The sequence below is a fragment of the Ovis canadensis genome, chromosome 1 (assembly GCF_042477335.2).
Source record: "Ovis canadensis isolate MfBH-ARS-UI-01 breed Bighorn chromosome 1, ARS-UI_OviCan_v2, whole genome shotgun sequence".
In the NCBI taxonomy this organism is placed as follows: Eukaryota; Metazoa; Chordata; class Mammalia; order Artiodactyla; family Bovidae; genus Ovis; species Ovis canadensis.
The window spans coordinates 218,069,151-218,141,239 of NC_091245.1; the positions used below are offsets into that span (position 1 = coordinate 218,069,151).

General features: G+C 41.1%; 2 protein-coding genes across 22 annotated transcripts in view; both read left to right on the forward strand.

Moving 5' to 3' along the window:
- Positions 1 to 28,056: 28,056 nt before the first annotated feature.
- TNFSF10 (TNF superfamily member 10) lies at positions 28,057 to 59,994 on the forward strand. 18 transcript variants are annotated; one of them, XM_069559923.1, is made up of 11 exons: positions 28,090 to 28,485; positions 36,726 to 36,863; positions 39,995 to 40,037; positions 43,830 to 43,931; positions 45,861 to 46,702; positions 49,909 to 49,965; positions 50,555 to 50,738; positions 51,131 to 51,349; positions 51,616 to 51,683; positions 55,246 to 55,339; positions 58,323 to 59,994. In XM_069559923.1, exons 1-5 carry the CDS (start codon positions 28,357 to 28,359, stop codon positions 46,310 to 46,312), a joined length of 864 nt encoding a protein of 287 aa, XP_069416024.1. In that variant the 5' UTR covers positions 28,090 to 28,356; the 3' UTR covers positions 46,313 to 46,702; positions 49,909 to 49,965; positions 50,555 to 50,738; positions 51,131 to 51,349; positions 51,616 to 51,683; positions 55,246 to 55,339; positions 58,323 to 59,994. The 18 variants fall into 18 exon arrangements, with proteins under 18 accessions (XP_069416119.1, XP_069416024.1, XP_069416069.1 ...); XM_069559968.1 differs by lacking the exon at positions 51,616 to 51,683 and having other exon boundaries at positions 51,131 to 51,381; XM_069559939.1 differs by lacking the exon at positions 51,616 to 51,683.
- Positions 59,995 to 66,496: 6,502 nt separating this feature from the next.
- The window catches only part of GHSR (growth hormone secretagogue receptor), a 13,124-nt gene continuing 7,531 nt past the window's right edge, over positions 66,497 to 72,089 (forward strand). The window contains exon 1 of one of the 4 annotated variants that reach the window (XM_069559886.1): positions 66,497 to 67,080. The gene's annotated coding sequence lies outside the window, so the exon portion shown is untranslated. Of the gene's footprint in view, positions 67,081 to 70,694 lie in introns of those variants that run through there. The other 3 variants (XR_011250402.1, XM_069559878.1, XR_011250401.1) reach the window with 3 other exon arrangements.

The window sequence follows — 72,089 nt, forward strand, 5'->3', positions numbered from 1 at the left end:
TTGGGGTATGCATGTCTCTTTCAATACCTGTTTCCTCGGTGTATATGCCTAGCAGTGGGACTGCTGGGTCATAAGGCAGTTCTATTTCCAGTTTTTTAAGGAATCTTCACACTGTTCTCCATAGTGGCTGTATTAGTTTGCATTCCCACTAACAATGTAAGAGGGTTCCCTTTTCTCCACACCCTCTCTAGCATTTATTGCTTATAGACTTCTGGATAGCAGCCATTCTGACTGGTGAAATGGTACCTCATTGTGGTCTTGATTTGCTTTTCTCTGATAATGAGTGATGCTGAGCATCTTTTCATGTGTTTGTTAGCCATCTGTATGTCTTCTTTGGAGAAATGTCTGTTTAGTTCTTTGGCCCATTTTTTTATTGGGTCATTTATTTTTCTGGAATTGAGCTGCAGGAGTTGCTTGTATATTTTTGAGATTGTTTGTCAGTTGCTTCATTTGCTATTATTTTCTCCCATTCTGAAGCCTGTCTTTTCACCTTGCTTATAGTTTCCTTTGTTGTGCAGAAACTTTTAATTTTAATTAGGTCCCATTTGTTTATTTTTGCTTTTATTTCCAATATTCTGGGAGGTAGGTCATAGAGGATCCTGCTGTGATTTACATCAGAGAGTGTTTTGCCTATGTTCTCCTCTAGGAGTTTTATAGTTTCTGGTCTTACATTTAGGTCTTTAATCCATTTTGAGTTTATTTTTGTGTATGGTGTTAGAAAGTGTTCTAATTTCATTCTTTTACAAGTGGTTGACCAGTTTTCTCTGCACACTTGTTAAAGAAATTATCTTTTCTCCATTGTATATTCTTGCCTCCTTTGTCAAAGATAGGGTGTCCATAGGTGCGTGGATTTATCTCTGGGCTTTCTATTTTGTTCCATTGATCTATATTTCTGCCTTTGGGCCAGTACCATACTGTCTTGGTGACTGTGGCTTTGTAGTAGAGCCTGAAGTCAGGCAGGTTGATTCCTCCAGTTCCATTCTTCTTTCTCAAGATTGCTTTGGCTATTCAAGGTTTTTTTGTATTTCCGTACAAATTGTGAAATTATTTGTTCTAGCTCTGTGAAAAATACCATTGGTAGCTTGATAGGGATTGCATTGAATCTGTAGATTGCTTTGGGTAGTATACTCATTTTCACTATATTGACTCTTCCAATCCATGAAAATGGTATATTTCTTCATCTATTAGTATCCTGTTTGATTTCTTTCACCAGTGTTTTATAGTTTTCTATATACAGGTCTTTAGTTTCTTTAGGTAGATATATTCCTAAGTATTTTATTCTTTTTGTTGCAGTGGTGAATGGAATTGTTTCCTTAATTTCTCTTTCTGTTTTCTCATTTTTAGTGTATAGGAATGCTAGGGATTTCTGTGTGTTGATTTTATATCCTGCAACTTTACTATATTCATTGATTATCTCTAGTAATTTTCTGGTGGAGTCTTTAGGGTTTTCTAGGTAGAGGATCATGTCATCTGCAAACAGTGAGAGTTTTACTTCTTTTCCAATTTGGATTCCTTTTATTTCTTTTTCTGCTCTGATTGCTGTGGCCAAAACTTCCAGAACTATGTTGAATAGTAGTGGTAAAAGTGAGCACCCTTGTCTTGTTCCTGACTTTAGGGGAAATGCTTTCAGGAATAATTATTCTTAATATTAACTTTATTCTAAGAGCTGGCAGATCAAGAAGGCATCTTCCCTGGGTCTTGATGCTAGGTAATTTTATGGATCAGAGAAAGGGGAGGTGAGGAAAGAAAGTAGAAAGGCCATTTAATCTTGCAATATCTCTTAGAATGGCAAGCCTCAGGCAGGGGAATGTGTTAGTCTCTTCTTTCTTACAGTCATTCACAGCAAGCAGGGTCAGATTATCTCCCTGTGAGCTAAACCAAGGCACTTTTAGTTTAAAGGTCAGGCAGGGGGGCAGAATTCTCTGAGGCGGGCCATTGTGTATGATTATAATAACAAAAATGGCAAAAAAACAAGGGTCAAAGTCAAAGAAACAGAACCAGCATGGAGTCAAAATTGACTCTTGCTTGTTACACAAGTCTGTGGCTCTTCTGCTCTGAAACGGGCAAAGAAGACAGCTGTAGCCTGAGCAGTAGGGGCATGGCAGGGTTCAACTTCTGGCAGGAGTGGGGTCTAGGCTGGGGTCTGTACCTTGTATGGGTGGGGAAGGTGAGACATAGAACCACTTCCTCAGGTCCTGATAGTTTCACTTTCACATTGTTTCTGCTTTTATCCTGTAGGAGGTATTCCCTGGTAGCTCACTTGGTAAAGAATCTGCCTGCAGATCGAACCTGGGTTCAATCCCTGGGTCAGGAAGATCCCCTGGAGAAGGAAATGGCAACCCACTCCAGTATACTTCCCTGGAAAATCCCATGGACAGAGGAACCTGGCAGAACAGTCTGTGGGGTTGCAAGAGTCAAACATGACTTAGCAACTAAACCACCTACCAAACCACTGCTTTTATCTCTTTAAACATATATTACTATTTAACAAGAACCATGTTTCTTTAAAATTAGTGTGAAGGGCTACTGTACATAAAATAGAAAACCAACTAGGTCCCTACTGTATAGCAGAGGAAAAGAATCTTAAAATATATATATGTAAATATATATACTTACATATATATGTAAGTAAAGTAAAGTCGCTCAGTCGTGTCCGACTCTTTGTGACCCCATGGACTGTAGCCTACCAGTCTCCTCCCTCCGTGGGATTCTCCAGGCAAGAGTACTGGAGTGGGTTGCCATTTAATAAATGTAAATACTAACATATATATAAATACATATACTATATATTTATACCTATATATATACTAACATAAATATATATACTAACATAAATATATATAGCCATTGTTGTTGTTTAGTTGCTCAGTCATGACTGACTGTTTGTGACCCCATGGACTGCAGTATGCCAGGCTTCCCTGTCTTGTCATCATCTCCCAGAGCTTGCTCAAACTCGTGTCTGTTGAGTCAGTGATGCCATCCAACCATCTCATCCTCTGTTGTCCCCTTCTCCTTCTGCCTCAATCTTTCTCAGGGTCTTTTCCAATGAGTTGGCTCTTTGCATCAGGTGGCCAAAGTATTGGAGCTTCAGCTTCAGCATCAGTCCTTTCAATGAATAATGAATATTCAGAATTACTTTCCTTTAGGATTGACCGGTTTGATCTCCTTTTCTTCCAAGGGACTCTCAAGAGTCTTCTCCAACACCACAGTTCAAAAGCATAAATTTTTTGCTGCTCAGCCTTCTTTATGGTCCAACTCTCACATCCATACATGGCTACTGACTAGCTTTGACTATATGGTCCTTTGTTGGCAAAGTGATGTCTCTGCTTTTTAATATGCTATCTAGGTTGGTCATAGCTTTTCTTTTAAGGAGCAAACATCAGTTATACATACAAGTATGAATAATTGAATCATTTTGTTGTACACCTGAAACTAACAACATTGTAAATCAATTGTTTAGTAAAAAGAAAATAAATATATTAAAAAATTAGTATGCAGAACCCACTCACCTTTCCAGAGACCCTTATGGATACATATTACCTTTTAGTGCCTCATGGGGACATTCCCGTGTGGTCCTTCCATGTCCTACATAGTCTGCTTACCCATTATCCACATGGATGTTCTCTGTGTTCTACTAATGTCTGCTGTGAACAATTCCATGTGCCTCTTCAGTGTCCAGTTGGACTGGTGTTTTCCTTTTGTCTCATCCAATTTTTGTAGCCATCCATTATCCCATGTGGATGTTCCCATGATCCTTCTAGTGTTGCATGTGGACGTATGAATACTCCTTCAGTAATGCAGAGTGCACTAGTGGACCCCAACATGAAAGCTGCAGGTCCTGGAGGGTTACAGAGTAGCAAGGGGTCCCTGGGTGCATATATGTACAGGGGAAAATTTGTGAATGGTTAAAAGTGGCTCCTCTCTTTTAAAAAACGTTTTATTTTGTTTTGGGTTATGACCAATTATCAATGTTGTGATAGTTGCCGGTGAACAGTGAAAGGACTCAGTCATATGTATACATGTATCCATTCTCCCTCAGACTCCCCTCACGCCCATGCTGCTCCATAAGTTTGAGCAAAGTGTCATGTGCCATACAGTAGGACTTTGTTGGTTATCCATTTTAAATAAAGCAGTGTGTACATTTTGATCCCCAATTCCCTAACTATCCCTTGCCCACATACTTCTCTCAGCAACCATAACTTCATTCTTTAAGTTTGTGACTCTGTTTCTGTTTTATAAGTAAGTTTATGTGTATCATTTCTTTTTAGATTCTACCTATAAGGGATGTCATATGATATTTGTCCTTCTCTGTCTTACTTCACTCAGTATGCCAATCTCTAGGTCTTTCCATGTTGCTGCAAATAGTATTATTTCATTCTTTTTAACGGTTGAATAATAGTTCATTATATATGTACCACATCTTTATCCATTCCTCTGTCAATGGACATTTAGGTGGCTTCCATGTGTTGACTATTGTAAACAGTGCTGGGATGAATATTGGGGTGCATCAGATCATCTTTTTCTCCAGATATATGCCCAGGAGTGGGATTACAGGGTCATATTATAGCTCTACTTTTAGTTTTTTAAGGAACCTCCATACTGTTCTCCTGGTGACTGTACCAATTTACATTCACTAATGTACATTCACTAATTTATATTCACTACACATGCACCAAAAATGTAGGAGGGTTCCCTTCTCTCCGCACCCTCTCTAGCATTTACTGTTTGTGGATTTTGTTGATGATAGCCATTAAAAATAACTCATCTTATTTAAAAAGCTTCTACCTCAGAGCTACCTAGTAAATCTGTGTTTTTTGTTTTTTGTTTTTACGTGGATTCCTAGAATTCTTTCTAAACCTACAGAATCTGAATTACTAGAAATGAACCCAGGAATTTTCAGTTTAAACATGTTCTCTGGTGCTATGGTCGGCATGTTTGTATGCCTCCCAAGTTCATATGTTGAAGTTTAGTACCTAATGCATTGGTACTAGCAGGTGGGCCTATGGGAGGCTATTAGGCAGAGTCCTCATGAATAAAATTAGCATTTTTATAAAAGAGGCTCAGATGAACTCTTTCCCAAAGAGGGGGCCACTTAGAGAGCCTCGTGTTAGGGCAATACTCAGCAATCATGGAGCTGGGGTCAGCCCTATGGCCCCAAACAGGCTGAGCCACCAGGTCTGCAACAGGAGCTTCAGGCACAGCCCCAGGCACAGAGCCCATGGGGCAGGACCACCCACAGCCACGAGGTCCAGGCCACCCAGAGCCGTGGCAGTCTAAGCTCTGCCCTGGTGGAGCCAGAGAGTACTGGATTTTAATTGGTGTCTTAAAAAGGATGCTTTTGATGTAGAGTTTGAGTTGAGAACCACCAGTTGGCCCTACTGTCTTCTACTATCTCTCTTCACTATGAAATATCTTCTTTTCCTTCCTCACAAAATTCTGATCTTGTTCGTTTATCTATCCTTATTCTGCATGCTCCATGCAGTTCCTTTCCTCAGAGGAAGCTAATCCCACTCTTGACTGCAGGAGTTATTTCTTATTGTTAATTAATGTTTATTGTTATAAGAACAATTTCAGACTCTTCCCTAACTGAAGAATTTCAGTTCATCCCTAAGAAGAACATGTGGCCAAAATAATGAACAACGCACACACACAAAGGTCAACATAAAAAGATGTTAAACATCATTAGTCATTAGGGAAGTGCAAAAGAAAACCATAATGGGACCTACTTCACATCCACTTGAGCAGCTAGAATTGTAAAAATTGTTGATATCAAATGTAGGTGAGGATATGAAGTGACTAAAACTCATACATTGCTTCTTAGAGTGAGAAATGCCTCAGCTAACTTGGAAAGCTGCTGGCTGTTTCTTAAAAACTTAAATACATATGCTGTGATTAAAAATTATATTCTTAAGAACTTATCCGAGGAAAAGCTCTTGTGCAAAAAGGCTTATCTGAAAACATGCAAGGAAATCAGTCCTGGGTGTTCATTGGAAGGACTGATGTTGAAGCTGAAACTCCAATACTTTGGCCACCTGATGTGAAGAGCTGACTCATTTGAAAAGACCCTGATGTTGGGAAAGATTGAAGGCAGGAGGAGAAGGAGATGACAGAGGATGAGATGGTTAGATGGTATCACTGACTCGATGGACATGAGTTTGGGTAAACTCTGGGAGTTGGTGATGGACAGGGAGGCCTGGCATGCTGCAATTCATGGGGTCACAGAGTTTAGGCACAACTGAGCAACTGAACTGAATGAAAACATGAAAAGCACCTTTGTTCATAATTACACAAAACTGAAAACAATCCTAATGACCAACAACAAGAGAAAGGATAAGCAAATTATGGAAGACTACTCATCAACAAATGGGAACTACTAATATAGAAAAAACAGGATAAATCTTAAAAACTTTATATTAAGCAAAAAAAAAAAAAAAACAAGCAAGAAAGAAATTTGCTTGGGTGAATGGGTGGAATTTAACTGGAAAGCTGTATAAAGGCACTTTCTGGAGCAATGAAAATATTCCATTGTTTTCAGTAGAGTTTATACAGATGTATGCAAATCTTTCAAAACTTACCTAACTGAACATCTGGATCTGTGCATTTAATGCTAATTATACCGTACACACAAATACACACACACATAACACCTTCTGTTCCTTTTGCTGTCTCAAACAAGCCAGACAAAACGCATACTGTATGATTCAATTTATATTAAATACTAAGCTGAATATTAATGTGTGGTGATAGAATTCAGAAATATCTGCTATGGAGGTGGGGTAAAGAGTGACTGGAAAAGCATACAGAATCATTTTCTGGTCATGCTGATTGGAGTGATGGTTACAGTTTTATATGTCCAACTCATTGTCCTTTTTGTGTCAACCTGGCTGGGCTATAGTGCCCAGATATTTGGTCAAGCATTATTTTAGATGTTTCTGTCAAGGTGTTTGGGGGATTAAATTAACATTTAAATTGATGGATTTTGAGTAAAGCAGATGCCATCCATAATGTAGGTGGGCCTCATCCAATCAGTTGAAATAACTAATAGGGCAAAGACTGACCTCCCTAAGCAAGAAGGAGTTCTGCCAATTAATGGCCTTCAAATTCAAACCGCAACAACAGCTCTTTCCTGGGTCTCCAGCCTCCCAGCCTACCCTGCAGACTTTGGACTTCCAGATTCCCTCCATAATCACATGACCCAATTCCTTAAAAGAAATCTCTCAAAATGCACATTCTATTGGTTCTGTTTCTCGAGAGAATCCTGACTAAGAAAACTCTTATACTAAAAATCTGTACATTTTATTATATGTTAAATTTATTGTAATTGAAAAAAGATCAAAGAAGATACAGAGTGTGCAGGAAAAGATGGCATATAGCCTGCTGGCAAATTGAAAGTATAACAGAGTCATCAAAGTTCAGGTATATAAAAATGAAGTCTGGTGGCCATTGAGGATCTGGTCTCAGAGCTCTGCATCACTGAAACTTGAAATTTCTTTGAGCTGTACTAGACTCAAGAATGCCACCAGTCATCTTCAGAAAACCTGCCATCTACAACCTTCTGGTTTCAAGGTCTCCCCTTGTAACTGTTCAACCACTTCAAACTCCAACCAATCCTTACTTGAAAAGCACCCTTCTTGTCAGCTCCAATTATAATTCTTCTTTTGGGGTGCTGGGGGGACATGTGCATGGTGCTTTATTTATTTACTTCTGGCTCCACTGGGCCTTTGTTGCTACATGTAGCCTTTCTCTAGTTGTAGGGAGCTACTTTCTAGTTGCAGCGCACAGACTTCTCATTGTGATGACTTCTCTTGTGGAATATAGGCTCTAGGCGCACAGGCTTCAGTAATTGGGACTTGCTGGCTCTAGGGCGCATTGCTGGCTCTACAGGATTCAGTAGCTGCAGCTCGCAGGTTTTAGAGCCCAGGATCAGTAGTTGTGGTGCACGGGCTTTGTTGCCCTGAAATGTGTGGAATCTTCCCTGACCAAGTGTTGAACCTGTGTTCCCTGCATTGACAGGCTGATTCTTATCCACTGTGACTACCAGGGAAGTCTTCCAATTATAATTCTTGATAAATAACATGTAATTAACTGCAACCTTACAGTTTTTGCCTTAATAAGCCTCCCCCATTTTTTAGTCCAATGGAACACTACTCAAGTTCTTCCTGAATCTGTGTCTCCCAGGCTGCAGGCCTAACAAGTCTCAAAGAAACTCTTTTTCATTTCAATCAGTTCTCTGTGTCTGAAATTTTGATAAACAAGCCCAATCTCTTTGTTGTTCATTATATAACTATCTTTGTTCGTTTGAACTGCTATAGCAAAATGCCACACACTGGGTAGCTTATCAACAGCAGAAATTAACTGGTCACAGTTCTGGAGGTTGGGAAGTCCAAAATCAAGGCACCAACATGGTCACATTTGGTAAAGACCCTCTTCCTGACCCAGAGCTGGGAGCTTCTCTTCATGTCTTCACTTGGTAAAAAAGGGGCAAGAGAGCTATGTGGGGACTTCTTTGTTGTTGTTGTTTTGCCACTAAATCATGTCTGACTCTTTCAGACCCCATGGACTGAGGGCTGCCAGGCTCCTCTGTCCATGTGATTTCCCAGGCAAGAATACTTGGGCAGGTTGTCATCTTCTGCTCCAGGGGATCTTCTGACCCAGGGATTGAACCTGCATCTCCTGCATTGGCAGGTGGATTCTTTACCACTGAGCCATCTGGGAAGCCTGGGGCCTTCTTTAGAAGAGCACTGATCCCATTCTTGAGGGCTCCATCTTCATGACCTGATCACCTCCCAACAACCCTATCTTCAAATAACATCATCCTTGGGGACTAGAATTTCAACATATAAAGTGGAAGGGAGAAAACATTCAAACCAAAGAACGAATTTCGAGGGGAGCCACCTTAGGATAAAACCAGACTGTTGAGGATGTGAGACGAGGACCTGAGTCTGAATGACGCTGTGGATTTCCAGGGCCAAGCGCTGGGGAAAACTGCCCTACGTCTAGACGTAGTGTTAGATTAGCTAGTAACTTCCATTGTTTGAAGTTAGGGTTTTTCTTTGCTTTGGCTTTCCAGCATGTCATCTCTTTCCTGTGTGAGAAATTCTCCGCTTTATGAGTAGCCCACTTCTCATCAGAGAAGCTGATGATGTCAGATATGCAATCACCTTCTCATTCTGCCTTGAGGTTAGGGTGCAACATGAACCACAGAGATGTACAAACTCACACATGAATCAGAATCAACTGGTGAATCATGGAGTTAAATTAGAGGCTGGACATTTCTGTTCTGAGGGTTTTGGTCAGTGGCCGCTGTGTTCAGTTTCTTGTAACAGCAGTATCATTAGCATCTAGTGTGGGTGACGTCTGTGGTGCATGTATCCTGTGATGATAGCAGTTAAAGTGCAACCAGAAAGACTGGCTAGATTTTGGTAATCCTGAGTCTGACATCTCCAAATCTGAGTTTTCAGCAAGCCCTGCTCCCACCAAGATTCTAGATATCTAATAGCCTTTTAATAAATTGCCTTTTCTGTTTCAATTTGTCTGGTTTGGTTTCAGTCACTTGACACTAAAGTGAAAGTCGCTCAGTCGTGTCTGACTCTTTGTGACCCTGTGGACTACACAGTCCATGGAATCCTCCAGGCCAGGATACTGGAGTGGGTAGCCTTTCCCTTCTCCAGGGGATCTTCCCAACCCAGGGATTGAACCCAGGTCTCCTGCATTGCAGGTGGATTCTTTACCAACTGAGCTATCAGGGCAGCCCCTTGCCACTAAAACCCTAACTGAAATTTTGTTGATGCTCTCTTAAGTGACATTCTCGATTAATTGAAGTTAAAAGTATTCTAAATGATGCCCAGTCCTATATTCTATTAGTTATCTATTGCTATGATGTGCTATGGCCAACAACTCAGTGGATTAAAGCAACATTTATTCTTGCTCATTTGTCTGTGGGTTGCCCGAGAGTCAACTGATTAGGCTGTGTTCATCTGACCTTAATTCTAAAAATGTAAATTGAGTCTAGCTCAGCTCCATACATCTCTCATTCTCCTTGGACTACCCAGGGCTTGTCATCTTATGGAAACGACAGTGGTCAAGATGGCAAGACCAACTGTGCAATTCTAATTCAAGCCATCCCATGTTAGGTCTACTAATATCCCAATGGTCCACAACCAAGCCCAACATCAATAAAGCAGAGAAATATAGTCTCTGCTGCTGCTAAGTCACTTCAGTCTTGTCCAACTCTCTGCGACCCCATAGATGGCAACCCACCAGGCTCCCCCATCCCTGGGATTCTCCAGGCAAGAACATTGGAGTGGGTTGCCATTTCCTTCTCCAATTCATGAAAGGAAAAGTGAAAGTGAAGTCACTCAGTCATGTCTGACTCTTAGCGACCCCATGGACTGCAGCCTACCAGGCTCCTCCATCCATGGAATTTTCCAGGCAAGAGTACTGGTAGTCTCTACTGAACTGCAAAGCACATGGCAAAGGGGGTGACTAGAGACTGGAATAAAGAATTGGAAACAATAACAAAATCTACACCAACCTGCACCCCATTCTTATCCCTCAGTCAAATCAAAGTGTTAGCTAATGGCTCTGTGTGTGTGTGTGTGTGTGTGTGTGTGTGTGCATGCTAAGTCATTGCAGTCGTGTCCAACTCCTTGCGACCCTATGGACTATTGCCCTCCAGACTCCTCTGCTAGCTAGTGATGGTGTAATAGTTTTTGGATTATAGCTATTGAAGTCTTGTCAGAAGAGATCTTAGAAATACTGTTTTCAGGTAAAGAAGTGAATATTATGTCTCCGTGATGAGGCAATGATAGAATCATAAAATGATCAGGTTGTTATGGATGTTAAAGGCCCCTGTTGACATATTTAAGATCATTTAGAAATCAAAGCAGAGTAACTATTGTTTGTGCATCTAAAATGGAGCTGGTTATTGTGGTGGATGTGGTTTCAGACACATTTCTGCATCACTGAGAATTTGAATTTTCTGAACAGTATCAAGGTCAAGGATACCGCCAGCTATTTTAAAATAATATCTGCTAGCAGCTGCTCACCACCACACAGGACCCTCCCTCTGCTGCTTTTTAATCATTTGGAAAGCAAACCAGTCCTTGCTTAACAAGCACCTTACTTCTTGCCAGCTCTAATCATAACTTGGCAATTCATGTAATTGTGGGTTTTTACCTTTACAAACCTACTCCATTTTGTGGTCCAGCTGAACACAGTTCAAGTGCTTTCTGGGATTTGTGTTTCCAGGGCTGCTGATCTAACAATTCCCAAGTAAACATTTTAAATTTTGTGGGGTTTTTTTTTTTGCTTTTTGCCTCAACCAGTTCTCTTGGAATCCTTGATTAACACCCTTTAGTAAATCCTATTGCTTGATTGATAAGGAAACTAAAGCATTACAATATGAATGCCTTGGTCAAGGCTGCATATCTTGAAAATAGCAGAACAATGAATATAATTGGCATATTATGGATGTATGTCAATACATCAATATAGCAATAGAATGCACATTGGTTGACTCCCAGATACATGCCTCTGACCCTTGTCTATTTTACTAACATTATATTGGGGCAGAAAGTTTTCTATATTCCTCAAATCATTTCTTCCTTCCTCCATATCATGCCAGATAGAAGACTGGATATGTGTTTTGGACAGCTCTGTCCAACTGCCCACACTCTACCACTCAAAGTCCTGCTGATCCAGGTTAGAAATCTTCTAGGATTCAAGATAGCTGAGGACCCCAACTGATATGGCAAAGTTCTGCCTAGCAAATCCTCTTCAGGAGCACAAGTGTTTGCGCTGTATTTACAAATGTGTTTGCAATTACAGCCCTTATAATAAAATCCTATGTGAGAGAGACATTTTTTGAAATCTTTACAAATCTTCACAGGACACTCCCAGTAACAACAGCTTCTGTTTTTCCTTTCTAATTAAAGGTGAATAGAGTCAACCCGTTGCAAAATTTAGTGTGGGAAACAATTGACCTTTTAAGGAAATTCCCTGGATGGGCAGATAAGAAGTGAAAGTCACTCGGTCGTGTCCGACTCTTTGAGACCCCATGGACTATACAGTCCAGGGAATTCTCCAGGCCAGAATACAGGAGTGGGTAGCATTTCCCTTCTCCAGGGGATCTTCTCACATTGCAGGTGAGTTCTTTACCAGCTGAGCCACAAGGGAAGCCCAAGAATACTGGAGCGGGTAGCTATCCCTTCTTCAGTGTGTTTGAGGACAAGGGGAAGATTTTGCTGAGTTTAATCAGGGGAGGGTTACGATCTGATTCACATCCACTTCAGGGCTTGTCCAGTTCTTCCTGACATAGAAGAACAGGATTCCTCCTTCCCAGACCTATGAGGGTCCAGAGAGCTGTTGGCCTTGAACTTCACATTCACAGAGACACTCCAGTGGACAGTTCAATGTTCGTATAAACTTAGACATACAATCCATCAATTTTCAATCAATATTCTTCCATGTTAAAAGCATTAATTTACTAACATCATTTAAAATATACCATAATTTGTGAAACCCTATTTAGACTTTTCTTCATATTTGAATACATTCAGAGCTTCAAAAGACAGAGAGGACTGAACCTTCCCTGACTCTTGCAACCCCTCTAAACATCCTACCCCTTACCTTCTCTCCTGATCTGACTGTACTTGACCTCTCATCCTTATTTTTCTCTTGTCCCCGGTATAGATGCTGACTTCCAGCACATTTAATATCACTCTGTTGGTATTTCCTGCCTTTAACATGTGTCATAACCATAATTCTTCTTCTGGTTTCTAGCAATGTTAAGACAGTTTCTCTTTGAAGTCTCACCTCTTTTCTTTGCTATCTCTTATCTCTTCTCACTTCTCTGCCTGGCTATGTCCTGAGCACTCTAGTTATCCCACTCATCTTTATTCTGTTTCAAAAAACTCATTCACTCTAGGACCTAAAGTTTGTAAGTATGTTTAAAAAGTATCAGATTCACATAACGTCTAAAACTTTTAGGTGGAAAAAATGCTACCTTGGCAATTCACCTGTGTCCAAAAGGAGCCTACATTTTAAAATCTGGTGTTTTGACAGGGGAAAAATTAAGATTTGAAAAATATTCTTTTAAATGTAGATAGTTGATTCATCCACAGCTAGAAGGCCAGGGTAGGAAGTGATGATTTGGGGGTGACTGAACTCAGGGCAGTGGCTGAGGTTCACCCTAGAGCAGGCATCCTAAACTCTAGGTTCCAAGGGGTCTATGCTTGCTGAAAATGCAGATTCCTAAGCCCACTGCCAGAAATGTTAATTCAGTGGATCTAGAATAGTCAGGAAATGCTGGACAAGATATAGGGACCCTATATATAGCCAGGTAAATGTATAACTCTTAATAGCCTGGATCATGGGCTAGATCCTGATTCTGAGTGTAATGGACTGTATGTCCTCGGGCAAGGCAGATGAACTTCCCTGTCCCCAGTTTCCTAGTCTGTAAAAGAAGCCTACTAGCCATGAGACACAGAATGTGAGGGGGATAATATTTTGGAAAATATCTGGTTTTCTCTTCTGCATTTCTGAGAATGTCAATTACTCCCTACCTCTCTGGATTGACCCAAGTGTGTTTGTCTATATCTAGAATGTATCTATATTTATAAATCTAAAATCTCTGGTAAATCTAAAATTTCTGTTTATGTCAAAGCTCCTTTGTTGGAGGTGGAATGGGGGTGGGGATGGGGTGGTAGGGGAGGAGATTATTATTTGTTCCAGAAAGTGAATAAAACAAAGGAATTTATATTTAGACTCTGACATTTAAAATAAGATTATGTGGCAAGACAATAGCTCTGAGAGAGTATTTCTACTTTATCCACTCTCACCCTACTCTCTCCCCACACCTCACAGGGACATAAGAAAAATCAAGGATGGAAGTTTCAGTTATCAAAAGTTATATCGTTTAGAAACTAGCCCTTCTGCCTACAGCAACTGGACCATGAAGCTTGGCGCCCTAAGGTAGAATGAGGCTATATGACAGGGGAAGTTAAAATCCCCCTTCTTTGGCTGAGGGGATGATAGAATGATAGAAAGAGGAGAGAGAACAAGAAGGACCTGGATGAGTGAGGAGACGGGACTGCATAAATGCTGAGGGCAGAGGAGGAGGTCTTCTCTTGTGTCTCCCTCAATACCTAATAACCTACTCCCCACAATTCCCAGTAATGGAGACAATAGATGAGGACCTGATTAATTAATCAATGTTGCCCAGGTAGCAATACTTTTCAACAGACTTCTTGATGATTTTAATGTGCATTTGGTCAAGAACCACTGGACTAAGAATTAAACAGAATGAACATGTATGTTCCCCCACCCTGCTTCTTCATAGGAAGCCCTCATGAGAATAAACTGATCAAACAGAGATAAAATAAAGAAGTTAGTTCTCAGAACACCTGAGCACAGTGCAGATTCATTTGTCACACAAACATACAAGTGGAAATACTCTATGATTATAAAGAACTCTCTTCTGGAAATTATTATTTTTTAAATTTTGTTTATTTAATTGAAGGATAATTGCTTTACAGAATTGCGTTGGTTTCTGCCACACATCAACATGAATCAGTGATAGATATACGTATGTCTCTTCCCTCTTGTAGCCAAGTTAAAGCCCAGAGTAGAAAAGTTCAGTTCAGTTCAGTTTAGTCACTCAGTCATGTCCGACTCTTTGCGACCCCATGAATCCACAGCACGCCAGGCCTCCCTGTCCATCACCATCTCCCGGAGTTCACTCAGACTCACATTCATCGAGTCAGTGATGCCATCCAGCCATCTCATCCTCTGTCGTCCCCTTCTCCTCCTGCCCCCAATCCAGCATCAGAGTCTTTTCCAATGAGTCAACTCTTTGCATGAGGTGGCCAAAGTACTGGAATTTCAGCTTTAGCATCATTCCTTCCAAAGATAGCGCTGTAGTTAAGACACTGATGCTCTAGACAGCATCACCTACTCGGTGAGTTTGAGCAAACCACTGGAGATAGTGGAGGACAGAGGAGCGTGGCGGTGTGCTACAGTCCATGGGGTCACAAAGAGTACGACACAGCTTAGTGAGTGAACAACAATAACAACAGTTAAGACTCCAGGAACCTGGGAAAGGAAACTAGATGAAGGTTTTAGCTAAAATGACTACAGAAGAGTTGCGTGTCCTCTCTCTAGTAGAATAAAGTGAATTTTCCCCCTAAATTAAAGTGAGATGAGCCAGTTCAACAAAAGCACTTTCTTTTTAAAAATTTTTATTTATTTATTTATTTTAAAAGCCAAAAACATTTTGTATTGGGGTGTACATGGCAAATACTGTGCTACTCCAGTATTCCTGCCTGCCTGGAAAAATCCCATGGGCAGAGGAGCCTTGTGGGCCACAATCCATGAGTCGCAAGAGTTGGACACGACTTAGCGACTAAACAACCACATAGCCGATTAGCAATGTTGTGATAGTTTCTGGTGAACAGTGAAGGGACTCAGCCATACATATACACGTATCCATTCTCCCCCAAAACTCCTCCTATCCAAGCTGGCACATAATGTTGAGCAGACTTTCATGTGAAAATCACTTTCTTAAGTAGCTGATTTCTCTGGAGTCAGAATGAATGAGGTTAGAATCCTGGGTCTGCCCTTAGTGTGTGATGTTGGAAATTGTACCTAATTCCTCTCAAGTTCAGCATTTTAGTGATTAAAACAGGCCTTATTATGTGGTCTCCCTTCACAGGGTTGTTATGAGGGAAGGTAACGCGTATCATGTGTTTAGGGCTAGGGTAGGAATTATTAATTATTCCTATAAATAATTATGAATTATTATTATTAGGGTAGGACTGTTATGAATCCCTTTAGCTAATAATTCTTAAAAGCAGAGCGACCTCAGCCACATGGTTTGCTGCTGCTTCTCCCGCTGCTAAGTCGCTTCAGTCGGGTCTGACGAATGCCCAGAGGTCTATTTTAAAAAGCCACAGAGGGGATTCCTGTGCACATAGAAGATTGTTCTGGAGCAGGGGATCTCAGATTTCAGCGTGCATCAGCATTACCCAGAGGGCTTGCTGGGCCTGCTCCCAGAGTTTCTGGTTCAGGACGGCTGGGGTGGGGGGCCTGAGAACGTGCATTTCTGACAAACTCCCAGGTGGCTCCAATCCTGCTGGGGACCACACTTTGAGAGCTTAGTCAGCCAACTAGGCTGCTTAGAAGTTAGCCTAATTAGACTATTGTGTCTAAGACTGAAGTGTTGTGTTTCTTCAAATCTTGCTCTTATTCTATTGGTAAATTTACACATTTTTAGAGTGAGTAGCTAATAGCTGGCTCTGAAATGCTAATAAAAGTTATATAAGATTAGTATTGATTATACCATCTACTCCATTTTACTTTCTGTTCCTAATATTAGCTTAACTATCTATTAAGATGTCAATAATTTATTCAGAGGGCCTCATAACAGAATAGTGGGTCACCTGGGGGAATTTTTAAAAAATACCTGGGTCTTACCTCTGGAACTTCTGATTCAAAGGATGTGGGGAGGAACCTAGGCACTGAGGTTTTTAAAACCTTCCAGATAAGAATCATAGAGTGTGTAATAGTTGAAACGATTTGCTGATCCTGTTAGGCTGGGGCTTCCCAGGTGGCTCAGTGGTAAAGAATTTGCCTGCCAAGCAGGAGATGCAGGTTTGATACCTGGGTGGAGAAAATCCCGTGGAGGAGGAAATGGCAACCCATTCCAGTATTCTTGCCTGGAAAATCCCATGGATGGATGAGCTTGGCAGGCTATAGTCCATAGGGTGGCAAAGAATCAGACACAATTGAGTGACCTGTCACTCTGACTATGAATTGACACCCTCCCATGGCCTCTGGCAGTCTTGTTAGCAAGCTTGCCCACCAGGGCTGGAGCTACCACCCAGTCTCTTATCCATGCCACATCCACAGCACAGGCTCTGCTCTTCACATAATGAAGGCTAGAGGTTGATTTTCACTGGGACAAGTAATGATTTGTCAATGGTGAATGTTAGAAATGGTATCTCTTTATTGGAATGAGTTGAAATTAAGGTACGTAAATGGGGTAACCTATTTTAGAAGTAGTCACCTTGCTCCACAAAGAACGTATAAGAATATAGTGAAGCAGCTAGGCTAGAGGTTAATATTCTTTCTTTAAAGTTCTGGATAATAAACCTTTTTGTGGACCAAAAGCAAATCAGTCTGCACCTCAGAGATGTGTTGTGTGTGGAGCAGCAGGAAGAAGTCATGAAAGCACCATGTACTGTCTCATCCAAACTGCTCCATCCCTTTGTTTCCGTGTGATGCTCACTCCCACAATGCAGAACTGCCCTAAGCAATACACAAATGAGCAAAGCTACTCAAGTTTTTATCATTCTCATGTTCACAAAAGTATATTCATCTTTTGATTTCTTTTCAACCATTAAAAAATGTAAAAGTTGGGCTTCCCTGACAGTCCAGTGGTTACGATTCCATGCTACCACTGCAAGGGGCACAGGTTCAATCCCTGGTCAGGGAACTAAGAGCCTACATGCCACAGATAAATAAATAAATAAAATCAGGAAAAGAGCCCCCCATCCTGCCCCAAAATGTAAAGGTTAACAAGAAAAAAACTAAAATCATTCTAAACTTGGGGTCATACAGAAAGAAACAGTAGATCAGATTTGACCTGGAAGCAGTAGTTTGCCAGCCAATGCTCTAGACTAAAACCTTACAAACCCCATTTCCTGCATTGCAGGCAGATTCTTTACCGGCTGAAGCACCAGGGGAGCCGTTAAGGACATCTTAGGCTAAATTCCTAACTCTATGCTCTATGTCTAGCTGTGAATTAAGATTCTGATTGCCTGGTGCCAACTAAAAAGATAACAGAATCCAGCCAATGAAATATAGTCACTGCTGCTTTTAACAAACCTTTCATACAGGGTGACAGTCTGTGAATCTAAAACTTTAGAGGTCAGTTGTTCTCAACTTTGGTTGTCTGCTGGAATCATCAGAGGAGATTAAAACCCCCCATGCCTGAATCAATTACATCAGGAACCAGAAATCAGTATTTACATCTCCTCAGGTAGTGCTCACTTGGACAGCTTGCTTGGGCAGTCCCCAGGTATTTCAGTGGCTGGACAAGCCTGAGAGCACTTTTATCAAGAGAGGGAAAGGACTGGGCTTCCTCAAACTGCAGAATAGGCAATATGGTTATTTCTGTTTGCTAATAAAGGTTTGTTTAGTAGTATCTTCATATGTAGGAGAAATTGGTCTGAGCCTTACTTTCATTATAAAAGGATGACGAGGTTTCTAGGGGAGTAGCTAACATGCACATACACCTGAAGTATAGCAAACAAAGCCATCAAAAGATGAAGAGGAGATGACCAACAGACTGGGAGAAAACATCCGCAAATGATGTGATCGAAAATGCAATGCTATATTGTATATTTGAAAGCTGCCTGGAGTGTAGATCTCAAAAGTTCTATATGTGTGGTATGGATGTTAACTAGACTTATTGCAGTGATCATTTTGCAGTATTTCAAATATTTCAACAAATATCGAATTGTCATGTTATATACCTAAAACAATTACCGTATCAATTATACCTCTATTAAAAAAATAAAATGAGCCAGATATTGCAGGTATGGAAACTTATGCATAAAAAAGGTTACACATTTCCAGGAGAGGAGCTGGAAACCTAAGTTTACCTGATGGGACCACAGGCTGTTTACTCACTAGGGTCTGCCTTGTCAAGAATGGGGACTCAAGTCTAACACTCCTGCTTACCACACTGCCTAACTTTATGAAAGTATTGCAAGAGGCCCTAGAAACAAATCTGTTCCAATATTCTTTATTTATGAGCAGAAATACATCCAGAGAGGTAAAATGACTTTTCTAAAATGACCAAGAGAGTTTGTGTTAGAAAGGCCATGTGTTAGAAATGATACCTAGTGTCTTCAGACAGAACCTAGGCAAAGGGCCATTCATAGCCTGGATTTCCAAGGTTCACGAAAAGAAAGAAAAATGTAGCAATCAAATTTTTTTTCCTTGGAACCAAAACATGGGGATTGAGGGGAAAGAAGAACTCCTTTTTAAAAATTTGTATATATGATATTTCAGGTTGGTGTTGGACAGGGAGGGGTGGTGTGCTGCGATTCATGGGGTCGCAAAGAGTCAGACACGACTGAGCAACTGAACTGAACTGAAGTATGTCTAAATGCATTAAAGGTGAGGTGGTGTTTTATACCCCCTACCATTTTTCCAGGGGACCCCAACTGATGGTCCACAAGCCGAACTCCTGGCAACAACTGTCCAGAGTTGAGAGGGAAGGACCCCTTTTTAGTTGATACATGCATGCTCAGTTCACCACAGCCCCTAGTGGTCCCCCATTTTTGTGTAACTCAACTTTAATTATCTGTGTGACCTTGGCAAAATCTTTTCCTCTCCCTATAGGCCAGAATCTTCATCCTTTGAACTGGGATGCAGGTATTGGTTATATTGTATTTTGTTGGTCACCTGCCTCCTCTCCCTGGAAGGTAAGCTCTAGGAGGGCAGGGATTGTAGTCTTCTGTTCAGTGATGTCTACCACAGCACCCATGCCTGCACTGTAATGGGTGTTAAACAAACATTTAAGGAGAGAATAAATAATCCTAAAAAAAAGAACTTAGGCAAAGGGGATAGAAAAACCTTATTTTTTTAAAATTAGAGTATTGTTGCTTTTCAATGTTGTGTTCGTTTCTGCTGTACAGCAAAGTGGATCAGCTGTATGTGTATATATATATATGTGTGTGTGTGTGTATATATATATATATATATATCCCTCTTTTTGTATTTCCTTTTCATTTAGGTCACCACAGAGCATGGGGTAGAGTTCCCTGTGCTATGCAGTAGTTTCTTATTAGTTATCTAATTTATGTGAAAAGTGAAAGTGTTAGTTGCTCAGTCATGTCCGACTCTTTGCCACCCCATGAATTATAGCCTGCCAAGCTCCTCTGTCCATGGAATTTTCCAGGCAAGAATACTGGAGTGTGTTACCATTTCCTTCTCCAGGGGACCTTCCCCACCCAGGGATTGAACCTGGATCTCCTGCATTGCAGGCAGATTCTCTACCATCTAAGTCACCAGGGTATCTAGTTTATACATAGTATCAATAGTATATATATGTCAACCCCAATCTCTCAATTCATCCCACTCCCGTTCCCCACTTGGTGTCCATATATTTGTTCTCTGTGCCTGTGTCTCTATTTCTTCTTTGCAAATAAGTTCACCTGTACCATTTTTCTAGATTCCACATATGTGTGTTAATGTATGATACTTGCTTTTCTCTTTCTGACTTACTTCACTCTAGATGACCATCTCCAGGTCCATCCACATCTCTGCAAATGGCATGATTTCATTCCCTTTTATGGCTGAGCCGTATTCCATTGTATATATGCACCACCTCACCTTTATCCAGAAATGGAAAAACTAAGGCAAAGTAGCCATTCTATATCATGATGGTGATGGCTACATATGGTGTATAATTACCAAAAGTAATCAAACTGTTCACTTAAAGTTGATAAGTTTTTATATACATAAGTGATAACCTAACTAAAGAAGATGAAGCTAATATACATTCATAATTCAAATTAATTTTGCCAACTTCCTGATAGTTTTTCCTGACCTTAGCAATTATCGCCTTGTACTGGGGGTTATACATGTCAGGGGTGTGCTGAATGGTTTATATTTCTTATCTCATTAATTCTTGGGTGTGAGTGTGAAAGAAAGTGAAAGTGAAGTCGCTCAGTCGTGCCCGACTCTTTGTGACCTCATGGACTGTAGCCTACCAGGTTCCACCGTCCATGGGATTTTTCCAGGCAAGAATACTGGAGTGGGTTGCTTCTCTAAACCACTCAGGTGCATTTCCTTCATCTTTCTATCACTGTCAATAAAATTTTACTTAGGACTAATAAGGGTTTAATTTTTAAGTGCATGAGCAGGCTGTGGCTTCACCTTCTTGCCTAGAAAGGTTACAGGATGTATTTATTAATTGCACCTAGGAAGCCAGTCATGAATAATTTATTTCATCCTCCCAACAACTTTTGAGGAGGTTCTGTCATCATTCTCACTTCCCAGATGCTGAAGCTCGAATCAAGCCCTGGTGTGTCACCAGCCAAACTGACACGTGGGAGGCAACAGGGCAAAGATGTGATCCCAAGCAGTGTGAGCCCCTGGGGTTGTTTGCTTAATCCCCACACCAGACGGCCTCTCAACCTGTGACACAGTCAGACTGCTGAGCTGGTGTGTGTGAACCAGGGTGTGACCCTTGCAGAGATGACAAAAGATGATTTTCCTGATGCAGTGGGCATCTCCAGACCAGGTGGCTTCAGAAAGTGGTCAGAGCTGTGGTCTGTTCCTTGCCACGTTATCCCAGTCTGTTGTGGCAGCTGGGGTGAGATGCAACATGGGAACCTAGGAATTGGCACCGTCACTGGGCAAAAGCCCATCTGCAGGACCCCAAAGCACCTGAGGATTGAGAAAGGGGCTGTTTGACATAAGCCTCAGCTATCCTTTTCAATACTGAACAATTTTTTCCAGGTGTGTTTACCTCCTTGGTCCTTAACATTGCTGTAGAGTGGAGAGAACCTTCAGGAATTTCACTGGTACTCCTCGGGCCAATCCAGCATGCTGTTTCTCTCTCTCTTTTTTTTAATTTTACTGTAGAGCATCCCGCTCTTCCCTCCCAAAGAACAATTAGTCGATGACACTTTTAAACTCTTGAGTGTCAGGGCCTGATTGAGATGCAGGCCTATCCCTCTGCAAGAAACAAACACAAGCTCCCATATCTTAACTCCTTATGAAGGTAATTGGGGCAAATTAAACCTGTAATGACTTTCTCAAGATAACTTGAGATTTCTGCACCCTTTGCAATTACCAGAAATAATACCATAGTAATTCTCTCTTCTGGAAATGCAAAATGCACAGCTGTGGAAGAAATTGCATGTAAATGATATTATCAGCACAGGAGGGCCACCATGTACAAGCATACAGAGACTCAAGTATACATTATTTGGCTTACTAGTTTAGACAGATCAGGAAATATTATCCCAGATCAAATAAGCTGAATTTAATAGAGACATTCCTGGGTTCACAGAGTATATCAACTCTGGATCAAACTAAAACAATCTCATTTGGCACAATGTAAAAAATTAGGACTGATGGTGAAGCTGAAACGCCAATACTTTGGCCACCTGATGTGAAGAGCTGACTCATTGGAAAAGACCCTGATGCTGAGAGGTTGAGGGCAGGAGGAGAAGGGGATGACAGAGGATGAGATGGTTGGATGGTATCACCGACTCAATGGACATGGGTTTGGGTGGACTCCGGGAGTTGGTGATGGACAGAGAGGCCTGGTGTGCTGTGGTTCATGGGGTTGCAAAGGGTCGGACAGAACTGAGCAACTGAACTGAACTGAAAAAATTAATAGAAGACAAAGAGGACAAACGACTGATTAGTCTGGAAACTATTGTTGCCAAACCAAACTTGGGTCTGCTTGCCCCATGATCAGTAAAAACAATCTACTGACTCTGGATTTGGGGTGAAGGAAAGTGCAGCATTTATTGCAGGGCACTAAGCAAAGAATCCAGGGCAGCTTGTGCTTAAATCATGGATCAGGGATTTTGTAGAAACTAAATCTTGTGGCCAGCAATTTTTATTTTGGCTGACCAAAAGTTTTGTTATTTCACTAACACTTTGCAGATTATTACTTTCAGTAGTTACATCTGACACATCCATAATGTCTGTTCCGGCACCCTGAGTTTCATCTTCATTTTTTGTATCAGAATCAATCACTAAGGTTTTTTTTGTCTTTTTGTTGGTCTAATATTCACATCACCTGAATCAGAAATATATTCTGAAGAACTATCTCCTGAGGCATTAATATATATGTTGCTCAGACAATCAAAGAAAGTATCTGCATAAAATTCACTGAAAAATTCTTGACTCAAAATTTCTCAATGTCTCATTTTCAAAAATTCAATGGTAATAAACTTGCATTTATAATATGTAACACAAGGTTGGAACAAAAACCTAGTGGAATGAAACATGAATGATAACAATCATAAATTGCATAATGAACCCTTGATCATTTTTAAGCTCCACCAACTTCACTTAGTGATGTTCATTGTATCAGTCTCTAAAAATGTATTGATGTGTCTTTAGTCAATAATGTGTTTTAGAAGCCTGAACTTCCCTCCCCCCTGCCCACGCACACACAAGGCTTTCAGGGAAAAGTTTTTAAAGCCAGTTCGAGGGAGGGAGGGAGGGTTGTGGGGTGTCTGGTCAGCTCGTGGACATTCTTCCAATTGGTTGGTGGTGAGGTAATTGGGAGTCAACATCATCAACCTAGTTCTGACTCGTCTTGGGTCTACATAGTTGTGGGCAGCATACAGTTAACTTCTACCTGGTGGAGGTTTCAGTATCTGCAAAACAGCTCAAAAGATATGGCTCAGAATATTATCTACAACCCTTGAAAAGAAGTGGAAGGTCCTTGACTCTGTTTAATGGCTAAGGTATTACTAATTTATCGTGGTTCACTGTTTTCCTTTCTGCATTTTCTCACTTTGTTAATCTTTGACCAAAGTTCTAAAGACAAAGGGCAGGTAAAGGGCATATAGGGGGAGTGGTCTGTTCCGGGAAGGCCCCCAAAGGGTCCTGCTCTGTTACCCTATGGCTTATTTTTCTCTGAAGGGAAGATACATACCTTTTAGTTACCATGTATGCTTTTCTTTTGTGGCATTTAATTAAAACATTAAGTCAGTATTTACTGAGCACTAACTATGTACTCAGATACAAGCCAGTCAACTGCAAACTAAAGAGACAAAAACATGTGTCTTCATAGAACTTAAATTCTAGTTGGTAAAGACAAGCAATCTATGGGTAAAATAAATAGAATGCCAGAAAATGTAAAGTGCTGTGAGGAAAAATAAAGCATCGGAGCAAGCTTGGGGCCAGGACAGGAAACAACAGATTGCAGTTACACATGGGATGGCAAAGAAAGGGCTTGATGAAGAGAATAAAAATATGGCAATTAGAGCATCATTTGTGATAAAGATAAATATTGGCAGCGACCTAAATATCTATCTATAGGAGACTGGTTCAATATTTTCTAATATTAAAAAATATTTTTAAATATTATTTTTGAAATATCTGGCTTATTTTTGGCTGTGCTGGTTCTTTATTGGTGCACACAGGCTTTGGCAGCTTCTCTCTAGTTGTGGTGCATGAGCTTCTCTTTGCAGTGGCTTCTTTTATTTTGGAGCAGGGACTCTAGGGTGTTCAGGCTTCAGTAGTTGTGGTATCTGGGCTCAGTAGTTTCCCAGGCACTAGAGCACAGGCTCAATAGTTGTGGTGCCCGGGCTTAGTCGCTCCTTGGCATGTGAAAAATTCCTGGATCAGGGATCAAACCCATTCTCCTGCATTGGCAAGCAGATTCTTTCCCACTGAGCTACCAGGGAAGCCCAGTTAAATATTTTTTAATGCATCTATATAGTAGAGTATTGTATAGCAAAAAAAAAAAAAAAATCCTACAAATACAGAATGAATTCCCAAGATATATGAAGTGATAAAAACAAGGTTCAGAATGATGTATAGAGTAAGCTACCATTTAAGTCTATCATATACATTATATATATATATAAAATATATTTATAAGTGCATGAAATCTTATTGGAAAGATACATAAAAATGGTTAATAATGGTTGTCTTCGGGGTGGAGAACAGGACAATTCATGGCCAGGTAGGGTGAAATACTTTGTATCCCATTACTGTGTATAAGGACTACTAGATGGTCATCCTTCAAGATGGTTGTTCTCTTGTTCTCTGTTCATCCATTGCTCTACCAGACCCTGCTTCATTCATGTGACGATTCACTCCTGTTAGTGAAGTCTCTCAGTCATGTCCGTCTCTTTGTGACCCCATAGACTGTAGCCTTCCAGGCTCCTCTGTCCATGGGATTTTCCAGGCAATAGTACTGGAGTGGGTTGCCACTTCCATCTCCAGGGGATCTTCCCAACCCAAGGCTCGAACCTGGGTCTCCTGCATTGCAGACAGACACTTTACCCTCTGAGCCACCAGGGAAGTCCTCGCTCCTCTTAATATAGGGCTTAATCCCAGGTAGCTGATGAGCCCAACTGATATCAAACCCCTATAAATCATACCCTCATCCTCCCCCTAAATAGCAGAAACTATTGTCACCACCTGCCTGTTGCCGGCTGCACAAAGTGGGGATGTCGCTATAGAGTTTTTGCCTCAGACATGTAAGATCCTCCTTCCAATAAACTGTTGATGTCTCTGTCCTGTCTCTGGGCTGTTTCTTCGATCGCAAGACTTTCAGGCCTGCAGCTCAACAACTGATGAGTCAGCCAGAAGGCCAAAGAAACTCTTGTGAGTGCAGAGATGCAGGGAAACAAGGCCAGGAACAGAGAGTTGGAGGAATGATTGTGCAGGCCGTCAACTAGCATGTAGGGCCCTGTGGCAGTTGTCTTCCATCATAATGACAATATCCTGTAAACCCCAGAGTCTCTTTCCACTTTAAAAGTAGCAACCCCACACTCGTGGCTCATCTCACTTGCACAGGCATGTCTGGGGAACGCAAACAGAAGACAAGGACCTGGATCATCTTCAAGATACCAACATAGCTCCCCCCAGTGCACCAACCCTAAGCAACTAGGAAGATTGTTTAGGCTTTAGGCTTTAGGGATGGTAATTTAGGGACAAACTTTTGAATTGGACATGGCCTGTTACCCAGAAAGACTTGGTTGGGGCCAATGAGTGCCCTTGGGCTTCCGGTCCCAGTTGTGGAAGGCGGCAGAGCAATGAGGCAGTGTGATGGAGCAGCAGGCATGCGTGTCTACAGGGTGTCACAGCAGGGGCACGACATTACAGAAGGCCTACCTGAGTCGTGGAGAGATGCAAAGTCCTCAGTTCAGGGTCCAGAAGAGCTGTGTGTGACGCACGGGACCCCCAAGGACATCAGTATTGACCAAGGAACCCACATTACTGGCCTTGAAGTTCAGGAAAGGGCTGCTGGAAATGACCAGCCCTAGTGCTGCTAGGCTAACCCAGAGGATGAGTGGGGTCACATCAGCAACAAGTGAGATAGGAACCCTACTCTCAACCTGTGGACACACCCCAGGAGCAATGGTCCCAGTGCCCACGCACTGGTGGGGCACACTGTCTCAGGATAGTGCTTGTATGTTGGTTAATGATCATAATTTTCCCTGTCTTGTGCCTGGTAAGCATACTTAGTCTGGGTGGAGGCAATCTGTTTGCAGACTGGGCACAGTGGTGGCCTCGCTGGGAAATGAGCCTGCTTGCTGGGTCTATAGCAGGATGCCATTGTCGTCCTCCTCTGGACTTTCATGAAAACTTGAACCCAAACCCAAAGACTACTTGAAGGTCACACCATTGAAGTTCGAGGCACACTGCCATTAGGACTACCCATTAGGACAAAGCTTGCTTTTGTCCAGGCCACAGGCTCTAACCCCAGGAGAACACATTATAAGCCAGCCCTGGGACTGGCATGTGAGTCCCTGGTGGTTTGGGTTTGCCAACTCATGGGGAATAGGATAGAAAGGGATTTATAGATCTCACCTGTCTGTTAACTGCTCCACCAAAGACCAATAAGGTAATTAATCCAGGCCCCAGCTGGAGGAAGGCACCATCATGTTAACCCTGAGGGTGTCTCTAGGACTCAGTACAGGCTCTGGGGACTGCAGGTGAATAGATGGGATGGTACTGCCCCCCAGGACAGAAACCTCAGGCAGGGGTGGCACTATCTCAGGATAGTGCTTGTGTGTTGGTTAATGGTCATAATTTTCCCTGTCTTGTGCCTGGTAAGCATACTTAGTCTGGGTGGAGGCAATCTGTTTGCAGACTGGGCACAGTGGTGGCCTCGCTGGGAAACGAGCCTGCTTGCTGGGTCTATAGCAGGATGCCATTGTCGTCCTCCTCTGGATTTTCATGAAAACTTGAACCTGTAACCAGCTGGCTCGAATGTTTGCCCACCTCTTAGGCTCCTGATACTCTTTAGCTGCTGTTGTCTGTATTGTGTTTGTGGTGTCTGGTTGCAGTGCCCCTGTACATACCTGAGCCCAGGGATATCACAGAAGAAGGGTGGACCAAGATTGTAAGGGTCGTGCAAGGGTGAAGGGGTGGAGAGTACTGTCAAACCATTCAGGATGGCTGTTCTCTTGCTCTCTGTTCGTCCCCTGTTTGACCAGGCCCTGCTTCAATCACATGACTATCCAATCCTCCTAATTACAGGGCTTCATCAGTAACTGCCTGTAAGCTTGCCCCCACCCCATCTCCTGGTTTCCTTGGTAACTGATGAGCCCACCTAAAATCAATTTCCGCCCTGTCCCTCCCACCCATACATGGTAGCCTCCTTCTCCCCCAAGGAGCAAAGACTGCTGCCATGTCCTGCCTGCCATGGTGAGATGTCACTCCAGGACATTTTGCTTCAAACATGTAAGATCTCCTGTCCACCAAACTATTGATGTCCCCATCACTGTATCCAGCCTCTTTCTTTGGTCTGGAGGCTGGGCAACCACAAGCTTTCAGGCTGGTGGGGTGTGGCCCAATAACTACCTAATCAAAATAAATAAAATGTAAAGTAAGAACATGAAGAATGTTTATACAATTAGAAAATGATGGAAAGATGCATACTTATAAAACCTGGCGACCTGGATAGACTCTAGCCTAAACAGTGAATGAATGGATTGTTCACAGAAACATGGACTTGCTGCTGGTGCCCGTGTTGACAACGACCTTTTCAAAACAAGCCCCAGATTTTGTTTTAATTAATGGATTGAAGTTATTATGATTGTAACGCTTACAACTTTTTTCACTTTTCTAATCCAGTGGAAGCTATATTCACTTCCCAAGCCTGCCACAATGAAGTAGCACAAACAGAATTTTGTTGTCTTGCAGTTCTGGGGGTTAGAAATCCAAAACCAGAGACAGAGAGCCCTGTGCCCCTGAAAACTGTAGTGGACCTGCCTTGCTTCCCCCTAGTTTCTAGTCGTTTAGGATTAGTAGGCTTGCAACTGTTTTTTCTCCTCTTTACAAGTTTCAGTTTCAGTTTGACTTGCCGCTTTTCACTAAGTAAAACTTAAAAATTTGCTCCACCCCCGCAGTCCTAATCTGCTGCTTGACTGTAGTGGACCTGCCTTGCTTCCCCCTAGCTTCCAGTCGTTTAAGATTAGTAGACTTGCAACTGTTTTTTCTCCTCTTTACAAGTTTCAGTTTCGGTTTGACTTGCTGCTTTTCCCTAAGTAAAACTTACAAATCTGCTCCACCCCACCGCAGTCCTAATCTGCAGCTTGACTCACTCTGCAGGAGTCCCATCCTACAGCGATCATGACCCTGATGCATACTCCGGGCTCCAGACTTGGACAGTTCTGTGTGCTGATCCTCATCTTCACAGTGCTGCTGCAGGCTTTTGGTATGGTCGTGTTCTACATGTATCTCAGCAAGGAGCTGAAGCAGGTCAGTACAATGCAAACGCTCCCTGACAGACTGCCTCTGTTGGCTCCTCTGTGAAGACTTTACAGAGGAAGAGAAGCGTCTCTTTCTCTGTCCTGCCCTAACTGCTAATGCCTATCATTACTGAGAACTTTGCAAAAGTGAATTGAAAGGATTACGTGCACAAAGTATAGTTACAGAATTGGCTCGACCAGATTCTAGCAGATGCGGGAAATGAAACTGCTGAGGTAGTTTTGTATTCAACAGTATGTTATAATATTAACTGCTGCCATTCCTTGAGTTCTTTCTGCTTAACGTTTTAGAGTTCTTGACTCGAATTCTCGGGCAAGAGAGGAGCTGCCTCAGAGGAGGACTGTGTCTGCTTTTGCTTTCTGCGACACCTCTAAAAACTAGCACAGAGCTCCCACACTTGTTGAGTGAGTAACCAACCTTCACAAATGTGGTTCTACTGGGACATAGGGTACAGTCAAGGCTTAACCCAAAGACGAGCTCTAAGTCACCTGTAATAATGCTGTGGTGTGTTCCAAATGTTGCTAGTTCCAGTGGATTTTGAAAGCAAAATTACTGAAAATAAGCCAACTTCAGCTTTTGGCTTTCTATATAGTCCCTGGTACCTCAGCTGGTAAAGAATCCACCTGCAATGCAGAAGACCCTGGTTCGATTCCTGGGTCAGGAAGATCCTCTGGAGAAGGGATAGGCTATCATCTCCAATATTCGTGGGCTTCCCTGGTGGCTCAGATGGTAAACCATCTGCCTGCAATGTGGAAGACCTGGGTTCAATCCCTGGGTTGGGAAGATCCCCTGGAGGAGGACATGGCAACCTACTCCAGTATTCTTGCCTGGAGAATCTCCATGGGCAGAGAAGCCTGGCAAGTTACAGTCCATGGGGTCACAGACAGTCAAACACGACTGAGTGACTAAACACAGCACACACATACACATATATATTTAATGTATTTTTTATTGGCATGTAGTTGATTTACAATGTCAGTTTCTGCTGTATAGCAAAGTGAGTCTGTTATACATAGCCACTCTTTTTTCAGATTCTTTTCCCCTATAAGTGACTACAGAGTATTGAATAAAGTTCCCTGTGCTATACAATAGGTTCTTATTTTTCATCTATTTTATATATACTATATATTTTTACACATTTTTGTTGTTGTTCAGTCACTCAGTCATGTCCGACTCTTTGCCCCATGGACTGCAGCATGCCAGGCCTCCCTGTCCCTTACCATCTCCTGGAGTTTGCCCAAACTCATGTTCATTGCATTGGTGATGTCATCCAAACATCTCATCCTCTGTTGCCCTCTTCTCCTTCTGCCTTCAATCTTTCCCAGCATCAGGGTCTTTTCCAGTGAGTCGGCTGCTCACATCAGATGACCAAAGTATTGGAGCTTCAGTTTCAGTCTTTCCAATTGTGTATGTCAGTCCCAGTGTCCCAGTTTATCCCTCCCCTAGGTAACCATAAGTTTGTTTTCTGTATCTGTGACTCAACTTCTACTTTTAAAATAGGTTTATTTCTACCATTTCTTTACATCCCATATATAAGTGATATCATGTGATATTTGTTTTTCTCTATCTGGTTTAACTTCACTCAATATAACAATCTCTAGGTTTATTGCTACAAATGGCATTATTTTGTTCTTTTTCGTGATTGAGTGATATTCCACTGTATATATGTACCACATCTTTCTCCATTCCTCTGTTGATGGACATTATGTTGCTTCCATGTCCTGACTATTGTAGATAGTGCTGCAGTGAACACTGGGGTGCATATATCCTTTGGAATTATGATTTTCTCTGGATATGTGTCCAGGAGTGAGAATGCTAGATTATATGTTAGCTCTATTTTTAGTTTTTTTAAGGAATCTCCATACTGCCCTCCATAATGGCTGCACCAATTTACATTCCCACTAACAGTGTAGGATTTTCTGTGTACATTTTGGCTATTTGTGTATTATATAGTCGAGAACTTTGAGCTGAAAGAAATTTGAGATACCTCCATTTTATAGATGAGGCTTGAGACTGCCAGAGAAATGACTTCTCTGAGCTCAGGCAGAAATTTGGAAGCAGAACTGGACCCAGGTCTTCTGCTCAGCTCATAGGTAATGCTCCTCCCATCACAGCAGGGAGTCAGTAGGGTTAGCCTATCTCCTCCTTATGCTCAGCACTGCACCCTCATGCATGGTGGCAAGGCAACATCAAATCTGTCAGCTGGCTAGGAAATGCAAGGCTAAGGGTCTTAGGCAAATATAAATTGTGCCAAAACAGTGTTTATCTGTTAAGGAAATAAATGTCGTTTGTATATCCTGTGGAGTATAAACTTGGCTCTCACTTGGCTGGGAATTGCATTTGGAAATTAAGCAAATAAATGAGTCTACAATTAATTATGAAAATGATCACTACTCTTAGATGACCAGTAAAGTCGAGTTTGTTATAGGGCAATTTCAAAAAGTTTGTATTTGTAAGGAAAAAAATCAACATAACTCTAATCATGGTTTCTAGTTCTATGTCTGCACAAGAGACTGGAATACTACTGCTATGTTCTCCAGTTTGGAGCCAGTATGTCCTAAGTTTTATTTACTTCGCAGTATAAATAGTGAATTTGTGTCTCCGTATACAAAAAGTTCCCTCAATTTGCTCATATTAAAAGTTGGCCTCCTTTTAAGACTGAACCAACTGGTTCTTTACTGATCTAAGTCACAATTATCTGTGTATGTGTTCAACTTTTTTTTTTTAATTCTAAAAAACAGAAGCTTCAAAGCTTAGCATCTTCCCACCTGCACACATTCTTTCTGATTACATGTTTATATACTTGCAATGGCACTCAACTGGTAAAGAATCCGCCTGCAATGCAAGAGACCCCAGTTTGACTCCTCAGAAAGATCCCCTGGAGAAGGGATAGGCTAACCACTCCAGTATTCTTGGGCTTCCCTGGTGGCTCAGACAGTAAAGAATCTGCCTGCAATGTGGGAGACCTGGGTTCAATCCCCGGGTTGGGAAGATCTCCTGGAGGAGGGCATGGCAACCTACTCCAGTATTCTTGCCTGGAGAATCCCCACAGACAGAGGAGCCTGGCGGGCTATGGCCCAAGGGATCACAAAGAGTCAGGCACGACTAAACAACTAACACAGAAATGTTTATATGTTTGTACACTTCTGTATACATGCACAGAAGAATTTATTAAGAGTATTAAAAACAGGAGAATTGAGATATTGAGTAAATACTATGTTTCAGAAACTTTCAAAATATTGTTTTATTTCATCCTCATAACAATTCTATAAAGTAAATATAATTATCCCATTTTATAGATGAGCAAACTAAGGCTCAGGGAAGTTAGATAAAAGGTAAAATCCAATTTTGAACCAAGGCATTAAATAGGTGCTCAGTAAGTTGTAATTAGCATGGAGCAGTCTCTTGCAGTTGTCACCCTCTTCATCAGAAATTTTTGCAAGGGAAAATGAATTTGAATCTCTTTGAATGACTGTGTAGAGTTCTGAAAAGCATATTCAACCCAAGTATTAATTTCCTAAATCAGATCACAGGTTCTACTCTGGCAAGGGAAAATTTGCAGAAGATACAGTGGGTGAGGATTATAGGGAGTGTGGGTTGAGTAAGGCTGAGGGATGATGGATTGAACCCTCACAATGAAGCCTCAAGACCAGTAAGCACAAACAATAAATATGGGCTTAGCCTCTGAAGTCTATGTCTCTGAGAAAGTTTGACAAGGGGATTACCTGTTGCTGTGTCATCATAGATGGCGAAGAAAAAGGAGGAGGAGCCCCTTATCCACTGGGCTCCATAAATGATCCTTTATGCTATTTGGGATTTGCAGAAACTGATTGTCAGAGACTAATGGCTGGGCAGCAGAGAGGGTCAGGACTGCCACCTTGAGGTCTCTGAGCCAGCCAGCTAGCAAAGGAGTCCACACCCCTGACCTCAAGCCCTGCCAAGGACTGGTTGTACCTGGCCTGGACAACCACAGTGTTTGCAATGGCACCACCAGCAGTTGAGTGGAATCCACTTCTCAGAACCAAGGGCTCCTAGAACAGGAGCGCAGGCATCCAGTGCCGTAGCTGTCTCTCCTCCTAGAAGTGTCCAAATTTAAAAAAAGCACACTTGTCCCCTTGCCCCCAATATCCAGATGTGGTTAGCAAGAGAACAGTCCCAGCCACTGAAGTACTATAGAAAATTCCTTCTCAAAGTGTGAATGGGTGTGGAAAGGAAGTGGGGAGAGAGATTAAGCGTCATTAATCATTCCTAGAATAGCCACAGCACCCCCTTACCCATGTGTCATTCACCTGTATTGGCCCAGGTGTGTGAAGGAAACTACCAGATAGGAAGCTTGGGGAAGGGGTGCAGGGTGGCTGTGGCTTTCTGTTGTTCAGAAATCAATACATAAGCATAAAAATATCTAGGAGGAAAAATAAGTTGTGATCTCTAGATGACAGGATTATGGGTGCCTCTTTTTCCTTTTTATTTTTCTATATTTTATCAATTTTCTACAATGAATGTTGTAAAACTATCCATGCCATCCATATGACTGTCATACAGATCTAAAGAAAATGACATTTTTATATAGTCTTAAAAGTAAAGTAAAAATAACTCTTTGTATAGTCCATGGAATTCTCCAGACGAGAATACTGGAGTGGGTAGCCTTTCCCTTCTGCAAGAGATCTTCCCAACCCAAGGATCAAACTCAAGTCTCCCAAGTTGCAGGTGGATTCTCTACCAGCTGAGCCACAAGGGAAGCCCAAACCATATGCAAAATTGTCCACACCCAGTCTGATCTTAACCCTATAAAAAAAAGATCCTCCAAAGGTAAACTGGGAAGTAGAATGAGGGTGGATCAAGGAGGATTTTACTTGTTTTACTTTTAGAAAAGTATTCTGTAATTTTCTGTTTTCCAGGGTGTCTTTGTATCCTCTACATCTTCAGGTTTCATTAAATCTGGGTTACCAGTGGAGTCACACTAGCTTGTCAGACTCCCTCCCATGTCTCCTTAGGACCTTAGTTTTCAAGGCAATCCTTCCGCACCTCCTGAAAATGTTTCTGGAAAATTTCCAGAGGATCTCCAGAGGCCAGCAGTTGGTCCTGATCTGGGCTGGCCTCTGGTCTCTTCCACCCTCTCAAACTCCAATTGACTTCACAGGGGCTGTCAGCTACCCTGACTGCCTGATCCCAGCACCTCTCAACTCTGCCCTGTCCCAACCCTGACCCCACGTCCTGGGCACTTTCCAACTGCTATGATGTAAGAAGGTGAGTTGCTCTCTCCGTTCTGTGTCAGGCACATTGTTTTGTCCCAACAGGTTATGAAAGTTAGTTAAGCCTTTTAAAAAAAAAAAATCTTTTGGCTGCACCGCACAGCATGTGGGATCTCAGTTCCCCAACCAGGAGTCAAACCTGTACCCCTTCATTGGCAGCTGAGAGTCTTAACCACAGGACCACCAGGGAAATCCCAGTTAAGCTTATTTATTCAGTTTCATCAAATTAGTAACTGACCAAGGAATACCTAGTCTTGTTGGGCTGGACAATGTCTAATAAAACTATTCTTCTGGAACTTTCCTAAAGCCTTGCTGCTAAATCCAGCTCTTTTCTCTGATCCTCCCTGCAATTTGCTAAACATGCTCTTTTATTTCTAAATTGAGTTCTTTCCTTGGAAAGGCTTTTTAAGCTCCCACATAAATTGCAGATTACAGTTGAAGAACATGGAGGTGGGTAGGAACAAAGGAATGGTGCCTAATTTCATCTCCAGTCATAATTTAGGCGGCCCCCACCTGTCACCCCCACTGCATCTCCTAGGCAAATGTTTTACTCCCGTAATCTTAAAAAGGAAGAAAGAAAATAAGCGTTTACTTAAAAGTAAATGAATGTTCTATGCCAGTGGGGAAGGAATTAAGTCAGGTTTGTCACTTCTATGCTTGAGAGACCTGAGCAAATGTCCAAGGAGTATGTAGCTGACAGTACAGACCCACATGACTCTCACCGAAAATTCTCATCAGTATTTAAGTCATTTTGATTTGGAATGAGGTTGTCTTTCTATAGAAGGAAGCAGATCATTCTTACATTTGATCTTTCCTTTAAGCTTTGAAGTCCCCTTTATTCAGATAACAGATAAAATGACTATTTCGCCACTTATTTCTCCAGAGAAAGGCATTTCAGTGGATTTGTATATAGAAATAATATCTGAATCCCAGCTGTTAAAAATAAAAAACAGGAAAAAAGACCCATCTGAACTTGCATGAACATCCTGTTTTTCTTCATGAGGTTAATCAGTTGTCATCCTGGAGTGTTCCAGATGGACTGGAGTGTATGTGTGTAAGCTGTGCACGTGTTTGTGTGTGTGTGTGTTTGCATAACATCAAGTGCAAACTTTGCAGAAAATGATCTAGTCATTGTAAATATTTACCCCCCACCAGAATAAGGGAGCCTTCAAGTGGTATTTCAAGTCTCTGCAGGTAAATCCCTAACTGGTGTAAACTTTTAATGAGGCAAGATTCAAATATCTAATAGCAATGTAGTCCTCATTCTGTTATCCAGAGGAGCAGACATCACAACAATAGCTAGAATCTACTAAGACAGTTGGACTATAAAGAAGGCTGAGCACCAACAAATTGATGCTTTCAAACTGTGGTGCTGGAGAAGACTGTTGAGAGTCCCTTGGGCAGCAAGGAGATCAAACCAGTCAATCCTAAAGGATGTCAGCCCTGAATATTCATTGGAAGGGCTGATGCTGAAGCTCCAATACTTTGACCACCTGATGTGAAAAGCTGATTCACTGGAAAAGATCCTGATGCTGGGAAGAGGGCAAGAGAAGAAGGGGGCGACAGAGGATAAGATGTTTGGATGGCATCATGGACTCAATGGACGTGAGTGTGACCAAACTCAGGGAGAGAGTGAAAGACAGGGAAGCCTGGCATGCTGCAGTTCATGGGGTTTGCAGGAGGGTGATACAACTTGGTGACTGAGCAACAAAAACACCAAGACAGTCAGAGCTAAGATCAAGAAATGGAACATTGCCTTTGCCCTAAAGGGCTTAATTTGGTGGGGGGATCCTGGAATGTAAACAGACTCCACTGCCTACTTTGTACCTGCGTGGGTTTCCAACTGTAGAGTGGGAGTCATACCATGTCAGAGCTGGAAGGGCCCTCAGAGATCACCGCAGGGAACCAGCTCGAAATGCGAATGAAGAAGAGATTTTGAAGTGAAGGGGCAACTTGTTGAGTGACACACAGCTATCCAAAGGCAGGGGCCACGAAGGCATTGTGACCCCAGATGCCTGGCCCACGCCTGTTTCCTCTCTCCCACATCCAACTGCTTACCTTTATTCATAGGATGGAAGACCCCATGCTTACTTTTACTTCAGACAATGCTCTTATGCAAGATAATAAGAGTTCTCTGAACATGTCATCAGTTTCTGTTATTTTAACTTGTTCAGTTCAGTCCAGTTCAGTTGCTCAGTCGTGTCCGACTCTTTGCGACCCCATGAATTGCAGCATGCCAGGCCTCCCTGTCCATCACCAACTCCCGGAGTTCACTCAGATTCATGTCCACTGAGTCAGTGATGCCATCCAGCCATCTCATCCTCTGTCATCACCTTCTCCTCCTGCCCCCAATCCCTCCCAGCATCAAAGTCTTTTCCAGTGAGTCAGCTGTTCACATGAGGTGGCCAAAGTACTGGAGCTTCAGCTTCAGCATCATTCCTTCCAAAGAAATCCCAGGGCTGATCTCCTTCAGAATGGACTGGTTGGATCTCCTTGCAGTCCAAGGGACTCTCAAGAGTCTTCTCCAACACCACACTTCAAAAGCATCAATTCTTCAACACTCAGCCTTCTTCACAGTCCAACTCTCACATCCATACATGACTACTGGAAAAACCATAGCCTTGACTAGATGGACCTTAGTTGGCAAAGTAATGTCTCTGCTTTTCAATATGCTGTCTAGGTTGCTCATAACTTTTCTTCCAAGGAGTAAGCGTCTTTTAATTTCATGGCTGCAGTCACCATCTGTGGTGATTTTGGAGCCCAAGGAATAAAGTCTGACACTGTTTCCACTGTTTCCCCATCTATTTGCCATGAAGTAATGGGACCAGATGCCATGATCTTCGTTTTCTGAATGTTGAGCTTTAAGCCAACTTTTTCACTCTCCTCTTTCACTTTCATCAAGAGGCTTTTTAGTTCCTCAAATGAGCAAAAAGAAAAAGCACTTGTGTGTAATACTGTGTTATATCCATCTCAACTCAGATGCAGGACAAATACTTTAAAAATGGCTTGGGTTGCTTCTTGGAGGAAGATGACCGTTCCTGGGACTCCAGAGATGAAGAGAGTATGATCAATCCCTGCTGGGAACTAAAGTCACAACTCCATCTGTTTGTTAAAAAGGTAAGTGAACCATGGTGTCACTTTACCAGTGGGCATAGGAGGTTCAGAGGAGAAAGAATATTTTAGATCATGAAGTCTAGAGTCCTCATTTTGTAAAGGAGAAAGTTGGAACCCGGAGTGTTTAAGTGATTGTCCTCAAATTCACAGAAGTAGGAAAAGGTGGGATCCACCCCGCAGAGGGTCCTGACCAAAGCCTGCTCTAGAGTTTATTCCTCTCTTCCAAAGAGCGTCCTCATCTAGTCTATTTTATCTCACCTTGTGGAAATGAGGCACAGACAGAACAAAATGTCCAAGGTCACACACTAATAAAGGATGTGCGTGGGGTTTCTTTGTTATTCAGAAGACAAAAGAAACCAAATAATGATATTTTATATTTTTCCCACATTGTTGGTCTCTGGAATTCAGTCTTTTATTTTTGTACACATATAGAGCTGAAGAAAGAGGGAAAAGGGAAAAGGGAAAAAAGATACACTTTGAGAAACTGAAGGTGATGGCATCTCAATTCACAGTAAATTACACATTACAAAATATTATTTTCTGCTTGTGAAAACTGCTTACATAGGCTCTCTAGCAGAAACATTATGGTAGCTAACAGTTTATTTCACTAGATGTGATCATGTAATTATACTCTGAGTGACATGACAGGTCAAACAGAGTTTCTTTTCTCAGGCTGCTTTCTTATTTGTAAGATGGCGTTAGTAACGTTTACCTTCTGCCTATCTGGAAAGGTCCGCCGAGAATACAGATACGAAAATACCCTGTAAACTAGGATACACAATCATTCTTAAACAATTACTGGGGACACTCCCAGAGTAGGAGGAGGATGTGTTTAAAGAAATGATTATTAGTCTGTCTGGTGCTCAGTGTGCCTTTCTATAGGCTCCAATTTATAGCCCTAAGCAGCCCTCACAGTAAAGCCCAGATATCCCCTGTGATGCTATTTCTATGACAAGTAAAATCAGACCGCCACCTGGTTGTCTGAGAAACCCATCTGCTCCATGGCTGCCCTGGAAACACAGGTGCAGCGCTCGTTGCACACAGGCAGTCCTGAAGCGGCTGGAACGCCATCGCCCCAAGCGACAAGGACCAGGAAAGACCCCAGATTGGGAAAGGGTCCTGAGGAAGCTGAGGAGTGAGACCCCACGGCCCCGGGGATCAGAGAGGGTGGCAAACCACTGGTGGCAGAGGAGCGAAACTCAGAAGCAGAGCAGAAATCTGGAGACAGAGGAGGGGCTGGACCCGGGGGCAGGAAGTGGGGAGGTGAGAGAGCAGTGTGGCTGGGGTTTCCTGCTCCTCCCCTCTCCCCCCATTCTCACATCCTGCCACTAACTAGAGAAGGGAGGGCACCCAGGGCAGGGGAAAGTGTAGCATAGGAGCGGGGAAGGCTTCCCCATATTTCCAGGTACCATATAAACGAACAGATCATTTTCCATAAATGTCCTTTATGGACATTCCACATGTTATTAATATCTCCCCTAATGCTCAAACAGCTGTGAGGAAGGAATCCTTATTATCTTCTTTTTTCTAAAAAAAAAAGATAAAGAAATTAAAATAGTCCATATCAGTTAAGTAACTTGAGAAAAGTTTCCAGGGCTGATAATGAACAAATTTTAATCCAGTTCATCTGCTTATATTCTAACCATTCTGTTTTTTTGTTGTGTGCTTTTGTTTTTGGCTGTGCCACGTGGCATCTTATTTCTTGGGCATCTTTTTTACCCTGTTCAGGGACTGAACCGGTGCCCCATGCTGTGGGAGGGCAGAGTCTTAACCACTGGACAACCAGGGAAGTCTCATAATGGTTCTTTTTTTCTGCCTACCACACTGTAACGGAGAAGGCAATGGCACCCCACTCCAGCACTCTTGCCTGGAAAATCCCATGGACAGAGGAGCCTGGTAGGCTGCAGTTCATGGGGTCGCTACTAGTCGGACACGACTGAGCGACTTCACTTTCACTTTTCACTTTCATGCATTGGAGAAGGAAATGGCAACCCACTCCAGTGTTCTTGCCTGGAGAATCCCAGGGACAGGGGAGCCTGGTGGGCCGCCGTCTATGGGGTCGCACAGAGTTGGGCACGACTGAAGCGACTTAGCAGTACCACACTGTAAGAATTAGCCTTTTCCTTCTCCTGCTCCTCCTTTTTCCTTTCTGGCTCAGAAGGCCAGTGACAGAGATAATGTGCTGAGGCCCTTGCTTCCCCTCCCACACACCAGTGTCCTTTATCTGTTATCTGTGGTCAGGGCTTTTGACAAAGGAAAACGTAGATATGGGGCTGGAGTACAGAGGAAGTTTCTGACAGTTATGTGATAAACAACAACGGTGAATGGAAAGGTGAGCAGGGGCGGGGGACAGGACTGAATAGAGAGGAGTTTAAAGCTGTGGGTGAGTCATGTCAGGGTGGGCTCACTGAACAGAAGGGCTCAAATTCATTCTTTCTTAGTGGTTTTCCCCACTGTAGCAAGTGGGGAAAGAAGATGATATGAGGTGAGAATGTCTCAGCCACATTCTCAGAAATGAGAGAGTGACATGGTGCTAGCAGGTCACCACTGAATGGGCTGTGCGTGTCTATGGGTGTCATGAGAGAAAGGGAGTGTGCCCTGCACCTTCAGTCTTGGGTATGTCCAATAATTTCAAGCCCCTGGAATCTAACACACGCATACATTCAGAGACACACAGTGCACTTGTACACATGCTTGCCTGCAGACACACACAGACAATGCACTTATATACATGCTTGTATGCAGACACACCTCCCAGAAAGTGAGGTGACATGGCCATCACGTCTATTAGCCACAAGGAAGTCTCGGCACATTAGGCTGACCTAACGTGGAGAAAAATGACTCCTCCTTTCTGTGGTGCTCCAGGTATGGCATTTCAAAGCCTTCATCCAGAAACAGAAGTCTCTCAGACAGAAGACCATCCTTTCATCAATAGTAGGGACAGCTGCCTCTGTATTTACCCCAGCTCCCACCCAAACCTACATGCTCTTTGCTTGAACAACTTAAAGCTGCCTAAGTTGATATCTTAAGTGCAGAAATTTCCTGTTAGACATCAGCAAGAAGAGCAATAGACATTCAATAATCAGTTTAAATGCTTAGGGAAATTAACAAGCTTTATTCAATACTATTTGCAGATGACTTTGAGAACCTTTGAGGAAATGATTCCTACAAATCCAGGTATTATTTTTTGTTGTTGTTTTAATTTTTCTAGTGTTAACCTCCTGATAAGGTGAGTAATTCTCTATCCTCTTGCTCTCTACTCCTACCCAAACATCCTACCTCTGACTGATGCTCAGTAACTCAAGATGCTTGATTCTGTTTCCCTTTTGGCATTGGCGTTTGAACCAAATCTGAGGCCCACCTCAGGTATGAACTTTATTTCATGGGAATTTTATTCTTCCAATGTGGATTTACCTTTCATCTCAACTTCTTCCATTCTTTGTTTTTACCTTCTAATGTGGGTAGCTTTCTGGAGCACAGCTGGGAAAAAATAAGGGGTCCAAAGTTACCCATCTTCTCTGCTTCTGACCATGCCTAGGCTCTAAGCCTTTCTTTATGCAAAAATTTTGCTCCATCATCTCTCTCCCAGCAATCCTTCTCCCCACCCAAAATCCTCGTTCTGCATCCCCACACCTTTGCCATCTCCACTGACGGTCGGCCAACGGCTCTTAACCCACATCCCCTTTCAGTGGGTCTTTCAGAGAAGACCAAACCAGCTTCTCTGGTCCTCTGTCTGGCTTCTCCCATTCTTGGATTTTCACATCTCCTTCTCATCCTCCATCCCCATCACCTCTTCAGAGAGAACTTCTCTGATCAGCTTTCTAAGAAAGTTTCCCCACATCCTGTTTTTCTGTCATACTTATTTTGTTAATTTCCTTTGATAAGTACATGTGTATAAATCAAAGAAAAAAAATATATTCTCTGTGTTCTGATTCCTTACTACATAAAAGATCTACAAAGATTGAAAACATGCCTGTTTCTCTCACCTCTCTGTACCTAGACTTACCTCTATATCTCAAGCCTAGCAGATCCTCTTTTATCCCCCTGGGCCTTACCTGCACCACCTTTGGCGTGCCTGTGCACGTGTGTGTGTGTGTGCCTGCATGTTTTGACTGAGGTGAAATTCACATAACATGCAATTAACCATCTTGAAGCATATGATTTGGTGACAATTCGTGCCTTCACAGTGTTGTCCCACCACCATCTCTGTCTACATACAAATTCTTAATACAGATTTTGTTAATCAAGTAACTGATGAATTAAATTTGCTGCTTCTTCACATTTAGCTCACCACAACCCCATTTTCCCCTACTAACAGTCATACAGGCCTCCATACATGTACCACAGACTTAAAGTCTTGGAGTACACCATCTTGGCAGAGAAGAAACAGTTTTTAAAATAGATATTTGGTTAATGATGTATTCCCACTTTTCAGCTATCCTTTCCCATTATAATCTTCCTCATCCCTTGATAACTCCCACCATCCTTTATTAAATATGAAGGCAAGACCTGGTCCCAAGTTCTAAGCATTCTTTCTGGTCATTTCCCCAAAGCCAAAGGTGGTAGCGGGAATGATGAACATGCCATCTCTTCTTTCTTTAAAATATTTGTTTATTTGGCTTCCTCGTATCTTAGTCATGGCACATGGGATCTTTGCTGCATCATGTGGAAGCTTTCTTTGCGGCACATGGACACTCTAGTTGTGGTGCTCAGACTCGGTAGTTGTGACACATGGCCTTAGTTGCTCCATGGCGTGTAGACCCTAGTTCCCCAACCAGGGATAGAACTGCATCCCCAGCATGGCAAAGCAGATCCTCAACCACTGGACCTCCAGGGAAGTCCCTCCAACTCTTCTAATGAGGAACACCAGATCCATGGTTTACAGAAGGCGCATGTACTATTTTCAGTTCTGGGAGAAAAATATTCTTTTTTATATTCATCCCAGTGGGGTGCAGAAATCACATACTTCTCAGTATACCAAAATGTATCCATGACACCCAAATATACATATTCATAGGCTTCTTGTCCGGGAGTTGTTTGCTATGGTCTGTAGGAAATTTCCTCTCTTCAAATTTTGCTCTTATATCTAGGCTTTCCTATATCCTTGCATTGACCTCAAATGCAAGATATTTGTAACTGGATTCAATTACCAAATGTTTTAAAGCAAAGTGTTAAAGTCTCAGAGCAGTCAAGACATTATGAATTATTTATTGCCGGAGATTCAAAGTAAATGAACACATCAACTTTGAAAGCTGAGTATTCTGAGAGTAACATGTCATTGACCGTACATCCCCAAGCTGTGTTGGTCTTCAATGTAGTACAAATACCCACTATCCTGAATAAGTAACAATAGCAGATAAAGTCTTCTTCCTATTTCTTTCTCCCCTATGGAATTTTGTCCCCTCATTTCAGTTTCCTCTACTACTAGTCTAGATGGAGGCTTCCTATTCTCAGACCTTGATCAATTACAACTGTCTACTAACTCACCAATCTCTAGCCCTCTCGGTTTCTAGCATCAGACCTTACTATGAGTTAGTTTAGCCTAAAGCACAACACATATCTTTTTGCTTCCCTGATTAAAAACTGTTTAAAGTCTTCTCATGTCTGTAAAATCCAAATCTCTTAGCCTAACATTCAAATCCTCTATAGTTTAACTCCTCATTCAAGCCCGAAACTGAACTCCTCTGACGCCTGTGTCCCAGGAATGCTGTGTGCATCTTGTCTTGGGGACACTGTTCTAGATCCCTGCGAACACCCTTCTCCCATTGTTGTGAACTTTAACCCTCTCCACCCTCCCTCATTTCAGATAATTGTCCTGCACCTCAAGTGCTTTCTTGCTTTCATTTGTTTATAGTTATTTGTCTGTGTTCCTAGAAGAGTGCCTGGCATAGATGTAATGGGCACTTTGGTTTGCTGGAGTAAGCGAATGAAGGGACCTTAGTCCAAAAGTTCCCCTGACTCAGCTTTCCAACAAATAGGAATCTTTCATCACCCTTCCTTTATGTTTCACATGGGTCAATTTTCACTTTCTAATTTGTATTTTCCCTAAACACTGTAAGTCCCTTGAAGGCTCAGATTATACTATCCGTGATTAATCTTTGAATCCCCCATGGAAGCACTGCCTTGTCTGTGGACATGTTTGGTGAAACCATACAATTGATCTTAACAACCAATGTAAGCCTCCTGAGAAGTTTTAGCTGATCTTTAAAAGAGTAATTTGTTGAATTTGTAGTCATTTAGTCTGCTCTAGAGTACTTCAGATGGTGGTCAGTAAATGTGATTTGTTTATTGTGATCTAGTGAATCAATGATTTATATGTTCATACACTGATTATCATGACCATTATGTCGTTCCATATACCTTTTGGGAGGTGAGAGAAGTAACTGCTGGATACCAGTTTGTGGCATCTATGGACATGTAAACCATGGAATCCTGTGGCCACGAAGAAAGTTGAGCCATAAACCCCGTCTGAGATAGTGAATGATGTTTTGTAATTGCTGTTCCTTTAGAGTAGATAAGAGGAAAAAATAATTGAAATGATTAGAATTGGTATCAGTCTTTTTCTACATACAGCTCAAAGTGGAAAGTTGCCAGTACCTGGTTATTTGTGCACTTTTAATGCCTCAGCAGGAGTATTATATGTCCACAGTTTAGTTACTATTATTGTTTAGTAAAAGTGTCAGGATCTTCACTTTGTTATGTTCTAGTAGAACCTTACCCCTGAGATGCCAATAAATTATAGCTAAAGATACTGCCTATTCCTTCTATCTAAAGTATTTTGTGAATTAAACATAGGCTGAAGTAGACTGCTCATAATACTAAAATGTAGGTTGGTTTTATGGAAACCCATATAATCAACTTTGGGAGTCCAGTGTGTTTACTATGCTTGATTGACAAGGGCTGTGAACAGCAATGTATTTGCTAAGTAGCTTGACAAGTGCTGATGATTCTTTGTTACTTCTCTTTTAGAAAAGCAATATAATCCTTACCTAGACAGAGAAAAGGGTCCTAAGAGGGTAGCTGCTCATATAACTGGAAGCAATCGGAAAAGAAGTACGTTGCCAGTTCTAGGTAAGATAAATTATTAATATATGGTTTAAAGGAAGGGAAGGGAAGAATTTGTTCTAAATAATTTATTTTTGTATCTGGAATGTTTATATGGCTATCTACAAAGTGGTCAGTAGCAATCAAGTCTCAGATTGACTCTTTTCAGAAGCAAGATTACAAGATGAGTAGCTTAGTTACTGCCCGGCAAAACTGACCTCAAGAAAATTCTGAAACGAGAGAACTTAGAGTTTCCCATGCCCCCATTTTTGCTTTTCTTTTTTTTAAAAGTAATTTCTCACTCTTTCATCAAATCTTTCTCCTTTGCAAAGGTTCTAAATCAGTCACCTACTTTCTAGTGAGTCACCACCCCCCGCCCCCCCCCCGCCCCGTGACATTTGCGTTAGATTGAACCACAAAAAGAAAAAATGGCCAATATTTGACCACTTTGCACTTATGGAAATGTCAGTTTCACATAGTTTAACCAAATAGGTTAATCTATTTTCAAATAGTTAACTATTTTCAAATAGTTAACCAAATAGGTCAAGCCTAATTTTAACTGGAGAACAGGTGTTCATATATTGCTGAAGTTAGTGTGTGAGTCTTGTAATCGAAACACCCACATGGGAATCCCAGCTCCTCCTTACCAAGTTCTTCATTTTGAGGAAATTGCTTAACTCAATCAAGCTTCATTTTCTTTCTCTTTTTTTTTTAAAAAAGATTTTTTTGATGTGGACCATTCTTAATGTCTTTAATGAATTTGTTACAATATCACTTCTGTTTTATGTTGTGGTTTTTTGGCCAAGAGGCATATGGGATCTTAGCTCTCCAACCAGGGGTGGAATCCAAACACCCTGACTTGGAAGGCAAAGTCTTAACCACTGGACAACCAGGGAAGTCCCAAGCTTCATTTTCTTCACATAAAAAGTAGAGAGAACGTTTAACTCACAAAATAGTGAAGATGAATGCAAAATGCTAGTGCATTGTAAGTACTCAGCAAGTAGTGCTTTTATTATTGTGAGAGATTTTGTCCTAGGTTAAAGGTATTTCAGGCATCAGTTATTGAATGAAAAGTTTGTTGGGTTTTTTGGTTGGCTGGTTGGCTTTTGTCTGGTTTTACTCTGAGCAGTTGCCTTCATGGTATTCCTGAACTGGTATTTTTGGAGGTAATTTATGTGTTCTGCCTATTTGTGAGATTATTTCACTATTCCTATTTACAATTCTTCAGATAATATGGTGGTTGTTTTAAACTCTTGAAAAACTAAATTTTGCACCAATCATAGAGACGAGCCCAAAGTTTAAAGGAATATCCTATCTCAGTAAGGCCCATCTTCATTCACAATCTTCAGGACTTAAAGATCCAAAGATCTGAAGATCTTTAAATCTGGGCATTTTTGCCAAACCCTATACTTTGCCTTATTGGACTCGAGATGCCTGCTGCTTGGAAGGTGCTTTTGACACTGGGTTACTGAGAAAGACCAAGGAGGAATCCAAAAAGACCTAAAAGAGTAGCAGGAATTTATGAGCTCTAGGCTTGAGGAACAGATATGTTTCTTTTGATGTCCTTCTACATTGTCATTCTGAGCTCACCAGCACAGGAAAGGAGGCAGGGGTTCTGGACAGAAATTCTTCCCAGGAGTAGATTGCTGCCCTAATGAACCATTCCCATGGTACCATTCAGAGCTGAGTGTGACAGTCGAGATACAGCAAAATAGGGGACTTCAAACAGGTCACAGTGGCACGGGCGCCTCCAGATTTCTATATGATTAAAATTTAGACTCCTTGGAAGATTGAGGGAGCGTGAAGTTTTAAATTGACTTCCCTGGTGGCTCAGACGGTAAAGCGTCTGCCTACAATGTGGTATAGTTCCAATCAAAGCGTTGTCTAGCCACAGCTATTGGAAAACTCCTTGCTTTACTACAAGTTAATTTTATTTTTCTCCAAACTTCATCCCAGGCTCCAAGAATGAAAAAGCTGTGGGCCATAAAATAGATTCCTGGGAGTCGTCAAGAAAAGGACATTCGTTCTTGAATAATTTGCACTTAAGGAAAGGAGAGCTGGTTATCCATCAAACAGGATTTTATTACATCTATTCCCAAACATACTTTCGATTTCAGGAACCTGAGGAAGTTTTGGGAACTGTTTCAACAGAAGAGACCAGAAAAAAAAGCAAACAAATGGTACAATATATTTACAAATACACAAGCTATCCTGACCCTATACTGCTGATGAAAAGTGCAAGAAATAGTTGTTGGTCTAAAGATTCAGAATATGGACTCTATTCCATCTATCAAGGAGGAATATTTGAGCTTAAGGAAAATGATCGAATTTTTGTCTCTGTAACTAATGAACGATTGGTTGACCTGGACCAAGAAGCCAGTTTTTTCGGAGCCTTTTTAATTGGCTAAATGATCTATTAAGAAAAAACAGTGCCCCCAGAATGACCTTTCACTTTTCAGAGCGACGTACTTCAAACACGTGGTGGAAGTAAGGCAGCCTGAGCAGAATGACTTCAACCTAAAGATCAACATCACAAGCATTTTTGGTGTCCTGGATCCTTTACCATTTAGCTCCCTGGGAAGCCCTCCCCACCTTACCACCAGAAATCTAGGAGGTTCTCAACTGAGAAATAATTGTGTAGCAATCAACATCTCTGCTTCTTTACCATCTACTCCTGTGAAGATACCAGAGACTGAAGGGCCATGGACATTGCATGCAGCATGCGAACGGAGTGGCACAGTGCAGGGCCGCGTGGTGGCTGTCCCGGACTCTCAACTTGGAAACAAGAGAATTCCATTGTAACTTCTCCTTCTTTATTTCTGATTTTATTTAGATTTGAGTCTTATTTACATTTTATTTGATTTGAGTCTTCTCCCTTTTTCTCTTGATGAGTCTAAGTGATGGCTTGTCAATTTTGTTTATCTTCCCCCAAACCAGCTTTTAGTTTTAGTGATTTTGCTATTGTTTCCTTCATTTCTTTTTTATTTCTTCTCTGATCTTTATGATTTATTTCCTTCTACTAACTTTGGGTGTTTATTTGTTCTTCTTTTTCTAGTTGCTTTAGGTATAAGGTTAGGTTGTTCACTTGATGTTTGTCTCATTTGTTTTTTACAGTTTTTTTTTTCTGATATCTAATTTTTTTCCTAATATCTATTTTTTAAATTGATATCTTATATAATATCTTATATTATATATAATATATAATATCTTATATAATCTTATATAAGCATCTCACACAGCTCAATATCAGAAAAAAAATAACCCAATAAAAAATTAGGCCGAGGACCTAGACAGACATTTCTCCAAAGAAGACACAAAGATAGCCAATAAACACGAGAAAAGATGTTCACCATAGTTCATTATTAGAGAAATGCAAATCAAAACTACCATGAGGTACCACCTCACTCCAATCAGAATAGCCATCATCAAAAAATCTGCAAACAGTAAATGCTACAGAGGATGTGGAGAAAAGGGAACCCTCCTACACTGCTGGTGGGAATGTAAATTGATAAAGCCATTATGGAGGACATTATGGAGGTTCCTTTAAAAACTAGGAATAAATCTACCATATGACCCAGCAATCCCGCTACTGGGAATATACCCTGAGAAAACCACAATTGACATCTACCCCAATGTTCATTACAGCACTAATTTACAATATCCAGGACATGGAAGCAACCTCAATGTCCTTTGACAGATGAATGGATGAAGAAGATGTATACAGATATACAATGGAATATTACTCAGCCATAAAAAGGAACTAGTCTGAGTCAATGGTAGTGAGGTGGATGAACCTGGACTCTGTTATACAGAGAGAAGTCAGAAAGACAGAAACAACTATATGTTAGCGCATATATATGGAATCTAACCTGGAAGAAAAAAATGGCAACCCATTCCAGTATTCTTGCCTGAAAAATGCTATGGACAGAGGAGCCTGGCAGGCCACAGTCCCTGAGATTATAAAGAGCTGGATCTGACTGAGTGATTGAACAGCATGGAATCTAGAATAGTACTAATGAGCCCATTTACAGAGAAGAAATGGAGACGTAGATGCAGAGAATGGACTTGAGACACAGTAGGGGAAGGAGATAGGAGGAAAAATTGAGAAAGGGGCATTACCATTTATATAAGGTCCGTCTAGTCCAGGCTATGGTTTTTCCAGTGGTCATGCATGGATGTGAGAGTTGGACTGTGAAGAAGGCTGAGTGCTGAAGAATTGGTGCTTCTGAACTGTGGTGTTGGAGGAGACTCTTGAGAGTCCCTTGGACTGCAAGGAGATCCAACCAGTCCATTCTAAAGGAGATCAGCCCTGGGATTTCTTTGGAAAGAATGATGCTAAAGCTGAAAATCCAGTACTTAGGCCACCTCATGCAAAGAGTTGACTCATTGGAAAAGACTCTGATGCTGGGAGGGATTGGGGGCAGGAGGAGAAGGGGACGACAGAGGATGAGATGGCTGGATGGCATCACGGACTCAATGGACGTGAGTCCGAGTGAACTCCAGGAGTTGACAATGGGCAGGGAGGCCTGGCGTGCTGTGATTCATGGGGTTGCAAAGAGTCGGACATGACTGAGCGACTGAACTGAACTGAACTGATTATCATATGTAAAATAGGTTACTAGTGAGAAGCTGCTATGCAACACAAGGGGCCTAGCCTGGCACTCTGTGATGACCAGTAACAGTGGGGTTGGGGGAAGAGGGAGGGGGTACATATATAATTATGACGGATGACTATTGTGCAGCAGAGACAACACAACATTGTGAAGTAACTGCCTTCCAATAAAAAGGTAATAAAATAAAAATATGTGTTACTTTTTCAATAAAAATGACTAAAATATGTAGTTTTGTGTATTTTGTACTTAACATTTTATAGTAACAAGATTAGTAACAATGGGGAAAAGAACTTCTAATGTCTTTTTCATGGTATCTTTTATTTAATATGTCTTACAGAAGAAAGAAAGAAACTGCTCACTTTTGTACAATGTAATTAAAATATTATTAGTCCTTTGCTTTATGGTTAATGCTTTTGTTACAGATTAAATTGTGTCCCAACAAAGGATAATGTCTATGTCCTTCTCCCCAGTACTTCAGAAATGTGATCTTATTTGGAAATAAGTTGGTTGCAGATATAATTAGTAAAGATGAGGTCATAGTGGAATAGGTTGGGTCCTTCACAGAATATGACTGGTGGCCTCATTATTTAAAGAAGGAGATTTAGTAACAGAAAGACCCACAGGAAGAAGTCCTCGTGCCAGCAGAGGCAGAGATTGAAGTGGTGAAGCTGCAAGCAAGGAACCCCAAGGACTGACAGTCCTCATCAGAAGCTCGAGAAACAAGAGAAGATTCCACTCAGCCTCAGAAATCTACTGACATCTTGATTTTAGACTCCTGGCCTCCAGAATTGTAAGAGAACAATTTTCTGATGTTGAAAACCATCTGGTCTGCGGGACTTTGGTTCAGCAGGCCTAGGAAGTTTATACAGATTTCCATACCGTGTTGAAGAAATCTTTTTTTACTGATGTCACACAGATGTTAGCATTAATATTTTTTTCTGAAAATTTGAAGTTTAGTCTTTCATAGTTTGATAGTAGTATTCAACAATAGTTTAATTCATGAATGATGAAGGGATATAATTTTATCTTTTACTATATCAGTGACCCGTTCAGTGGCTAGCCCACTCTTTCCCCATTGATTTTAATGTCTAACATCATGCACCAAACTCCCAGGGGGTCTGTTTCTGTGTTCACTTCCACCCTCCCCCTAACCCTGCATTGGATTGGTTGTCGGTTCTTGCACCCATTCCACCCATTTTCTAAAAATTGTGGTAAAATATAGGTAACTTAAAATTTACCATTTAACCATTTTTGAGCATAGAGTTCAGTAGCATTAAGTACATTCACATTATTGTGCGATCTTTGGCACTATTCATGTCCAGAACATTTCATTATCCCAAGCTAAAACTTTGTAACCATTAAGCAATAATTCTTCATTTCCCTTCCTCCAGGCCCTGGTAATCACCATACTACTTTCTTTATGAATTTGACTGTCGTAGGTAGCTCATGTAAGTAGAATCATGCGGTATTTGTTCTTTTATGTTTGACTTATTTGATTTAGCATAATGTCTTCAAGGTTTAATCCATGTTGAAGCATGTGTCAGAATTTCTTTAAAAAATATAAGTATAGTTGATTTTCAATGTTGTATTAATTTTTGCTGTTCATTTCTTTTTAAGACTGAATGATATTGCAGCATTGGAAAATAGATACTACGTTTTGTTTATTCGTGTATCTGTTGATCATACGCTCTAGCTTTAATGGTTACTATTCGCTTTTCTATAAATCTTAACGTTCTCCTCCTTTAGTCCTTTGTTCCCAAACAACCCAGGCATTTGGGTGTTTAATTCACAAACTTTGTGCGACATAAGTACCTTTCATTGTGACATTTTAAGGCAAAATTTAGAAGGGAAAAGTTACATTTGCATGTGCAGAATTCAGTTGACGGTTTAAATAAACATCCTGGGAAGTCTCAAATTTCATTCCAAGTACAAATGATACAGTATCAGAACTATATGTAAATTTTTGAACAGTGTGAATAATGACTGCTGCTGCTGCTAAGTCACTTCAGTCGTGTCCAACTCTGTGTGACCCCATAGACGGCAGCCCACCAGGCTCCCCCGTTCCTGGGATTCTCCAGGCAAGAACACTGGAGTGGGTTGCCATTTCCTTCTCCAATGCATGAAAGTGAAAAGTGAAAGTGAAGTCACTTAGTCATGTCCGACTCTCAGCGACCCCATGGACTGCAGCCCACCAGCCTCCTCCATCCATGGGATTTTCCAGGCAAGAGTACTGGAGTGGGGTGCCATTGCCTATAGCCACCCAAAAGGAAAACAGCCCATTTGACCTGAAGCAGAAGGAGATAGGAAGGAATGAAAGAAAGTAGTCAGACTTCTTAAACTTTATAGAAGAGGCACATAGAGCTATTGAGCTATGGATATGTGGTATTCCTCAAAACAAGGGAAGAAGGACCCCAAAGACAATTTAGAGATCGTTAAGGCTTCCTCTTTGGTATCAAAAGTTGGGAATATATTACTTGGATTTTGACAGACCAGACAACCCTTGACCGTGAATGTGGGGGTGGTGCCACATTCACCATGGGAGCAATGCTACCAAAGCTGTGGAGGTCAAGCCCCTGCCCAGCAGAACCCTCAGAGATGTCTGCCTCTGCCTAGATATCAAGGAATGGAGCCATCTAGAGATGTGGGCACTCAACCCAGGCAGAAGACCACAGAGAAGATGAGGTTACTGCAGAGAATCCCTGCCAGGAAAATGCCCAGTGGAGCCATGTGGATACGGCTTCTCCCATGATCCCAAGTCAGCAGAGCCCCTGGTGTGCAGTTCCAGACAGAGACAGCTACAAGCATGCAAGTTAAGCCAGTGAGGATTGCCATGTGGGTTGCCTACAGCAAAGCCATGGGGGCAGGTATACCCCAGGGTGCATAGAAAGTTATTTCCATATCCCAGTGGGCCTAGCAGGGAGAGTATCTGATGAAAGATTATTCTCAGGCCTTGAGATTCGATGTTTGCCTTGTTGGGTTTGGACTTGCCTGGGACCTGCCACCCTCTTCTTTCCTATTTCTCTAGGCTGGGAGAGTTTGCCCTACTGCCTGTCCCACATTCCATTTTGGAAGCACATAATTTTTTTTTTATTTCACAGATTCATATCTAGAGAGCAATTTATCTCAGAATCAATCATACCTTGAGTCTCATGCACATCTGATTCAGGTGATATTTATATGAGACTTTAAACTTAGAGTTTTTTTAGTTGATGCTAGATGAAATTAAGACTTTGGAAGCTGTTGAGATGGAATGATCATATTTTGCATGCAAAATGGACATGAATGTTGGGGGGCCAGAGATATAAATGCTATGATTTGAATATTTATTTCCCTCCAAAATTTCATGTGTAATTTTCAAAATTCATTGAAATCCTAATACCTTATGTGATGGTATTAGAGCCAGGGTCTTTTGGGGTTGACTAGGTCATGATGGGTCCACTCATGAATGAGATTAATGTCTTTATCAAAAGATTCGAGATAGGTCCCTTACCTGTTCAGTCATGTGGGGATACAATGAGAAGTTTGTGACCCAGAAGAGGGTCTCTATACGACCATACTGGCACCCTGATCTTAACTTCTAGCCTCCAGAACTGTGAAAAATTAATTTATTTATAAACCACCCAATTTGTGACATTCCCTAATCAGAAGACAAAGAGTGGTTGAATGAATTAAAAAATAAAATCTAGCAATATGCTGTCTAGAAGGGATTCACTTTATTTTCTATGGCCATTTCTTTTCAAAAAATTTATATTTATTTTAATTTTTTTGGCTGTGCTGGGTCTTTGTTGAGGTGCGCAGGGCTTTCTCTAGCTGTGGTGCCCAGGCTCCTCATTGTGGTGGCTTCTCTTGTTGTACAGCACAGGCTCTAGAGCATGAGAGAACAGTTGTGGCTCTTGGGTGTAGCTGCTCCAAGGCACGTGGGATCTCCCTGGCCCAGGGATTGAACCAGTGTCCCTTGCATTGCAAGGTGAATTCTTAACCTCTAGACTGCCAAGGAAGCCCAACAAAGATGACCAAAAACAGCATGGGGCTACGCTTGCATCAGGCAAAATAGACTTTAAGTCAAAAATTGTCTCAGATGCCGGGAGCCAGCGTGAGGAATCCCACCTGTGACAAGGTCATGTGGCAGAGGCCTGATGGGCAAGGCGAGTCAAGCCTCAGGTTTTCCCCCTGGTGTTTCCTGAGCATGTACCCCCAAAATAAGAATCTGCCTGCCTTGTACTTTTCCACTCTTCTGACACACTCTGGAAAAAGTCAGCTCAGGGCTTTAGTCTTCTGCATTTGAAAGGGTGTTTCAATCCCCAAACCCCTCTGATGGCTTTCTAGCCTGCCTGTAGGACTCGTACAGCTGCACATGTGATTGTTGTCCATGGGATTTCTTCCCAAGCAAGAATACTGGAGTAGGTTGCCATTTCCTCCTAAAGGGGATCTTCCCAATCCAGGGATCAAAGCTGCATCTCCTGAATTGGCAGGTCGACTCTTCCATTGCACCACCAGGAAGCCCTAAAAGGATCACAGATCTAAACATAAGATCAAAGACTATAAAATTCTTAGAAAACATAGAGGCAAGTTTTCTCTTTTATTTGTACTTGACAATGGATTTTAGATATGACACCAAAAGTATGAGCAACAGAAGAAAAAATAGGCAAAGTGGATTTCATGTTAATTTACACTTTTGTACATAAAAAGACACTATCAAGAAAGTGAAAAGCCAACCTATAGAATGTGAGAAAATATTTGAAAATCACATGTCTGATAAAGGACTTATAGTGGACAACATAAACAACTCTTTCAACAACAAAAAGAGGAGGCATGTATTCTCAGTCATGTCAGACTCTTTGCGACCACATGGACTGTAGCCCGTCAGGCTCCTCTATCCATGGAATTTTCCAGGCAAGAATACTGGAGTGGGTTGCCATTTCCTCCTCCAGGGGATCTTCTGGACCCAGGGATCAAACCCACGTCTCTTGTGTCTCCTGCATTGGCAGGCAGATACTTTACCAGCTGAGCCTCCAGGGAAACCCTAACAAAAAGGCAGATGACATAATAAAAAATTGGACAAAAGTTAAAACCACAATGAAACCCATTAGGGTATGTATACCCATTAGATGTATACCCATTAGGATGACTACCATTAAACAACAGGAAATAACAAGTGTTGGTGAGGATGTGGGTGTATTGGCACCATCACACTTTGCTGTTGGGAATTTAAAATGGTGCAGCTGATGTGAAAAAATTAGTGATTTCTCTGAAAATTAAACATAAAATTACCATATTACCCAGAAATTCCACTCATAAGTGTACTTTCAGGAGAACTGAAAACAGATACTTTTAAATGAATACTTGGACATAAAGTATTTCATACTTTTTCATATTTCATAGCAGCACTATTTACCACAGAGCAAAGGAAGAAGAAATTCAAATGTACATTTTTATTTAGATGATCGAATAAACAAAATGTGATATATATATATACAATGAAATATTATTCAGCCAGATATATAGTCTAAGGTGAACGTGCATGAATCACCATAAAGGTAATCACCAGTATGAGGAAGACAACTCCAGAGTCAAGGAGGGGAGGGAGTACTGAGGCTCTCAAGGGAGCATCAGAGGTAATAGTCATGTGCTATTTCTTAATCTGGACATGGGTTCACAGTGGTGGTTCTCTATAGCATAATTTTTCATACTATATACATATATTACTAGTATTTTATAATTTAAATTTTATCTGAATGGTAATGGTAATCCTGCCAAACCAGAAATTTGGAGGAAGAATATACTACTCTTTGATCCACCAATGTGTTTTTAAAAAGTAATTTATTGGACTTCCCTGGTGCCAATGCTTGAGACTCCATGCTTCTATTGCAGAGGGCATGGGTTCAATATCTGGTTAGAGATTTAAGATACCACACACCACTCGGCATGGCCAATAAGAACAAACACAAAAACACTTTATTGGGTCTTTTGGATTACAAAAAAAAAAAAATTCACATTGGTTGTGATGAGTGAAATGTGGAAATGTATACAGAAGTTAAAAATCCTCACACTCCTCCCACCATGAAGATTTCAGTGATAAAATTATGTGTTCCATCTTTCTACTAACACAAGTACATGTAGTCAATATTCCAGCTTTATTAATTTTTTCCTTTATAAATGGGAATATATGTATATATATATATATATGCACACGTGTATGTGTGTGTGTATATAAAACTCAGCAACTCATTTATTTAACAGTATTTGTGGGCTTCCCAGGTGGTGCAGTGGTAAAGAATCCACCTGCCAATAAAGGAGTCACAGGAGATGTGGGTTCAACCCCTGGGTCGGGAAGATCTCCTGGAAGAGGAAATGGCAACCCACTCCAGTATTCTTGCCTGAAAAATGCCATGGACAGAGGAGCTGGTGGGCTATAGTCCAGGGGATCACAGAGAGTCAGATTCAGCTGAGTGCACGTGCGCGCGCGCGCACACACACACACACACACACACACACACTGTGTAAAAAACATTCAAGCCTAATTGATTCTTAAATACTGCATAATACCTCACTGAACAACTAGATCCTAATTTAGTCCACCATCAGTTCATTCCCAGTTGTTTGTCACTACAAGTAATGCTATTAATACAATGAACTTCTTTGCCCTTGGTCCTAAATTGGGATTATAAGCTGATTTAACATTTTAGATGCTAAAAATAACTGATTACTTTTTAAATCTTTTGCTGCAGTTTACAGACTGGGCAATGGAACCAACAGCGCTGTGTTCCTCATGGCATCATTAGAAAGGGATATGGACTACTACTCTTCTGGTTTGCCAAGCTGGTGAGCGAAAACTATCTGATTTGTGTGTAAAGCACCAGCACTCTTTATTATGGTCAGTGAAAGTGAACTCATTGCTCCTCAGGACCTTCTGGGGAACATTTAGAAATGCTGATGCCTGGGCTTCACCACAGACCTACTGAATCAGCATTTTTGGAGAAGGGCCCAGGATAGCACAGTGTCTGTGTTTTAATTTCCCCAAGTGACTCTGATACAGCTAGTTGAGCACAGGCCCATCAACAGACAATTAGAAATATGAATAGAGCCTCTATCTAGAATTGAGAAAACTGAATTTCAAGAGCTGTGAGTTAGTAATTAAGTGTTGAAGAAAACAATGTACCCAGATAATGATTATGGTAAGAAATTCCAAAATTCAATTTATATGCAACATTTTAATTCCATGAATTGTTTGAAATAAGGGATACCTACATGTATCTTTTGCAGCTTTATAGGTAAAACCCAAGATAGGAGGCAGCTATGAAGTGAATATTTTAGAATGACAGTTTTCTGGCCAACTGTGAATCTCTTCTTAAAGAAAGTATGAATACTGAATATCTGATCTATTTGAAAATGCAATAAAATCAGGGGTGTTCTGGCCCATCATTGCTGGACTCTGTCCCATGAAACTTCCTCACTTGAAGAATAGAGAAAAAACTACTACTTCAGTTTCTATTAGAAAGTATCTGGGCAGAACAAGGCAAGTGGTTTTTAAAGACAATCACCCTAGAAGAGAGGCCAGCTAGGGTGTGTGAGAGGTGCCTAAAAAGATTGGAGCGGTAAGGCAGAGCCCTTCTTTCCTCTTCTTGAGACCAAAGAGATTCATGTTGATGTATGGCAAAACCAATACAATACTGTAAAGTAATTAGCCTCCAATTAAAATAAATAAATTTATATTAAAAAAAGAGAGAGAAACCAGAGGGGCCCCTTTATTGTCACATATCAGGAGCAGCCACCAGGTGGCGAGATTCTCCCATTTTCCTCAAAGATCAAAATGTTTAAAAGTGGCAAAGATTAAATGACTTCAAATGACTTCAAATTCTCTACCTGGATAAAACTCAAAGTGAAGGGGGCAAGAAGGCCCTCGGTGTCTCAGATAAGAGCACCCACCTTGCATGGGGAGTTGTGAGGAAATGTTTAATATATGTGAAGCCCTGAGACCCTGCCTAGCTTGTTCTAAGGACTCAGCAAGCTCCTTTTAAAATATGTTAATTAAAAATAAGAAAACCTCTAGGATTATAAATCATGATAATTGTTTTTGTGCTGAATTCCAGTGTAAGTTTCTGTTTATTCTTCAAATCCTCTACAAAGTCATATCTATGTCAAAATTAAAATGACCTAGATAAAATAGATATGTAAGTGTTATAGAAAACAGGGTTTAAATACTTCCTCCTTTGAGTGAAAATCAATCAATATACAAAAGCCCAAGTTTATGTACCAGATAAAATCAAGAGATGGCCAAAGAGTCTTAATTTTAAAAAGAGATTTCGTCACAGTCTTCCTTAAAAGCTAAGTTTTCTTTCTGCCTTAAGAAGTTGATTCCATTTGTTGAATTTGCTTCTGGCTGCTCTGTAAAATGAACTGAAGGTATCCTCAGAATACACTGTGAGGTTGATGATTTGGTTTCTGCATCCTTTGCTTCCCCTGTTGTAGGTTTTCCCCTTTCCTCTAAGCTTCCCAAGCTTCTGTCTCCAGACCCTCTCCAGGAGGGGTACAGAAAGTGGATGGAGATTGAGAGGCAATACAGCACAAAAGCCCTTCACCCTCAGGACAGGAAAGTGAAGTGTGAGTCGGATGTGGTGCTGTTTGTACTTGGGCCAGCTTTCACTCTAGGGAGATAATAAAAAAGGGAAAACGGGACCATTTATTGAGCACTTTCTCTATGTGGGGTACTCTTGTTTGTATGCTCACTTATTTCCTATAGAAACCTTGTGATGGAAGGATGGGGATAATCATCTATTTACATATGAAGAAACAGATCACAGAGCTAAACAGCAAGGTTGGGACCTTAGGTTGGTCTGATTCCACAGCTCAAGTGTTGAACTGCCGTGGGGTTGGTGTATGTTAGAACAGAAGGAGTTAGGTGAAGATGAGCCTTTCTATGTAATTCTGGGAAACAAACAAACAAAAATAGTGTTAGCAAAGTTCCACCAGCTCGACTACGAACATAACCTCCTTCTGTGACACTTGCCCCCAAACATAAACAGAGTCCCTTGATACTACCTCATCTAAAATAGTCTGTTTTGTGCAATGTACTAGCAAATATACAGTGGTGTCAGATCTGATTTTCCATATTTTTATGCTAACAAGACAATTATTTTATTATTTTTTGTGACAATGCAACATGAAGTCATAGTCACCACATTTTGGGGACTCAAAAATATGTCCAAACTAAAAAGAATTAAAGCACTTATTTGACATACACAGCATAGAAAAGAGGCTTGGTAACAAACTGAAAATATTTCCTGCTAGTAAAGCTGGGATAATAAGAACAAAACTGCTCTACCAAAAACTGCTTGTCATATTTCGCTTTGACAGTAAGGAATGCTGAATTAAGTAACAACAAGTCACCTGAAAATGTGAGTGAAATAATGATAAAAAATCATCTCATAAAATTTTTCTATATTTATTAAGAGATTTCATTATTTTAATAAAATCTCTGGTGCAAATTTTAAAGTGATTGACTTACCAGCCTGCATGTACTCTAAAATATGGGCTTCCCTGGTGGTTCAGTGGTACAGAATCCACCTGCCAGAGCAGAAGATGTGGGTTCAGTCCCTGGGTTGGGAAGATTCCCTAGAGAAGGAAATGGCAACCCACTCCAGTATTCTTGCCTGGGAAATGCTATGGACAGAAAAGCCTGGCAGGCCACAGTCCATGGGGTCGCAAAAGTGTTGGACACCACTAAGTGACTGCGCCCAAGCATTGTAAAGTATATATAAATTTAGACTTGTCCTAGAAGTATAAAACATTCTGGCTTATTCATTAGGTTGGCCTAGGTGGCCAAGACGAGTTACCCCACACCTGACGTCAGGGGAGGCGGCCGAGAGGAGCAACCCCACGTCCAAGGAGCGGCAGCTGCACAGGCACAGGAGGGCCAAGAGGAGCTACTCCATGTTCAAGGTCAGGAGGGGCGGCTGTGAGGAAATATCCCTCGTCCAAGGTAAGGAGCAGCGGCTGCACTTTGCTGGAGCAGCCGTGAAGAGATACCCACGATCAAGGTAAGAGAAACCCAAGTAAGACAGTAGATGTTGTGAGAGGGCATCAGAGGGCAGACACACTGAAACTATAATCACAGAAAACTAGTCAATCAGATCACACAGACCTCAGGCTTTCCTAACTCAATGAAACTAAGCCATGCCATGTGGGGCCACCCAAGACGGCCTGGTCATGATGGAGAGGTCTGACAGAATGTGGTCCACTGGAGAAAGGAATGGCAAAACACTCGAGTATTCGTGCCTTGAGAACCCCATGAACAGTATGAAAAAGCAAAATGATAGGATACTGAAAGAGGAACTCCCCAGGTCGGTAAGTGCCCAATATGCTACTGGAGATCAGTGAAGAAATAACTCCAGAAAGAATGAAGGGATGGAGACAAAGCAAAAACAATACCCAGCTCTTGGTGTGACTGGTGATAGAAGCAAGGTCTGATGCTGTAAAGAGCAATATTGCATAGGAACCTGGAATGTCAGGTCCATGAATCAAGGCAAATTGGAAGTGGTCAAACAGGAGATGGCAAGAGTGAATGTAGACATTCTAGGAATCAGTGAACTAAATTGGACTGGAATGGGTGAATTTAACTCAGATGACCATTATATCTACTTACTGCGGGCAGGAATCCCTTAGGAGAAATGGAGTAGCCATCATGGTCAACAAAAGAGTCCGAAATGCAGTACTTGGATGCAATCTCAAAAAGGACAGAATGAACTCTGTTCAATTCCAAAGCAAACCATTCAGTATCACGGTAATCCAAGCCTATGCCCCAACCAGTAATGCTGAAGAAGCTGAAGTTGAACGGTTCTATGAAGACCTACAACCTCTTAGAACTAACACCCAAAAAAGATGTCCTTTTCATTATAGGGGACTGGAATGCAAAAGTAGAAAGTCAAGAAACACCTGGAGTAACAGGCAAATTAGGCCTTGGAATATGGAATGAAGCAGGACAAAGACTAATAGAGTTTTGCCAAGAAAATGCACTGGTCATAGAAAACACCCTCTTCCAACAACACAAGAGAAGACTCTACACATGGACATCACCAGATGGTCAACACCGAAATCAGATTGATTATATACTTTGCAGCCAAAGATGGAGAAGCTCTATACAGTCAGCAAAAACAAGACTAGGAGCTGACTGTGGCTCAGATCATGAACTCCTTATTGCCAAATTTGGACTTAAATTGAAGAAAGTAGGGAAAACCCCTAGACCATTTAGGTATGACTTAAATCAAATCCCTTATGATTATACAGTGGAAGTGAGAAATAGATTTAAGGGACTAGATCTGATGGATAGAGCGCCTGATGAACTGTGAACAGAGGTTCGTGACATTGTGCAGGAGTCAGGGATCAAGACCATTGCCATGGAAAAGAAATGTAAAAAAGAAAAATGGCTGTCTGGGGAGGACTTACAAACAGCGGTGAAAAGAAGAGAGGTGAAAAGCAAAGGAGAAAAGGAAAGATAGAAGCATCTGAATGCAGAGTTCCAAAGAATAGCAAGAAGAGATAAGAAAGCCTTCCTCAATGATCAATGCAAAGAAATAGAGGGAAACAACAGAATGGTAAAGACTAGAGATCTCTTCAAGAAAATCAGAGATACCAAGGGAACATTTCATGCAAAGATGGGCTTGATAAATGACAGAAATGGTATGGACCTAACAGAAGCAGAAGATATTAAGAAGAGATGGCAAGAATACACAGAAGAACTGTACAAAACAGATCTTCACGACCCAGATAATCACAATGGTGTGATCACTCACCTAGAGCCAGACATCCTAGAAAGTGAAGTCAAGTGGGGCTATGCACAAACCTAGTGGACGTGATAGAATTCCAGTGGAGCTATTTCAAATCCTGAAAGATGATGCTGTGAAAGTGCTGCCCTCAATATGCCAGCAAGTGGAAAACTCAGCAGTGGCCACAGGACTGGGAAAGGTCAGTTTTCATTCCAATCCCAAAGAAAGGCAATGCAAAAGAATGCTCAAACTACCGCACAGTTGCACTCATCTCACATGCTAGTAAAGTAATGCTCAAAATTCTCCAAGCCAGGCTTCAGCAATACATGAAACATGAACTTCCAGATGTTCAAGCTGGTTTTAGAAAAGGCAGAGAAACCAGAGATCAAATTGCCAACATCCGCTGGATCATGGAAAAAGCAAGAGAGTTCCAGAAAAACGTCTATTTCTGCTTTATTGACTATGCCAAAGCCTTTGACTGTGTGGATCACAACAAACTGTGGAAAATTCTTCAAGAGATGGGAATACCAGACCACCTGACCTGCCTCTTGAGAAACCTATATGCAGGTCAGGAAGCAACAGTTAGAACTGAACATGGAACAACAGACTGGTTCCAAATAGGAAAAGGAGTATGTCAAGGCTGTATATTGTCACCCTGCTTATTTAACTTCTATGCAGAATACATCATGAGAAACGCTGGGCTGAAAGAAGCACAAGCTGGAATCAAGATTGCCGGGAGAAATATCAATAACCTCAGATATGCAGATGACACCACTCTTATGGCAGAAGGTGAAGAGGAACTGAAAAGCCTCTTGATGAAAGTGAAAGAGGAGAGTGAAAAAGTTGGCTTAAAGCTCAACATTCAGAAAACGGAAGATCATGGCATCCAGTCCCATCACTTTGTGGGAAATAGATAAGGAAACAGTGGAAACAGTGTCAGACTTTATTTTTTGGGCTCCAAAATCACTGCAGATGGTGATTGCAGCCACGAAATTAAAAGATGCTTACTCCTTGGAAGGAAAGTTATGACCAACATAGATAGCATATTCAAAAACAGAGACATTAATTTGCCAAAAAAGGTCCATCTAGTCAAGGCTATGGTTTTTCCAGTAGTCATGTCTGGATGTGAGAGGTGGACTTGAAGAAAGCTGAGTGCTGAAGAATTGATGCTTTTGAATTATGGTGTTGGAGAAGACTGTTGAGCGTCCCTTGGACTTCAAGGAGATCCAACCAGTCCATTCTGAAGGAGATCAGTCCTGGGTGTTCACTGGAAGGACCTATGCTGAAGCTGAAACTCCAGTACTTTGGCCACCTCATGCGAAGAGTTGACTCATTAGAAAAGACTCTGATGCTGGGAGGGATTGGGGGCAGGAGGAGAAGGGGACGACAGAAGATGAGATGGCTGGATGGCTTCACCAACTCAATGGACATGAGTTTGGGTAAACTCCAGGAGTTGGTGATGAACAGGGTGAATGTTTTAAAATAAGAGTTCAGTTCAGTTCAGTCACTCAGTCGTGTCCGACTCTTTGCGACCTCATGAATCGTGGCACACCAGGCCTCCCTGTCCATCACCAACTCCCTAGGTTCCCTGAAATCACTTGCCAGGGCATCTCTGAGAGAGAGAGATCAATATAAAAGAAATATCATGCTCTTCCTTCTTAACCTGTTTAGACAAGTGGAGGAAACGAAATGAAATCAGCCCAAAGCAACTTATTAGTGAGCACTTCAGTCAGTGTGGTTTCACAAGCTTTTAACAAATGATCCCCCTCAATTGGCAGCAATAACATAAAAGCTTGGGGTAAAGTGATTCCGGGCTTGGTTAAGTCAGTGGCTCGTCGTCATCACTGAAAAGCCAGGTCTCTCTGTTCTTCTGCTGCACTCTGCTCATAATATTGGCTTTTGACTGGTAGCTTGCCGGATGACAGCAGCAGACTCAGGGCCTTCACAACACTAAAAGCTACCTTGCATCCCCTTTTAAGACTGAGCAAAATTCTCCCACACTCACTGTTCAGATTTATCCAAGTCCTTTGCGGGTTTCCCAAATTGAAGTCCCCTATTTTACATCAGTTCAGTTCAGTTCAGTTGCTCAGTCATGTCTGACTCTTTACAGCCCCATGAACCGCAGCACGCCAGGCCTCCCTGTCCATCACCAACTCCCGGAGTCCACCCAAACCCATGTCCATTGTGTAGGTGATGCCATCCAACCATCTCATCATCTGTCGTGCCCTTCTCCTGCCTTCAATCTTTCCCAGCATCAGGGTCTTTTCAAATGAGTCAACTCTCCGCATCAGGTGGCAAAGTATTGGAGTTTCAGCTTCAATAACAGTCCCTCCAATGATACCTACATAAAGTCAAATCATTGACACTCCCAACCATTTCATGCTGCTTATACAGGGCCCATCCAATCGTGTGCTGGATCCAGTTTGTACTCTCTTGTAAGAGCCATTTGCTCGCTTGGCTTTCAAACTCTGCCTGCAGTGGCCTTAATAGTGAAATTGACCATGGCGGGGAGTAGAAATCAGGAAACATTTAAATTGAGATTGTTGGTTGTTTTCGTTTTGTTTTGTTTTTCCCGAAGATCTAGTTGTCAAATATTTACCAGCACACTGTGGCTCCAGCAGTGACTACTACATTTCACATACGTATCTCTGTTTTATAACCACATAACAGAATCCCAGTAGTAATCAGGGCATTACCAATACATTATCAGTTTGAAATGAATTTGTCATCTAAAATAGTTAAATCCCCCTTGTAATGAAGTAATGTAGCCTGTGTTTTGTGTTTTAAATTTTAAGCTTATGATTTACACAGGATTTTTTCTAAATAAATATTTTCCTTAGATAGAACTTACAGATGAAATAAATGGAAGCAAAATATCTTCCCCTAAACTATCTGAAACTACAAGCATATTTACATTTTATAATTTATGTAAACTACTCACTTGTGAATAAAGCAGAACATAGCTATCGATGTACAAGGATCAAGTGATCTAAATTCTCACTTTGTTCTGGAATGAGTATGCACTGGAAAGTCCTAGGTTTAGAGAGCACTGCCTAAATAAAAAGTGCCCTCATTCATTTAAAGAAGCATTTATTAAGAATCTAGTAAGTCCCAGGCGACAATGACTTACGAAAGACCTGGGCCCTGACAAAAGACCTGGGCCCTGCTCACATAAGCCTTACAATCTAAGAGGGAGAGAAATGTTAAATAAATACATAAATGTGTACAAATTTAACAGTGGAACGGTAGGAAAGAAGTAGAAATCTTTTTAAGCTTGGGGAACTAATCCAACTGGGGTGCCGAGAGTAAGAGGGAAAGAGCTCCAAGTTAGAATCTATATTCTGGGGAAATCTGTTTTCCAAGAGATCCTGGGAAAACTTGCCAGCCATTGTGGCCTCAAAAATAATGGGGAACCATTTGAAGGGTTTTAAGCACAGGAGTGTCAGGATTAGATTTGTATTTTCAAAAGATTGCTAGCTGAAGGGGCAAAGCGATCTTGGCATGGGAAGAATAAACAGAGAGAACAGTCCTTTGGCTACAGTAGCAATTTTAGTGGGGTCGAGGCGCTCAGACCAGGGCATTAATGGAGGATATGATAAGAAGTGGCTGAAACACATCTGAGCTGACAGGGCTGCCCATGAATCACTTTAGTTGCCTTCAAGGAGCTTATAATATAATTGAAGAGGCAAGTCACGGATGTAAAATCACAGAAACAGTGTATAATTAGGAAATAAACTAGAAAGTTCAAATTCTGAGGGACACAGGAACTGAGAGCAAGAACAGGGTCAGGACTCCATGGTTTGGATTTGCAGAGAGAAGCCAGAGGTGAGCGGTGGCAAGAGGTAGGGCAGTGAGGGGAGGGACAGGGCTGGCACAGTGGAATGAAGAACGAATCTTATTAGATATGTAGGGTAAGGCCAAATGATGAGCTCTTGAGAAGGTCAGAGTTTTAAGGACTTGATGTGAGATGAAAATGAGTCACTAAAAATGTTTTACATAGGAAGGATACCAAATGAAAGTAAGCTTTAAAGAAGTTTAGTTTTACCAAATTCTTGTAGTTAATTAGGCTGAGAACTTGCCGCCTACATGGTTGTTGAGTGGGGAACTGGACTTAGATGTTGATGATTAAGATTGGAGGTGAGGCCTAGGAAATAACATAAAGCAGAACACTCTTCAACATAAATTGCAGCAACATTTTTTTGGATCTGTCTCCTATAGCAAAGGGAAAAAAAGCAAATACAAACAAATGAGACCTCATTAAACTTGTCTTTTGCACAGCAAAGGAAACCATTGACAAAATGAAAAGACAGCCTACTGAATGAGAGAAAGTATTTGCAAATGATATGTCAGATAAGGGATTAATATCCAACATATATAAACAGCTCATGCACCTCAACCCCAAAAAAACAAACTCAGTTGAGAAATCGGTAGACAATCCAAATAGACATTTTTCCACAGAGGAAATGCAGATGGCCATTAGGCACATGAAAAGATGCTCAACGTTGCTAATTGTCAGGGAAGTGAAAATCAAAACTATAATGAGGCGTCGATTCACACCTGTCAGAACAAATGTTGGCAAGGATGTGGAATAAAGGTAATCTTTGTACACTGGTGGTGAAAGTGTAAGGTGGTGTAGCCACTGTTGTGGAAATCAGCATGGAGGTTTCTCAAAAAGCTAAAAACAGAGCTACCATGTGACTCAGCAACTCCACTCCTGGCTATATCTCTGAAAAAAAAAATACTAACTCAAAAAGATACAGGCACCCCAATGTTTATAGCAGCTTTATTTATAATTCGCAAGATATGGAAGAAACTAGTGGCCATCAACAGATGAATAAATAAAGATTCGGTGTGTGTGTGTGTGTGTATATATATATATATATACATATATATATGTAATGGAATACTACTCAGACATTAAAAAAACACAAAATTTTCCCATTTGCAGCAACATGGATGGACTTGGAGGACATTACGTTAAGTGAAATAAATCAGACAGAGAGAGACAAATACTGCATGATATGACTTATATGTAGAATCTAAAAAATACAACAAACTACAGCAAATACAGTACATATAAGGAAACAGAAGCAGACTGCAGATACAGAGAACAAACTATGGGCAATGTAGGGGTGAGGGAATGGGAGGTACAAACTATTGGATATAATTATAAAAATTATCGAGGATGTATTTTACCACCCAGGGAATATAGCCAATATTTTGTAATAACTGTAAATGGAAAGTAACCTTTACAAGTTATATAAAAAAAATTTTTAATGGAGATGAGGTGTGGATATTAGGAACACTCAGTGGGTTGGAGATGATGAATTTGCTTTAGACATAAAATGAGCTTGACGTGGTGATGAGCTCTCCAGTTATAAATGTCCAGCAGGCAATACAGACTGAGTGGTTTTTATTTGTGTTCTGCACTGCTTACACTTCCAGGTTGTCTTTCCTCATTAGCGTTCTCAAAAGTAATGTTCCGTGATTTGTACAAAGGAAACATTCTGCTTTCTAAAGCACCTGGCAAGACTTTACATAATGAAATATCTTGATACATTATCTTAATAGCATATTAAATAATATCTTGACATAATAACATCTAATTACCCAAATGGTCATAAATTTTTTTTTGGTATTCTTTACTAGTCTTAATAAGTAATTATGGATTTTAAAAAAATTAGAACTAGATGTAGACTCCTATTTTAGTGATCTTGGTGAGATCATTTATAGTAGTTCAGTTGAGTTCAGTTCAGTCGCTCAGTCGTGTCCGACTCTTTGCAATCGCATGAATTGCAGCACGCCAGGCCTCCCTGTCCATCACCAACTCCCAGAGTTCACCCAAACTCATGTCATTCGAGTTGGTGATGCCATCCAGCCATCTCATCCTCTGTCGTCCCCTTCTCCTCCCGCCCCCAGTCCCTCCCAGCATCAGAGTCTTTTCCAATGAGTCAACTCTTCACATGAGGTGGCCAAAGTACTGGAGTTTCAGCTTCAGCATCAGTCCTTCCAATGAACACCCAGGACTGATCTCCTTTAGAATGGACTGGATGGATCTCCTTGCAGTCCAAGGGACTCTCAAGTCTTCTCCAACACCACAGTTCAAAAGCATCAATTCTTCGGCGCTCAGCATATAGTATTTAGCTTTCATTAAAATGAATATATATTGCAATCTATAGCAAACAGTTTCAAGATATACTGTTTATTTCTATAAAGACACTCATATATTCATGTTTCACAAATCTTGTCTAGTTTATTAACAATCTACCTTTTTGTCAGAGATTAATGTCTTCTTTATCCCTCCATCCTCCTACCCCTCAACACTCTTAAAATAAACTGCCCCCCAATCAATAGATTATTTTGTAGAAAGTCTAGAATTTCAAAGATCCAAACACTACAAATAACAAACACCGAAAAAAAAGTATTTGCTTCAGAGATTAGCTTCAGAGAAGACAACAATTATTGAAGGCAGCTGCTAAGAGGATTTTTAATTTAATGGAATTTGTTGTAACTCAATCAGTATAGCACAATTGCTGTGCACCATCTGTTGAAGCTTTGAAACTGCCTTGGATGTTACAGTCATATCCATTAAAATGGAATACTACTTTTTACAAACTTTCCTTCCTTCCATTTATTTTCCAATGCTTTCAGAATCATTAGAAGATGAATTGACAAGGAAGAAAATCTCAAGAGTCAAAAGGACAACTCAACAGGAAAAGAAAAACCAAATAACCTGATTTTCAAATGGGCAGAGGACTTGAATAGACATTTCTCCAAAGAATATATACAAATATCCAATAAGTATGTGAAAAGGTGCTCAGCATCACTAATTACTGCTGCTGCTGCTGCTAAGGCACTTCAGTCGTGTCCGACTCTGTGCAACCCCATAGTCAGCAGCCCACCAGGCTCCTCTGTCCCTGGGATTCTCCAGGCAAGAACACTGGAGTGGGTTGCCATTTCCTTCTCCGATGCATGAAAGTGAAAAGTGAAAGCAAAGTCACTCAGTCTTGTCCGACTCTTCACGACCCCATGGACTGCAGCCTACCAGGCTCCTCCACCCATGGGATTTTCCAGGCAAGAGTACTGGAGTGGGGTGCCATTGCCTTCTCCTAGGGACATGTAAATCATAACCATGATGATATACCACTTCATACTCATTAGGATGACTTTACAAGACAGAAAAATAAATAACAGGAAAAAAAACAGGGGATACATATTGTCAAGGATGTAAAGAAATTGGAATCCCTGGGCACCGCTGGTGGGAATGTAAATACGGCCACTGCTGTGGAAAAGCATATGGCAGTTCCTCAAAAAATTAAATATACAATTACCATATGACCCAGCGATTCCAATTCTGGGTATATACCTGAAAGAATTGAAAGCAGGGAAGCAAACAGATGTTTGTATATCAATGTTCATAGTAGCATTATTCACAAGAGCCAAAAGGTGGAAGTAATTCAAGTGTCTATTGGTGGATGGACAGATAAGCAAAATGTGGTCTATATACAGAGTGAAACATTACTCAGGAAAGAAGATTCTGGCACAAGCTACAACATAGACAAACCATGAGGACACTATGCAAAATAAAATAAACCAGTCATGAAAGAACAAACACTGGCAAGGGGTAACTAGAGTAGTCAAATTCAGAGACAGAAAACAGATTGTGGCTGCTTGCCAGGCTGGGAGGAGAACATTCTTCTTTTTATTCAACTGTCATTTCATCTTTATGTTATTCCGTACTGTACCTGTCAACATCTAAAATGCAACATTATTTATAATAGTAAAAGATTATTAAAAATATACAAGTAAAAACAATAAAATGTTGGTTGAATAACACTAAGGTACATCTTCATAGTGGAAACTATGTAATTTTCTCAAGATGGAGTACTACAAAAACATCCAAGAAAAGAATATTGGTATTAGAGAACTCCAGGATACTGTGTTACATTAAAAATGAAGAGTGGACAGTGTATATAGTATATTACCCTTTATGTAAGCTATGTACACACACATACATATTTATAGAAACACACAGGATAGGTAAACCAGAGGCTAAATTCCTTTTAATGATGTCAGTTGAGGAGTATGAAGAAGATATAATACGTTGCTGAATATTCTTTGGTTTATCATTTTAAATTTAAGACCATGCTTTGTTTTAAAATTTTAATTGTCAAATCACATGTCAAATGTTAAATAATTCCTAAAATTAAAAGTAACTAAAACAAATCTGTGTCAAATTTGTCACTTAACCACACATGAAAAAGCATTATTTCAATTAATCTTAGGACATATAATTGTACACATTTGTAGACTCGGGCATATGTGCTCAGTTTTGTCCAACTCTTTGCAACCCTATGGACTATAGCCTGCCAGCCCCTTCTGTCCTTGGAATTTTTCAGGAAAGAATACTGGAGTGGGTTGCCATGCCCTTCTTCAGGGATCAAACCCACAATTCTTTGTCTCCTACATTGGCAGGCAGGTTCTTTACCACTAGTTCCACCTGGGAAGCCCTGTACACACGTAGTGGGGTATATTCTAAGGACAAAGAGAACTGCAAGAAAATCTCAAGCTTTATTTGCCAAGTTTACTATTAACAGTACTGCCAGTGTTATTAGTTTGAAATCATTTAATGCATATTACAACATAAATAATCATGCTTATGTTGTTAGAAGCCAGGATATTCAGAAGGAATATAAAACCAAGTACATTAAGTAAATAATCAGAAGTTGAATTGAAATATCTCTAAAACGAATGACTTCTTAATATTTTGTATGGGAATAATTTCGAACAAAGAAAAGTTGCAAGAATAATACAAAGAAATCATTCTACCCCTTCCCTGGATTCATTTATTATTCATATGTTTCCCCATTTGCTTTACCATTGGAGAAGGCAATGGCAACCCACTCCAGTACTCTTGCCTGGAAAATCCCATGGGTGGAGGAGGCTGGTAGGCTACAGTCCATGGGGTCGTGAAGAGTCGGACACGACTGAGCAACTTCACTTTCACTTTTCACTTTCATGCATTGGAGAAGGAAATGGCAACCCACTCCAGTGTTCTTGCCTGGAGAATCCCAGGGACAGAGGAGCCTGGTGGGCTGCCGTCTCTGGGGTCACACAGTCGGACACAACTGACGTGACTTAGTAACAGAAGCAGCTTCATCATTGCCTCTGTTTATCTGCTGCTGCTGTTTAGTTGCTAAGTTGTATTTGACTCTTTGCAACCCCTTGGACTGCAGCCCAACAGGCTCCACTGTCCATGAGATTTCCCAAGCAAGAATACTGGAGTGGGTTGCCATTTCCTCCTCCAGGGGATCTTCTCAACCCAGGGATCAAATCCATGTCTTCCGCTTGGCAGATGGATTCTTTACCACTGAGCCACTTAGGAAATTCTCTGTTTATCTACACACATGTAATTATTCTAAAACAGAAGCATAGATCATGGTTAAGTATATATTTTTAAGAATATTTTCTTTTACATAGTTATCAATTTCAGTAAACTTAACATTGATTCAATACTTCTATCTAATCTATCATCCATATTCTAAGTTTGTCACTTAACCCAATATTGACCTTTATAGAAGTTTTTATCCTCTAGTTTAGGATCCAGTCTAGGATAGAAATTACAGTTAGCTGTTACATCTCTTTGGTTTTCTTTTGTCTGGAACATTTTCCCAGTCTTTCTTTGTCATATATAACATTGACAGTTTGGGAAAGAATTTTAAAAATAGAATATTCCTCATTTTGAGTCTGTCTGATGTTTCCTTGTGATTAGTTAGAGATTGTGCATTCCTAGCTGGAATACCATGTAAGGGACTTTGTGTCTTTTACAGAGCATCACACTGGTGGTGTAAATTATGATCTCTTGCTAAGAGTGTGTTTGATTTATCTACTGTATTATCATCATCTCATGACACTTTCAAAAAACATTTATCCTAGCTCTGTTGATAGACAGAGTCTAGGCCATAATATTATAGGAGCAATAACCATCCCTACCGCCTAAACTTAAGTTTCTAAATGCCATTCCCCTCTATAAGTAGCAGGAATTCTTGGAGAAATAGCTGCTCCCAGGTCTAGAGTAGGGAACTTACACAGTAAGTTACTTACAAGCGGTGTTTTACTGTGCCACACATTTTGGCAAGGAAATGTGGCAAGACTTTTTCAAAGTCTAAGCAAGTCATGTCAGAGGCCCTTGAGCCAGCTTGAAAGGGATCTCATTAGCCAAAGATAGGGTAATTTAAGCATAAAAAGAAAAGAAAATACTGCTCCTCACTGAATATATGAAAATCTATGAATCCATAATAATACTCCTCAAAGGATAAGGTATGCTGGGTTTTTATGCTCCAGTGTGGTTTTGTTCCTATCTGAACAGTTTAGCATACTCTGCTTCACCTATTGGAACTCAACTTTGAAGATCCAGCTCAGGTGGTACTTCCTCTGAGAAGTCTTCCCTAAAACCTCTGTGCAGTTCATTGTTTCTCCATATTTCAACAGAGCTCATTGTACATTCCTCTTTAAATGCACATATCAAACTGTACTGGAATTGCTTGTTTAACTGTACTTTTCTCTCCATAATGTAAGTTTATAAATACAGGACCTTTCTGACTTCTTCTTCTTCTTTTTTTTTTTTTTTTTTTTGCTCATTCCCAGTACCTGACACCTACTAATAGAAAGTTTTATATATTTTTACAATATTATGTGTTGTAAATGAATGAATCAATTTCAATAGTATCCCCTGTTTTTTTTTTCATCATCACACAATACAGATTTGTCTTTATTTTAGAAAATAATTAAATGCAGTTAAAATCTGGCTATTTTGGCCAACATGCCAAAATTTTGTTATAACGATTTTTAAGAAGAATTTCACCTATTTATTAGCTATTGCTTTTACACTCAGTAGATTAGAAATATGTCCCCACAATCTTTTCCTTATTCTTATTCTTAGGCTACAGCCTCCTGTGGTATTTTTATTTATCCCACTGTTTTCTCCCCCTAGAGATCTGTCTGCACACAGAAGACCACTGATAATGCAGAGTGCATGCTAAGTCAGTTCAGTAATGTCCAACTCTTTGTGACCTCATGGACTGTAGCCCGCCAGGCTCCTCTGTCCATGAGGTTCTCCAGGCAAGGATACTCAAGTGGGCAGCCATGCTTTCCTGCAGGAGATCTTCATGACCCAGAGATGTAACCCACATCTCTTAACCTGCTGCATTGGCAGATGGGTTCTTTACCACTAGTGCCATATGGAAAACCCAGTAATGTAGGGTAGGACGTGTTAAAGTCAAATCTAGTTGCTATGTGAGGGCTTCTCAATTTGATGGCTTCTCTTGTTGCAGAGCATGGGCTATTGAGGGCAGGGACTTCAGTAGCTGCCCCCTGGCATGTGGGATCCTAGTTTCCAGATGAGGGATTGAACCCGAATCCCCTGCATTGGCAAGCAGATTCTTAACCACTGGGACCATCAGGCAGTCCCTCATCTTTTTCTAAAATAACGATTGTAATAGATCTTTGCTCCAACATCTGTAACATAGCAGTAGTAACCTATGTAGCATTTTCCAGTAAGTTGTCTGTACTAAACTTCCAGTCTCTCTCTGTGTGTGGACTCTTTCATGCACATATGCATACATCCAGCCTTAAATTTTTGTGGACTTTAAAGCATTAACGATTTAGTCAGTAGAGGTAATATAAACCATCTGTCAAAGGCATATGCAAAGGCACTAAAACGCTTCGGGAAAGCTGTCTCTCATACAAAGTCAATTTAGGCCACGGGTAGATGAGTGTGAATAGGCGCGGTCAGCGAAGCCACTTAATAT

Excerpts from the sequence above, each read along its gene's own strand:
- TNFSF10 (XM_069559968.1), top strand. The coding sequence starts at position 28,357 with ATGACCCTGATGCATACTCCGGGCTCCAGACTTGGACAGTTCTGTGTG. Across the intron at positions 36,864-39,994 it reads TCCATCTGTTTGTTAAAAAG|ATGACTTTGAGAACCTTTGA; the intron begins GTAAGTGAACCA and ends TACTATTTGCAG. Across the intron at positions 43,932-45,860 it reads AAGTACGTTGCCAGTTCTAG|GCTCCAAGAATGAAAAAGCT; the intron begins GTAAGATAAATT and ends ACTTCATCCCAG.